We start from the raw sequence: 71,519 nt of genomic DNA, 5'->3' as shown, positions 1-71,519 counted from the left end.
CCATTTTTCAGAAATAGCGCATTTCTTTCTAACAGTTTTTTCCTAGCATGTTTTTTCCTTTTTTTTTACTGATGACGAAAATCATATTTTTCTCCCCTTTTTTGTTTTTCTTTTCTCGCGTGTTTTTTGCCTATTTTTTCTGACAATTACGTTCTCATGTGGTTTTTTTTGCCTGTTTTTTCTGAATGTTATTTTTTGCTTTTTTCCAATACATGAGAATATACGGCAAAATAAAAGCCGTGTAGTAGATGGTAAAAAATCGATGGATCCTATCCGACTTAAGCGTCCATCAATTTAGCTTTTTTCTGACAGTTTTTTCAGAGCGATTTTTTTTATATAGATAGTGTTTTTTTCTTGCGTGGTTTTTTCGAACCATTTTTTTTAGAAATGGCGCATTTTTTCTGATAGTCTTTTCCTCGCATTTTTTTTAAAAAAAATTTTGCCGACAATGGAAATAATTTTTCTCACGCGTTTTTTATTTTTTTAAGAAGATGGAAAAACCTTTTCAGCGTGTTTTTTGCGCTTTTTTCTGATTTTTTCCTCACACGTTTTCTTTTACCATTTTTATTTTCTCGTGCATTTTTTATTTTTAAATAGTTATATTAGATTAGAGATAGAGAAGAGATTTACTGATTAGAAATTGGACTTTGTTTCGCCCTTTCCAATTTTTTTTCTCACGTGCATTTTTTATTTTATACGAACCATTTTTTTGCCACTTTCTTAAAGAATCGGATGAACTTTTTTAGATGTTTTTTCGGATTTTTTTTTGCCTTTACAGGAATCAGACTTTTTTCCCGTTTTTAAAGGAATTGGATCTAGCGTTTTTTTTTCACCACTTTTTTTTTTTTTTGCCTTTTATAGGAATTGGATTTTTTTCGTTTGCATCTACAGTTTTTTTTGGGCTACTTAGGGGAAATAGATTTTTGTTGTTGTTGTTTTTTATTTATTTTCTTTTTTGTGTGGCTTTTCTTTTTCTTTTCATGCACCTTTCTGCATTTGTTCTATCCCTTTTATTTATTGTTTTTTTTAAAAAAAAGACCAAAAGCACCTTATTGCAAGATTATAGGGACTCAAATGTAAATATAAAAATTACAGGGACTCAAATGCAAATGTACAAACCCAAAATTTAAAATCATATAAAAATGGAATGCTCTCGACATGTAGGTTCCGTTTTTGCAAACAGATCTTTAATATGGCACATCAATTTTTTTTTCACCAAGATGTATGGAATATCACGGTATAGATTGAAACCGAGAGAAGTGATGCCTAGTATGTCGGACTCAAACCGAGATGAGTGGGACTCGGATCTAGAGTCAGACTTTTTTTTTCTAAGAGGGAATCGCAATAAGGAGTCGGACATTTTTTTTAATTTTTATCTCTATTTTTTAGGGGACCGAGTCGGACTTTTTTTTATCGCTATTTTGTTTTTTATTTTCTTTTTTTCACACGTTTTTTTTCGCCCGGTTTTTTTTGTATCGGACAATTTTGGTTTTTTTCCGCCCGGTTTTTTCCCCTTTTTTCTAGATCAGACATATTTGGTTTTTCTTTTTTTTTCGCACTTTTTTCGCCCGGTTTTTTTATCGGACAAACTTGGTTTTTTTCGTCCGGTTTTTTTGACGGATGATGGAAGCACCTCTTATTTTTTAAGTATTAGAGATAAGTACTATTACACTGATAATCCAAAAGTTAAGTTAAAAACGTTTTTTTCCTCATATATGAGGTAGAGGTATAATTCCATCATTAAACTTGAGACTATAAATTCATCGAATTATAAATCATACAGGCAAAAAAAAAAAAACAACTTAAAAGTCTAAGTCTAAACAAAAGAGACCCTACATGTTACCAACTTTTACAATCTAGTTTTCTATGCACATTTTTCTCAAACTGCTAAATATTGTATTTTTAAAAAAAAATCTAAGATAATAAGTTGCTTTTAAAAATGACATTAATTCACATGCTTCTCAAACTGCTAAATATTGTATTTTTTTAAAAAAAAATTCTATGATAATAAGTTGCTTTTAAAAATGACATTAATTCATTTAAGGCTTCTACAGCTAAGACTTAATTAATCGTGTGCTAATGAGACACCCTGTTTTACTTGCACAGAAGAGTAGTTGTCAACCTTCTCTCCCGAACACATCCTAAATCTGCCCCATGTCCCAAGTCTCAATTGTATCTGAACAACGAAGTAAACTGATACTTATATGTTTCTAATCCTACTCCGACATGCTAGTTTTTTTTTTCCATTATAGCACGCAAGTGTGTAACACATGCTAAAGAGACATAGATCAGTAATAAATTTATTAGTCTTTTTTCTCGATTAACGCACAAACTTAGCTACTTGTCTAACAGACGGTTAAAGAGACGAATGACAAATCCCTAGTTTAAAAGACAGAGTTCGGCAAAACCTGGTTTTACTATATTCATGTTATTTTTTCCCCGGATACATGCAAGTGCGTCTAACTCACAGTCAAAGAGAGAAGTGGCAAATCTCTATTAAAATACACATATATGTGTGTAATATTTGTGAGCACTCGGATTTACACTAAAGTTTCTAAACTAGTCCTTTCTTGAATTTTTATTACTTCGTATATATCGTCCACATAGATTTATATGTGCTTGGTTAATTTGTTTGTTTGTGGATCTTGATTTTTCATGAATTTTACATGCTGTTGTTCGCATGTTTCTGAGAACATCGATCTTCATTTGAGGTGTTTATTTAGTTTTAGAGTTTTGTTTTGTAATGTTCAAATATCATTTTTGAGATTTTGCTTGTGTACTTTAACTTTTGCTATTGCATATGTTCACCTTTTCCATTAATATACATCCTTGAAAATCCTGGATTCACCATCACACCACAAAAATGTAAGGCCAAAAACAATCTACAAATGGAGGGAATAAAACAACAAATTCCTCAATTTTCTACATGTAAATATCAATAGATTTGCTTCAAGATCCCCAAACTTTTCCTCGGAATAAAGAGTTCTACTCCGACCATTTTCAAATTGTTGTCATTCTGATTTTATTCTAAGTCAAATATTTCTACCTTTGACCAGCAATCCATAAAAAAAAAATATAGTTGAACAACATCCGAATTATATATCATGAAAGTAATTCTCACGGTGAATTTAGAAAAATAAATCTTATGACCGTTAAACTATATGATTTTCTATAAACTGATGGCCAAATATATATTTGACATATGACAAAACTAGAACGACAAGTAACTTAAAATTGAGGGAGTAAAAGCGAGGCATTTTCTGATATAGTTTTCTTCTTCCAAGAAAATAGATATATAGTTTTTTTTTCCTTCCAAGAAAATAGATTTAGTCCTGGCAATTAACACGCACCACTCCTAGCTGTTGTTGCTTTCGATTCCAAAAGTCTCCACAGCAAGTAGTGGTGGTGTGAGTTGTGACGAGATAAGAGAAGTAACCTAAGCTCTCTTTACATCTACCGATGTTTTACATCTACCGATGTTTTTTAGGTGTCACATCGGATGTTTGACTGGATGTCGAAAGGGGTTTTCAGACACGAATGAAAAAACTAATTTCATAACTTGCCTGGAAACCGCGAGACGAATCCTTTGAGCCTAATTAATCCGTTATTAGCACATATGGGTTACTGTAGCACTTATGGCTAATCATGGACTAATTAGGCTCAAAAGATTCGTCTCGCGATTTCCCCCTAACTGTGCAGGTAGTTTTTCTTTTAATCTATATTTCATGCTATATGTATGTGTCTAAAGATTCGATACGATGTTTTTGGAAAAAAAACTCTTTAAACTCTTTTGGGGAACTAAACCAGGCCTGAATATATTGGTCTTGTGGTCCTGTGTTCTAGTGTGTGTGGCTCCCCAGCACAAGCCTTGGATCCTACTCTTCTCGACCTCAGTGTCAGGTCTCATTCATTTGTGATGAAACACCATCCCTTCTGGACTCTACTGTCAGTGCCGCCGTCCTTCCATCTATTCTGATTCGATGGCCGTGGATAAGCTTGATTTCTCTGTCCTTTTTTTTCCTTGTTTATTTATCTATCTGTCAACTCTCATCCCCCTTTCGGAAAGATGATTTTCACATGAACACGAGTTTGTGTGTTCAACGCTATAGATGGATAATATATATACCATTGTGGTTTTATTCGTGGTCGTGTGTGTTTTATCGTGTACTGATCGAAGCACGGTAATATAGCGTACGTGTAAAGTGTAATGTAAAGTGTAATGTGTGTGTTAGCTTTCGCTTTACTGTATGAAGAAGTATTCTATGCCATTGATGTTTTTTTCACACGCAGAAATATTTTCTTCCAAGTGGAGGGGTTCTTTCAGTTTTTATTATTTATTTTTGTGAATGAAAATTTTGACTCCAACAAAATCCTTTTATTTATATAAATCTGGGGCGAAGTTGACTCCTGTTTATTCAGAGAGAGAGATAGAACGGATCAAAAGGTTAGTCTGGAATCATGTTTCTGTCATTACTAATTCTTAATTCCTCATTAATTCCTAGAAGGACACATTTGCAACATCATACTACTTAATTCAGTTTTATGCATTCCTAGAAACTTCTTTACCATCTATATTACACCCTTTGTCCCAAATTATAATGCTTATATTTTTTTCACAGTCTTCAGTGATATATTTTGACTATTATTTTATTTTATGTTACGTTCCCAATGAGTATGAAATTAGCATCATATGAAAATAATTTGAAATGAATATAAAACTAATGATATAACATGTATAATACTTAACATATATATAGTTAGTATGGTTATTAGTTAAAAGTTATCAAATTAGATTTTTCAGAAGATCACGCCCTGTAATTTAGAACGGAGGGAGTAATAGTCGAAAATGCGCATCAACAACTTATATGATTGGTGTGAGTCCAAAAGTAGGCCAAGACATATTGGGGTATTTTTACCATTGCCTTTCTGTTATTTCTGTTAGGTTAGCATGTCCATGATGCAATCCATGGGATTGGCATTGCTTGCAAGTTAACTAGGAACCCATAATTTGTTCACAAAGTTGGGGATGAATCGGTGGCACCGAACCATCACCAATGCCTACAACGAATTTCCCGGTAAATCCTAGCTAGCTAGATAGGAACAGAGTGATTACTAGAGTAGACTGTCAACCTCTCTAGTCTCTACCAAATAATAAAGAAAAAAAAATGAGGAGATAGTGATGGTGTAGTGGGTATATAATTCGACTCACCAAGTTTCAATTCCCGATGTTGTGTGCAAATAGAGGTGGGAAGGTAATACTTCCGTTATATAAAAGTAATAAGGCATGGTCATTAAAAGAACATAATAACACTACACTGGACAAGGTCACCTGTGACGGGCCCAAACCCTCACCTTTGACGGCTTTGAGCTTGGTCAGTGATCAGTGGTCACTGGTGAGTCCAATCACCTTTGACGGGTGAAGGACCGTGACTGATGACAGTCACCTCTGACGGGCTAGAACTCTTCCGCCCGTCAGAGGTAAGTGTCTGCGCTAACCCATGCCATTTTGTAACCCGTCACTGGTATGGTTACCTGTGACGGCTTTTTCAATATGAACCGTCAGTGATGAGGTACATCCAGACAAAAAAAATTTCTAAATATTGGCTAGCAAATCGCTAGCCAATATTTAGAAATTATATTTCAGCAGCAGTAAACAGAAGCATCACAAAATATATCCATCACAAATTAGCCAAAATATAACCTAAATTTCTCATCAACAATATATCCATCACCCATAACAGTAAGGGACAAATCCATCACACACATGCACAAATCCATCACACACATTCACAAATCCATCACACATTCACAAAATCCGTGCCACTGCCGCTCCAAGAATCACCGAATCTAGAAATTAGAGAAGGGGGAGGAGGATGGGGATGGATGCGGCGCCGCTGCCACTCACCTCCTCCTCGCCACCGCACGTCGTCGAGCCCTCCTCACCGCTGCGTCGAGCCGCTGCACCGCCGCGCGCCGTTGAGCCCTCCTCGCCGCTGCCGCTGCAAGAACAACCGGCGGCGGCGGGCGGGCGGATTCGTGTCCCCCAACCTCGTGGAGGCTAGATCCGACACCCAGCAGTCGGGGGACGGCGGCCGTGGCGCCCGGCGGTCGGGGAGGGGGGCGAAGGAGGCGGCGACCTGGATCTGGCGTGGTGGAGGCAGGAAGGAGGAGGCTACCCGGATCTGGCGTGGTGCAGGCGGGAAGGAGGCGGCGACCCGGAGGCGGTGGGCGAAGGAGCTGACGACGGGGCGGCGGAGAGACGGCGGCGGCGACCATGAGGCTGAGGGCGAAGGAGGCGGCGACCTTCGGAGGTGGGCGAAGGAGGCCGCCGCCTCCGCCTCTGGTCCCCGCCGATGGACGATGGACGGCGCCGCGCCGCTGCTCCCCGAGACAAGCCCCAAGAGCCGGAGAGGGCGAAGAGGCGGACGTCGGTCACCACGACGCGGCCCCCGCACCCGCCGGCGCCGGTGCCGTCTCCGCCTCCGACACAGGTCGATGAAGAGAGAAAGGGTTGAGAGGGAGAGAGAGATGGGGGGAGTGGTTGAGATGGATAAGGATGAGCCGGTAGTAGAGGATAAGGATGAGCCGGGATGAGAGGGGAGGGTTATGAGAAAGATTTTTTTTTATCATCTTTGACGGGCACATAAAATTTGACCCGTCACAGGTGACTTTATCTCACCTTTGACGAGTTTTGTTTTTGGACCGTCACAGGTGACTAGTTACCTGTGACGGGCTAAATATTTTTGGCCCGTCACATGTAATTTTACCTCACCTTTGACGGGTTTCATTTTTGAACCGTCACCTCCTGATGGCTCACCGATGACGGCATCCTGTAGGACCCGTCAAAGGTGACCCTCATCACTGACCAGCACTTATGCCCGTCACAGATATGCCGTCACAGGTGCAAGGATCTGGCGTAGTGTAAGAAAATAAACCTCGTTGATAACTTCATTTGGGTGGACCGGGTCAATATCTCAAATTGAAAATATGCAAAAATTCAGCAGCGCCATATCGTCACTAGTCTTGAGCCCGTACATCTGCGTTGAAACTGAACTATTTCACGTGGAATTTTCTGCTTTGTAAATTAAGAATGGGTCTCAATTTTTGAACTTCTTATGTCAGGATTATGACTATCTTTATAAAGAAAACCAAGAGCCGTGAATTGCAGCACAACCAAATCATTGCAAAGCATGCGCTATTTCTAGCATCAGGGCTGCTATCTAGTCAACAAGCCAGCCAATTAACCTGTAGAATATCCAACCAAAGATAGGCGCCTACCATTTCTTGCGAAGTTCAGAAGATACTTCATAAAGTATATTACAACACCGACTTTCCAATATGAAAATAAACACAATTATCCTCGTACATTCAGGCGTCTACTCAGCGCTATCAGCTTTTGACGTGAGCCTACCAATGCAGTCATGTCTCCTTGTGCTGCCTTTTTCAATTCAACGTGGCCTAATTTTATGGGCCTACAAGCTCACAAGCAACGTTCCTTTGTATGAAGTATGCATCATTGATCATTGGAAAGGGAGAAAATTTGTTTTATATTATCTATCTTATTATTCATTTTCTTTATTTTCTTTTTACATGGAATGCGTGCACTGTTGGAAATTTGGTCATAATTCGGCATATTTTAATCCAAAATAACAAGATAATAAACATGATATTTACAATAGGATTTGATCCAGTGATAGTGGTGAATGTAATCAACATGAGCATGCTTAACGTTGAATAAGAATCAACAATCACATAATGACACAATGTTGACATTGCGATTAACATTAACAGTAAAACTTCTAATTGAAATAATGTAATAAGGTTATACCCCAAGAATGGTCCTCCGCTGGAGTTTGAGGCAGTATTGCCTCCGTTGGTGTTGACGGGAGTCTCCTTCTCCTTGTCTCCAGTGTTCGACATGTTGGTGAAGATGAAGTAGATGTTGACGAACAGTGAGTAGTCGCGCCTTGCGCTCCCCAAAAACCTGATCGCCCGCCCGTCTGTGCAAACGTCGCAGCAACGCGTGGTTTCGGAGGCCTACTCTCCCAACGCGTGTGCACACACTCGTCGGGATGGGATTACCGTAGCAACAACAGCTTTGGAAAATGGATGAAAGTGTGTCTTCTTCTTCTCGCGGGAGATCAAATCCATTCTCATTTTATAAGAGGAATGGAAGATGAAGAGTAAGAGTCATGAAATAGGAAGAGGAATGGAGCAACTAATTGTCATCAACTAGCCATGAACCATCCTCCACTACACAACCATCAACCAACAATCAATTAAGAGTAATTGATGTAAGTTACCAATGGAATAGGAAGAGGAATAGAGCAACTAATTGTCATCAACTAGCCATGAACCATCCTCCACTACACAACCATCAACCATCCATCAATTAGGACTAATTGATATAAGTTACCAATTCCTTAATCAAATGGATTAATTCTCAAAACTCTTCATCCCATTGATATCCCATAGAAGAATGAATTCACATGAATTCCTAGCATAATGAGCCTTGGAATTTATTTGATTTAATTGATTTAAATGGATTAATTACCCAATTAAATCTAACAATCCCCACCAAATTTCAAGGCTCATGAGAATGCTCTCTATTCCATAGCAGCTTTTATATACCAGTGTTTCGGTGAAGACTGTTAAGTTGAACTTTCACCTAGAAAAGGAGCTACACCTGACCACAACTGAACAATGTACTATGCCTTGAATTGTCAGTCTTGTGCAGTTAGGTTTCACTCAATTCCATAACTGATACTAGGCAACCATTAGTATTCCCTCGGGTTGGAGCTTATAAGTCATACTCCAGGCCTTTCATGAGTATCTAGAGATCACCCAAATCTCATAGACTGTGACTAGCAGTCGAACTCATATAGGTTTGTTCCTTCTAAGATGTTCTGCAGGTCAACATCTCTGCTTGGAAAAGCCACTCGGATCACATTAAGACATAAGCCATCCTACCATGCAGGAAAGAAGAGAAGCACATCATGAAAATGAGCCCTTTTCAAGGGTCTCTTCTCTCAGTCACACAATAGTTTGTTTCACCATCCAAATTCACGGGATCTCCGATCATAATGGACAGGTTTCCACTATTATGCAACCTTAGGTGGGTATCAAGCCCATTTCCCTCGATGCACTGTCTATCACATTACGTGGTAGCCCCTTGGTAAACTGATCTGCCAGATTTCTAGCCGTTTGGACATAGTCCAATGCTATCACTCCGGAGTTTTTCTGCTTTCTGACAGATTTCAGTCTTCTCTTGATGTGTCTAGATGACTTCATGTTGTCCTTTGAACTGTTCACTTTAATAATCACTGTTTGATTATCGCAGTTCATTAGGATAGCTGGCACTGGTTTTTCAACCACCGGCAAATCCATCAGGAGTTCACGAAGCCACTCGGCCTCAACTGTCGCAGTATCTAGTGCTGTAAGTTCTGCTTCCATTGTTGACCTCGTTAAGATGGTCTGCTTGCAAGACTTCCAGGAAACAGTGCCACCTCCAAGTGTGAACACATATCCACTTGTGGCTTTTATCTCATCAGCATCAGATATCCAGTTTGAGTCACTATACCCTTCTTGTACTTTTGGATACCCGGTATAGTGAATTCCATAGCTCATAGTACCCTTTAGATAGCGCATTACTCTTTCCAGAGCCTGCCAATGATCATCTCCCGGATTTGAGACAAACCGGCTCAGCTTGCTTACAGCAAATGAGATGTCAGGCCTCGTTGCGCTAGCCAAGTACATCAATGAACCAATGATTTGAGAGTATCTCAGCTGATCCCTTGCTATTCTTCGGTTTTTCCTTAATAGCACGCTGGGATCATAAGGAGTAGGAGCTGGCTTGCAGTCACTATATCCAAAGCGACTCAAAACCTTGTCCACATAGTGGGATTGCACAAGTGTAATCCCACCCTCATCTCCTCTTTGTAGTTTGATGTTAAGAATAACATCAGCCTCTCCCAAATCTTTCATTTCAAAACTCTTGGACAGATAGTCTTTGACCTCCTCAATCACATTAAGGCTGGTCCCAAAGATCAGTATGTCATCGACATATAAGCACAAGATCACCCCTTCTCCCCCACCATAGCGATAGTATACACATTTGTCAGCTTCGTTCACAACAAAGCCTGCAGATGTAAGCGTGGTGTCAAACTTCTCATGCCATTGCTTAGGTGCTTGCTTGAGGCCATACAAGGATTTCAATAGTTTACACACCATTCCCTCCTGACCTTCTAGTACATACCCGTCTGGTTGATCCATATAGATCTCCTCCTCCAGCTCTCCGTTCAGGAAAGCTGTCTTAACGTCCATCTGATGGACGAGAAGACCATGAGAGGCTGCCAGAGCAAGTAGTACTCGAATCGTAGTCAAGCAAGCAACTGGTGAGTATGTGTCGAAGAAGTCCTCGCCTTCCTTTCGGGTATAACCCTTGGCCACAAGCCTTGCCTTGTACTTTTCGATTGTACCATCAAGCCTAAGCTTTTTCTTGAAAACCCATTTGCATCCTACGGGCTTGCACCCATATGGACGCTCAACGACTTCCCAAGTACCATTAGACATAATCGAGTCCATTTCACTGCGTACTGCTTCCTTCCAGTAGTCAGCGTCAGGAGATGAATATGCCTCTTCTATGGTTCTTGGGGTGTCATCCACGAGGTATACAATGTAGTCATCTCCAAAGGATTTTGCAACCCTTTGTCTCTTACTCTTGCGAGTATCTACAATGTTGTCCTCCTCAGGATTTTCCTCAGGCGTTTGATCATTGTGTTCTATCGGTGCAAAGTGCTCATGGGGCATGACAGTTTCTTTACTAGAAGTGCTAGGTGTATATTTCATAGGAAATTCATTCTCAAAGAATGTAGCATCTCTGGACTCAAGAATTGTACCAACATGCATGTCGGGTACTCCAGAGTTTACTATTAAGAATCTATAACCCACACTGTGGATAGCATAACCAAGAAACACACAATCAACAGTTTTTGGTCCAAGTTTCCGCTTTTTGGCTATAGGTACATTTACCTTGGCCAAACAGCCCCATGTTCGTAGGTATGAGAGATTTAATTTCTTCCTTTCCCATTCCTCGAATGGTGTTATTTCCTTATGCTTCATTGGAATTTTATTCAGGACATGACACGCAGTCAAAACTGCCTCACCCCACCATTCCTTGGAAAGCCCCGCAGTGTCTAACATGGCATTCACCATCTCAGTTAGAGTACGGTTCTTTCTTTCGGCCACCCCATTTGATTGGGGTGAATAGGGAGGCGTCATCTCATGAATAATTCCAAACTCTTCGCAAAAGGATGCAAACTCATTGGAAAAATACTCCCCACCTCTATCAGACCTCAACCGTTTGATTTTCCTTTCAAGTTGGTTTTCTACCTCAGCTTTATAGATTTTAAAGAAATGCAATGCCTCATCCTTTGTTTTCAATAAATACACATAGCAAAATCTAGTGCAATCATCTATCAGTGTCATGAAATATTTCTTTCCCCCTTTAGTCAACACGCCGTTCATTTCACACAAATCGGAATGAACAAGTTCTAGAGGTGCCAAATTCCTCGCCTCAGATGCCTTGTGAGGCTTGCGAGGTTGTTTCGATTGAACACAAGTATGGCACTTGGAACCTTTTACCAAAGTGAATTTTAGAATTAAACTCATGTTAGCTAAGCGCGTCATACAACTGAAATTCACATGACAGAGTCGCGAATGCCACACATTAGACTCATCATTCTCGCTAATATGGTTCACAGCATTATGATTATTACACATGTCATTCAAAGAAAAGCGGAACAAGCCTCCGCTGTCATAACCTTTTCCAACAAAAGTCCCATATTTAGATACGACACATTTATTGGACTCAAACACAAGTCTAAAACCTTCTCTACACAATAGAGAGCCGCTAACTAGATTCTTCTTTATTGAAGGGACATGCTGCACGTTCTTCAGCTGCACGGTCTTTCCCGAAGTAAACTTCAGATCGACCGTACCAACACCATGAACAGCCGCAAGCGACCCGTTTCCCATCAACAAGGAGGAACCTCTCCCGACCTGATAAGAAGAAAATAGAGAAATGTCAGCACATACATGAATATTAGCACCAGTGTCCACCCACCAATCAGGTGAATGAAAAACAGAGAGAACTGTAGGTAATATTTTACTGTACCCCGATGTTCCTCCGCCCTCGCTAATGATCATGTTGGCAGACTTCCTGTCTTTGCGCTCAGGACAGTCCTTGGCCCAATGCCCAGACTTGCCACACACAAAGCAGTCTCCCTTTGCCTTTCCCTTGCTTTTCTTCTTAAAATTGGTTGCAGCCTTGGGTTTGACATCAGGCTTGACTTTCTTGTAGTTGTGGGATGCATGAGGGTTCTTCTTCTGTACCATATTGGCACTAGAACCTCCCTCAACCTTTTTGCCCCGGACGTCCTTTGCCCTCGCCTTCTCCTCAACACCCAAAGAGCCAATGAGATCAGGAACACTGAACTCTTGTCTCTTGTGCTTTAGAGAAGTGGCAAAGTCCGACCAAGAAGGCGGTAGTTTGGCAATAATGCCACCTGCCACAAACTTGTCCGGCAACTCACAGTTGTTGTTCTCAAGTTCCTTAGCCGGCATCTGAATCTCATGAGCTTGTTCAACTACAGAACGGTCATCGACCATCTTGTAGTCATAGAACTGCTCCATAACATACAGCTCACTGCCGGCGTCAGAAACTCCGAACTTGGCCTCAAGTGCATCCCACATTTCCTTCCCAGAAGGCATGTGCATGTACACGTCCACTATGTTGTCAGCGAGTACACTGATCAATGCTCCACGGAACAGGCAATCCGAAGCCTCGAACTTAGCCTCTTCCTCAGGAGAAAGAGGTGGTTCACTTCGTTTGCCCCGTGAAACATAGAAGCACTGCATCGCTGTCAACCACAATAGTGCACGTGCTTTCCATCTCTTATAGTTTGAACCATCAAAGGCATGTGGTTTCAGTGTAGCAGCAAAGCCAACTACCGAAAATGACCTATCAGGTTTTTGGATTGTTGGAAATTTGGTCATAATTCGGCATATTTTAATCCAAAATAACAAGATAATAAACATGATATTTACAATAGGATTTGATCCAGTGATAGTGGTGAATGTAATCAACATGAGCATGCTTAACGTTGAATAAGCATCAACAATCACATAATGACACAATGTTGACATTGCGATGAACATTAACAGTAAAACTTCTAATTGAAATAATGTAATAAGGTTATACCCCAAGAATGGTCCTCCGCTGGAGTTTGAGGCAGTATTGCCTCCGTTGGTGTTGACGGGAGTCTCCTTCTCCTTGTCTCCAGTGTTCGACATGTTGGTGAAGATGAAGTAGATGTTGACGAACAGTGAGTAGTCACGCCTTGCGCTCCCCAAAAACCTGATCGCCCGCCCGTCTGTGCAAACGTCGCAGCAACGCGTGGTTTCGGAGGCCTACTCTCCCAACGCGTGTGCACACACTCGTCGGGATGGGATTACCGTAGCAACAACAGCTTTGGAAAATGGATGAAAGTGTGTCTTCTTCTTCTCGCGGGAGATCAAATCCATTCTCATTTTATAAGAGGAATGGAAGATGAAGAGTAAGAGTCATGGAATAGGAAGAGGAATGGAGCAACTAATTGTCATCAACTAGCCATGAACCATCCTCCACTACACAACCATCAACCAACAATCAATTAAGAGTAATTGATGTAAGTTACCAATGGAATAGGAAGAGGAATAGAGCAACTAATTGTCATCAACTAGCCATGAACCATCCTCCACTACACAACCATCAACCATCCATCAATTAGGACTAATTGATATAAGTTACCAATTCCTTAATCAAATGGATTAATTCTCAAAACTCTTCATCCCATTGATATCCCATAGAAGAATGAATTCACATGAATTCCTAGCATAATGAGCCTTAGAATTTATTTGATTTAATTGATTTAAATGGATTAATTACCCAATTAAATCTAACATGCACAACCACCGTATTGCAATTTTTTATGTTTATCTTTTTTTTTTATATCGGTTACATACAAAACAAACCTTGTTTTTCTTTTTTTTTCCCGATTGCGTGGAAAACAAAAAAGCAAACACACTACACGTCTGCACATACCAGTGAGTGGCTTTTTTTTAACACCATAATAGCTAAAGGTGTGGATTAGTCGGCCTAGGTTCGAGCTTTATCACTCTCTTAATAAATTTCGATACTTTCCTATCATTCATATCTGGCATTATTTTAACAATAGGCATTTTGTTTGTTCTTTTGCTCGTACAAATGCAGGTGACGTGCATTTGCTACTATAGTTATGAGATGATTATATTTTGATAATGACTACAATTTTAAGAGAAGACCTGCATGTATAAAAAGATGTAAACAAAACTTATTTGCAGTCTATCATTAAGAGGATAATGGGCTAAGAGTATTCATTTTTGCAAGTACGCAGACACACAGTGCAAGTATAGTTGAGATGCTGTGACATGAATACACTGTTTTCACTGTTTGATTTCTTGATAATAATACTGACAGTATCACTAAAATTATCTTTAATCTAATCCATAAAGTTCGCTTGCTCCCATGGCATTTTTCCACTGATCAAATCCTAATCGGAACAAAAAAAAATTCCTCAATAAACCAAGCCAAAATATTGCAAACTTTAGTACTACCCAACACCTATTCAGATTGGGTGACATAGGGTAGACATGTCACAAGGTGACATAGCGTAGATCTCAGACCTCCAAAACAAATCTAACGGCTGAGATTCGTCCACGTCATCACGATTTAAAATTTAACTCTAGTAAAATTTTAACTCCTGAAATTTTACTCCCAGTAAATTTTTTACTCCTACGAGTTAAATTTTAACTCGTGATGACGTGAACGAATCTCAACCGTTGGATTTATTTTGGAGGGTTGAGATCTATGCTATGTCACCTCGTGACATGTCTACCCTATATCACCCAATCTGAATCCCAATTTGACTAGGGTATAGACAGACAGATATCCTCTCCACTCCCTGCAAGCGGGGCCCATGGTCAGACGACTGGTACTGTGAAGTGGGCCCCACGACCCCAGCTTGGTGCGGGCCACCGTCCACCGTCCATCTTTCCTGGCCCGGCTACCATCCAAGCGTTTGCAGTGGATTCTTCCCCTGCTTACCTTTTTCTCATCCTTCCAAAATTCCATGGGATCCACCTTGGGAATCCAAGGCCATAAAAGGCCACATGACCAACCACACACAGCTAAATTCTACTCTCATTTTTTTTCCTGGAGTTTGTAGGCACAACAAATTAAGATTTTATGCCAAGAGAATATTTTTGATAAAAATACTAATAAAACAAGGCTGCATATATGTGTTTTTTTACTACTACTAGATTTTTTTGTGCTTGAAAAAGGTGAGGAAATGTTGCCAAGGTCATTGCCTTATCTTCCAGGGGAATAGCTTAAAACCGTGTGAACGCCTATATCTTTATGGTTGAGAAGTTCTCAAAGAATCTGCCCGCGTATATAGAAATAAAAGTACAAGACTCGTCATTTTCACGCTATTTTGTTCCAAATCTATTTGATGTTGAACCACTCCTTGGGTTCTATATCTTGTGAGCTAGCGATGGATACTTTTTCTTCATTTCCTTTTTATAAAATTGTATTCATTATCTAGTACTATAAGATATATGTATCTTTTAAGTAAGTACACATTTGCATGCATTTATTAATTTGAACTACTTCTATTTTTAAAGATAAATCCAAGTCTAAAACAATTAAAATATGATGGAATATTACCTACATCCCTAAAGACTCTTCCTTTTCCCTTTAATATGAGATGTTAATAGCTAGATGAGACTTAAGTCATATTCCTCTAAACCTGCCTACCGAATCTTGATATTGTAGAGTAGGGCAGCCAGGAATATATGGCAACTATCCACAATAGTGTTGCTGATGGTGATGGAGATTGTAAAATCTTACCTTACCTACAGAGATCATGATTTTTTTAGACTTGGAAAGAAGAAGAGAAAAAGTTAATGGTGTATAAAAACAAGCTATACAAATTGAAAGAAAAAAGTGCATATATCTATATCTAACTGGTCTAATTTACTCGAGAAAGATGTGAGGATTCGAATGAACATCTTTACAAAGAGAATGCTCCAATTGTGATCACATCAAATGCAATGTGAAATAACTTTAGTTTCGGCATAAATGAGAAAAGGGGTTCGATAACGAAGAATGATATATGTATTCAGAGCGCATTTACACTCTCATGGAAACACCAATGTGGCAACCTATGATGAATATTATAATCATGTGAATAAGCTTAACATAGTTTTAAAAAATTAAATTATAAGAGAAAAAAATGCCACATTGGTGTTTACTGTTACTATTGTTACCATGGATCCACCACCATAGGATGCGTGGGCTCGTCAGTGGATCATCAAAATGAGACCCTCACTTTACATTTTTTTTCTCTTATAATTTATTTTTTTCAAACTATGTTAAGCTTATTTACATAATTATTCTAATGAATTATACACATTTTTTTTTCATATTTTGGAAAATACATATTTCTAAAAAATATATTACTAGAGCAACTTGTTTTAAGATAGTACTCCAAGTTGTTAAGCTTATTCCAAAACCATGTAAATAATCCGCGACAATAATAATCCGTTTGGCAATCTAAATCAAACGGCGCATATAGGGGTTGTTTGGTTGATGGCTAAGTTTACTATACCTCACTTTGCCACAAGTGTGTTATGCCACACAAAGTGAGGCTAGCAATTTGTTAGCCACAAGTGTGGCTAAGTTTGGTAAGAATTTGAGTCTATAACGCATAGGCCCAATGACTAGTAAAGTGAGGCATGACACAAGTGTGACAACCAACCAAACAATATACTAACAAATTGTGACATGTCTAAGGTTTGGCATGGCAACCTTTGAGAGCCAACCAAACAGCCCCATAATACATCGCAGCAAATCAAATGAAAATACAACTCACTTTTTGCAGCAAACCCCCTCACGATCACCTAAATTTCGAAAAGATCCTCAAAGCCCCAACCCTTCTTCTCCATCGCGTCGCCTATAAATACCCCCCTCGCCTTCCTCTCACTTCTTCCGCCATTCCCCTCTCCTCCTCTTCTTCTTCTCCACCGAATAAACCCCCGCAAAAAGGTGGTGAGTTCGAGAGAGAGAGAGAGAGAGAGTGGAAGGCTAGGGTTAGGGTTAGGGTTTCCTCCTCGCCGCCGTCGCGTGGCGCGATGGCCGCCCCGCCGCCTTCCTCCCCGTCGCCGCCGCCGGCGGCGGCGGCTGCGGCGACGCAGCAGACGCAGCCGCACCCGCAGACGCCGTTCTACGAGCTCGTCAAGGGAAACTCCGGCATCGAGAAGGTCCTTCTCCGCGGCACGCGCGGCTTCTCCGCTGAGGTATCCGATCCGTTCTCCCCCGCCAATCCCAACCCAACCCTCGCCTCTGTGCCTCTGTCTCTCCTTCCGTTTGTGGTGTGTGTGTGTGTGGGGGGGGGGGCGATTCGTGCGGATTCGGGCGCCATTACCGCAGATCCGGCGGGAATTCGGCTGATCCGCGTCCGGGGGCTTGGGGCGAATTCGTAAGAGGGCTCGTAGTTTTCCGGCGCGCGATTTCGTCTCGGTGGGGATGGTTTGGTGGCGCATTTGCACGATCCGCCGCTCGCGGACTTGTAATCTAGCTGGTTGAGATGTTAACTGCTTAGTTTTGCGTAATCTCAATGGGATGATGGCGCGATGTGCGATCGCAGTAGGGACGGCCTTCATGATGTGTCCGGTCGCCATTGATGTTTCTTGGAAATTCGTTAGGCGTGCGTTTGCAATGTGTGAAATGCTGCAATCTTATTCTGAAGATTGTATGAAGGTGGTATTGTGGGGATTGTTAAGCGACGGATGCCCTGTTTACAAACCTGCGTGCCGAAATAGGAATTTGCTTATCATCGATATAATTTGACAAGGACAAGGGATTCTTGTGTTACCCTGTTCTTTTTCTAGGTCACCTTGTACAGGGATCGGATTTGTGGTCCATGTATGTTTTTTAGCCCTTGTATGTAGAAATCATATTCTAGATGGAAGACATTCTTTCTGACAAATTTGGATGTATCCTCTGTTTTGGTACTGTTTTGTACATTATTGCTTATGTTTCTTATGGTTGTCATTTCGATGTAGCTATTTTTTAGTAGAAGCTAATGCCAAATAGTTCATCAAATTGTATAATGCTCAGTAGAGGAGCCTCTTGTGCTGTTCAGCCATTTAAGCTTTTGGTTTAGGTTTTTGGTACAAGGAGTGGATGGAATTGTTAATCTCCCTTTTATATGTCATAGTGTCATACAGAGTCTAGTCCATCATTTCAATATATTCAGATAATTTTCATCTTCTGAACCCTGTAAAATCATCATTATGTACCAGTTTTGTATCTCTCTTTTTACATATGTAACTCTGCAGTTGTGTTGATCTCCGAATTGCTGTAGTAGTGCCTCATCTCTGTGTACACAAGCGAAGTGAAACACATGTTGAAATTTTTGTCTTTGCTGTCATGCTCCCCTGGATGGGTCCACATTGCCCATATCAAAGTGAACTTCATTCTGTGATTTTTCTTATCTTATTTGTTCTTACCTGTTCCACTATTTTCAAAACAGAAAATTTATGCCCTGTTTATGCCCTGAATTTACATGAGAATATACTATAATAGCCAAAAATAAAATATTTTGCCATGATGAGTAATGACTAGTTCTCCATTTTCTCAGGTCTATCTTTATGGAGCTCAAGTAACCTCATGGAAGAATGACCATGCGGAGGAGTTGCTTTTTGTCAGCAGTAAGGTGCACAGTCATTTTCTAAAGGATCTTATCGCCAACAGTTGTATGACCAAATTATGTCAATGAATGATCTCTGTATTTCATAGCTCACCCTTGTTTTGCCTCTCCCCTGTAAGGCTGAAATGTCTGCATTATTTTTTTTAGCAAAATATTTTTACCTCATTGCTGCACGCCATTAGTTTTTTTCTTCTGTTGTCACCTCTTATGGACTATTGGAAGATTAATTAAACAAATCGATCCCTTTTTTTCCTGAAATATTACTAGTTGCCTGTTTCTAGTTCTCTGATGTTGCTTTGCTGGCCATATGTTCGAATCATCATATCTTTTGAAAGTAATATATTCTTTTGTAGGCTATTTTCAAACCTCCAAAAGCCATTCGTGGTGGGATACCCATTTGCTTCCCCCAAGTAAGGCAACCTTTACCTATAATGACTTCATGATAAAATTTTGTCTGCTCAAATCACCAAAACACAACTTACAAATGCAGTTTGGAACACATGGAAATCTTGAACAACATGGATTTGCAAGGAACCGATTATGGACTATTGATGATAATCCACCACCTTTACCAGTAAACCCTGCTATTAAATCTTTTGTTGATCTGATTCTGAGGCCTTCTGACGAGGATTTAAAGATCTGGCCTCACAGGTTTGTGTTATAATATTTAAATTGACAATTGATTGTTTATTTTATTCCGTTTAGTCATGCAATGTGTTGAAGGTACCTGATTCTGTTCTTGGCCTATTCATTGTTTACAGTTTTGAGTTCCGCTTGAGAGTTGCTCTTGGTCCTAATGGGGATTTGAGTCTCACTTCTCGAATTAGGAATACCAACACTGATGGAAGATCTTTCTCTTACACATTTGCATATCACACATACTTCTCTGTCTCTGACATCAGGTATGTGTTTCATGATGTTTTATCTTCTCCACTTTATTTTTGTAGTGTTTTGACCTCTGTAATGATCTGTTCCAATTGTTGATATAGTACTTGATGTGCTGGAAACCTAAATACTTTTGTACCATGGATGGGTTTTACTGTGTTATGTATGTCAGTCAAACAGTGATCTCATTGTGGATTTTTTTCATCTGTATTTGGTATCCTTTTTGTGAGAAGCATAGAAAAAAAATCTTAGTTCCTTGTTGATATCACACATTGGAAATGCCACACATGGAACATTATAGTAGAAAGTAATCATTGTGGTATTGTGTTATACTGTCATGTTGTTGCATTACTCCCTGTATATGATTAATTCATGCCCAGATATCATTCAGTTCAAGAATTTGTTTGAACTAACTATCGGGTTGCAAAGAACTTCATACTATTGATAACAGGGTAGATTGCTGATTTGGGTCTATCCAATGGCTCCAAGTGCATGATTGTTTTTCCTTTTCTTTTGGGTTAGAAACATTTGCATGCAAGTATTCGCTATCATGTTCCTTACTTGACTTGGCCTTTTTATCAGTGAAGTGCGTGTTGAAGGGCTGGAAACAATGGACTACCTTGACAATTTGAAGGGAAAGGAGCGTTTTACAGAGCAAGGGGATGCTATTGTATTTGAATCAGAGGTAAGTCTATTACTGTTAAATGTCCACATTTCGTGTTAAATAACTAATATTTCAAGCTTCTTACCTATAATTTTCTATGTTAAGATTGATAAGGTATACCTTGCTGCACCTTCAAAAATTGCAATTATTGATCATGAAAAGAAAAGGACATTTGTCTTGACAAAAGAAGGACTTCCAGATGCTGGTAAGCTTGATCTGATGGCAAATCTTTTATGTTGACCTAGCTATTTTTCGCTATTTGTGTTATTTCATCTAGTTATTGCTGCTGTTTCTGCTGTAGTTGTTTGGAACCCTTGGGACAAGAAGGCAAAAGCTATGCAAGATTTTGGAGATGGAGAATACAAACACATGCTTTGTGTGGAGCCTGCAGCTGTTGAGAAGCCTATTACTCTGAAGCCAGGTGAAGAGTGGAAAGGAAGACTTGCACTCTCAGCTGTTCCTTCCAGTTACTGTAGTGGGCAGTTAGATCCATTGAAGGTCCTTCAAGGTTGAGAATTCTCATTTCTGCGTCTTGTACAGGTGATGTTTTGCTCTAGTTTGCAACGTTACCTGGATGAGTCCTAAGGCTAATTTTGCTCTTGTGGATCCATTGCATTACTTGTGAAATTTTGTTGTTGGTTAGATGCTATATACCTTGGTTGAGTTCCCGTAAAAGAATTAGTGGCTGATGAAAAAGTTGAACTTTCCGGTACTACTATTTGAGATGCCTATGATAGGTGCTCGCTCCGGTACTTTCTAATGGGTGTTTGAAAATTCTGATAGGAAAGGTTTGGTTGTTAATGCCGAAAGTGTGTTTGGTTAGGAGCAATTGGTTGAGTTGACTGCTTCCTGAAAGCTTTGTTTAGATGAAGGGGACAGCTCCTTTTGTGATTGTGGATTTGTGGTGGTTCTTGTTTGCCTACTCAATGGATAAATAATGTTTTCTTGTGTTTGGCTGCTTTGGCATTAGCATAATAGAGATTGAACTAAGTATAAAAAAATCTACGCTTCTAAATTGTAAGCTTTACTAAATATGGTATGCAATTAAAACGTACACTCTTCGTTTTTTGTCTAATAACCACCTAGCTCCACTCGTACCGTCACCGTTACTGCTACATGTTGTGTTTGGAAAATTTTATCTGTATGAGGTGGCAATGCTTTTAATGTTTGGTTGCTTTGGCATTAGCATGAAAGGGATTGAACTAAATGTAAAAAAAAAAATCTACGCTTCTAAATTGTAAGCATTACTAAATATGGTATGCAATTAAAACGTACGTTGCTTGTCTAATAACTGCCTACTCGGCCGTCACCATCTGCTATGGCTGTTGTGATTGGCAAATTTTATCTGTATGAGGTGGCAATGCTTTTAATTTGCTTAGTTTTTTTGAGTGCTCCCCCTTATGGTCAACACTTAACACATGCCCATTAATACGATGTTTTGAACCGATTTCTCTTCATTACTAATAATTAATATGATGTTTTGAACCGATTTCTCTTCATTACTAATAAATGAATGGTTTGGTTTTCTGCAGGAGCACCTCATTGCCCTTAATATTTGATGCTGGGCTGGCGCGCGACCTTTTCTTTCTTTGCCATTTTAAATCCCCCGTGCTTCGTTCTTTTTTTGTACCTAGAAGTGAGTAGTAGGGTACCTCCGAAATAACAGACTGTGCCACCTGCTTCGACCCTAGAGCGGATCATCTCCTTGGTGAATGAATTCGACCAGTGGACACAAGCCATTCGTGCCCTGGTGATATGATTCATCGTCCATATTCCAGGAAATATTCGCCATGCTGCATAAGGTCCGTAGCATTCTCAGTTAATCTGTAGTTATGATCATTGGGAGCATTTGAGTTACACTGGCTTGCTACTGTGCTTCAAAGCCTAGTTCTTTGCCTCCTTGTGCAAACGCCTCTAAAGAATGATGTCAGGTGCAGCTAGTAGTAATATGTTGTCAATACATGAGAATTGAGTATCGACTGTTTTGAGTCGCCTTGGGTAAGGCCCAGTTTGGATCAAAGCATATTTTGCATGAGTTCATGAGATTGTTGCGTTCCAAACGGGTTCGTCCAACTGGCTGGAGGAGGAAGCATGTGCCATCTGTCATTTGAAAGTTATTCTCAATGGAACCAAGGTTTTTTTAGTGGAAAAAATGAATTCATACGCTTCTGTTGAGTGGGTAATTAATTAGCCTATGAAATTTCAACCCATTCGTCAACTCCAAGCTTCTTGGGTTGACATCTCAGTTCGTCCAGTGAAAAGAGGCGTCAGTGGATGTCACGGAGAAAGAGAGCTTCAGGCCAGCTGGCACGTTCATATGCTGCCCAGGAAAGAGCAAAACCGTGAAAGCTGAAGATCATCACATAAATCTTCTAAGCACTTCACATGAAAGGAAAAATTGATAAAAGATGTTATGGTGCCAAACTTCTGTGGAAGTCAAATTCAACCCTTAACTTCAGAAATATAAAATATTGATTCTAGCCTTTCGAAATACAGAACATCATGTTATCGCCAATTTAAAAATTGAATTAGATCTATAATTTCAACAATAAAATGACTCCAATTGGGGAACATTACATCATAAAATAATTACTTGCTATATGCTACTCCCTTCGTACTTGTAAAGTAAGTTGTTTAGGACAATGTTTGAGTCAAACCTTGGGAATATAAATCATAAATAACTCTTAAGTTGTTGAGTTTGAAAATATAAAAATTATATGAATAGATTTGTCTTGAAAAATATTTTCATAAAAGTATACATATATCACTTTTCAATAAATATTTTTATAGAAACAAGAAGTCAAAGTTGTGTTTTGGAGACCGTGTCGCTTTCCTAAACGACTTCCTTTATGAGTACGGATGGAGTATATTTTAAAATAGTGACATGTTGGGGAAGCGCGTGGTAGTAGAGTTATGGTTATATGACTTCACTCATAAGAGAGTTTAAATTCTGGTGCTTATGAATATAAATTATGTACACACAAATGGGATTTTAGTGCAGTCAAATAGGATTTTAATGCAAATTCAGTGATCATGGATGTAATGATGGTTGCAAAATAGAAATTTAGTGAGATTAGGGTTGTACTACTCTTTTTCCATCTCTTTGAGCGTACATGCACTCCATCCTACTCTGCCCATACGAGGAAAACCTCTTGTGTGAATTCTATGTTACACTCATTCCTATGTATTAGTTGATACCTACGGTTTGCTGCAGGATATATATGTTTAAATAATGCAAAAATAATATAGAGATAATGATTTAACATTGCTTGCATATTGAGTTCTAAAAATGCAATAAAATTGTAAATGATATGTCATATTTGTATGATATTTAAAATATTCTAGATAATAATTGCTAGTGTGTGATGACGTGACACACTTGCATGTGATTTAAGATACAACCAGTTGCTTCATCCTCCTTCCTTCACCAACTTTACACCAGTCAGCACATCTTCCTCCCTCTCCTCAACTCCTCGACTATCATCCCTAACACCGACGATATCCACTATCCTCTTTTCGCACTTCATACACCGGATCTAAAGCATATCCTCATCCTCCCTCCCTTCATACACCGGATCTAAAGCATATCCTCCTCCCTCCCTCTCTTCAACTCCTTGACCATCATCCCTAACACCGACGACATCCCCTATCCTCTTTTCTCACTTCACACACTAAATCTAAAGCATGAGAGAGTCCTCTTTTCTCACTTCATACACTGGATCTAAAGCATGAGAGATTCGCTGGAGAGGGCATGTATGTTGTGATGTGTGAGGAGAAGGAAAGGGAGGCGTCAAGGCTGAAGGGGACTTGGAAGAGTGTGCCCCTCATCGCCTGGCTGACTGGCAAGCCACCTATCGTTGCCTTATCTCTTCTCCCTTACTCTCCTCAATGCCTCCATACTCCTATTATTGCTATGATCGGTGGGGGCAACGAGCTGAGGGTTGCCGCTGCTTCGTTCCCTTGCAGCGTGGGAGATCAAACATGGGGGAGGCAGGAAGTGGGGATCGGATTCATGAAGTATCCATCGGAACAGAATTCCGTGCTCTCGCAATCCTTATATTTTTAGCCATTAGTTTTTGGGAAAAGTCCATTTTACACCCTCGAACTCTTATACTTGTCTAAAATACACCCCCGAACTACAAAACCGGGTATAATACACCCTCGAATTGTCAATACCGGACACTTAACCCCCCGGGCTGTTTTTATCGTGGTTTTTGCCACGTCAGCACACAAAGTAATATGGGCCAAGCCGCCTAGCCCATACTATGTTCGTTCTTCTCTCCCTCCCCTGTTCGTTCTTCTCTTCCTCACGACTGTTGGCGGCGGCAGCGACAGCGACGGCTGCGGTGGCGGCGCGGAGCTGCGAGGGCGGTGACTGCTGCGAGGGCAGAGCTACGGCGGCGGCTCCCCGTTCCGCACTTGGCCGCCACCAGCTCGCGACCGGCTGAGGCGTTGAGTCTCCTCCGTGCGAGGGGCCTGTGCGGCTCCCTCCTCCACCCGCGCCGCCTCTGCTCCTCTGTTGCGCCGGTAGCAGCCGCAAAGCCCGGGGCCGCCGGTAAGCCTCCAGGCCCCGCTCCTCCTTCCCCTCGCATGCATGGTGCTGAACCGCTGATATGTGCGATGATATTTGCAGGGACGACCGGGGAGGCCGGAGGCAGCTGCGGCGCCGGTGGAAGAGCTAGCGAAATCTCTGCAGGGGGTGGAGGTGTTCGATCTGAGAGGAAAGGCGGTTCCCGTTGTTGATCTGTGGAAGGACATGAATTTTTTGTCGTGCTTTGGAAGATTGATTGTGTATGAGACAATTGATGCTGGTTGTTTGCAGGTGTGTGATGTGCCGTAAGAGGGCCGATCTTCTTGTGGCTAAGAAGGTTAGTTTACTGCTAAGCAGGTTAGTTTAGTGGCCGATTCCTCTATGCGAATTTCGAGGAACAAAGGAAATACATCAAATGCTCAAAGTGATGCATTCTTCTACTCTCTTTTTTTCAATCTACCAGGTTCCATTTACAAAAACATAAAATGTTTTCATTTTCAAACTTCGCAGCTCCGCTCCGCCGCCGCCAACGGTTGTGAGGAAGAGAAGAACGAACAGGGTGTTGGTATTTCTTAATGATATTACTAGAAATATAATTCCCAGCAATGGCGCAGAAATACTCATGGTATATTATGGTTACAGAGTTCATCCGCAAGCGCACGGATATACCATTGTAGCATTTCACCCGAGAGTATTCCAAGGGTATCGTATTTATTTTATCCCGTGGGAAGATCATGTAGAGAGAACTCAACTAATAATTTATATATTACTTGTGATAATCATATTCTAAGCAGGGGTTAAGATAATCCAAAGGTAGAGTGACACACAAGCATTACTACTCATTCTCATAATATATTATCTGAGCTAAGTGGAAAGAAAAGAGAAAGAAAATCTATTCATATACTTCTAATATACATAGTATACATATTCTCATAATATATTATCTGAGCTAAGTGGAAAGAAAAGAGAAAGAAAATCTATTCCTATACTTCTAATATACATAGTATACATATACATTCTAGTTAACTGATATACTAGCTAATACCCTCTATCTGATGCCCTCCTGGTACTTCGAGAAGCCACCCCTAACTGCCGAGTTCCTTACGACATCCCGTCATGACCATACAACTGGGGCTAAATACGGAGGAATACCCTCCCCAGGGAATTAACTTAGGATTATATACCGGCGCAGAGGAATACTCGTACTGAGCTGTCACCATCAGCGGCCCACCTCTCATCCGCAATATATAACCCCAAATAATGATATCCCGTAATCTAGACACAACGTCTAAACTACCAGATACTACTCTAATATCATCGTCATGACATAGAGTAATTGCATAAGCAAACATTATACCCGCACCAAAGCATCTCCCAGATAAGCTAGCCGTATATTCAGTATAACATGAACATAATGTAAAGTAGGTATTCATATACTTGGAAAGTATTTCAATACCATAAATATATTTAGAAGAGTATTCTAATAAAAGTACAAAACTTACAAAAGAGAAGAGAAAAGCTACTAGAGCCATACCTGAACTCTTCCGAAGGCTTCCGGACTCCTGATTTCTACTCTATTCCTATTCCACCAGCTAGATATTGCTAGACTAAACTTGAGAGAAATGAGAGAGCTATTGCTTGAGGTGTGTGAGTGAAGTGAGGATGAGAGCTCCTTTATAGCCTCCCAATGACGGTTGTGACGGTTGGAATGGTCGGTAATACCCTCCAACCGTCATTGGGGAGCAATCTCAGCCGTCCAGGGGAACCCTGGATCAAACGGAGCTGCTGGGGGTTCGGCCGAACCTGGGGCCGGCCCAATCCTGCCCAATTTCGGCTAGCGGCCTCCTCTGTTGCTTCTCTTCGCAGACTTGTGAATTTTGGCCCGATTCGTTGTGTCAATTCTGAGTTCTTGGCCCATTCATACATAAGTCTGGTTCTCGACATCGTCCGATTGATTTATCGTCTAAGTTGATGTCGATTCTCCTCCACTTTATTGTCATTCTCTGCAAAAGGTTAGTATACCTAATACTAGTGGAATATTATTATTCTAACAGATATATGCATTGCAAGCATCACTAGTTCTCCTCTATTTTGGTAATATTGACGGTCGAAACTGATCGATAACGACCGTCAACACAGGGAAGGGAGAGAAGAACGAACAGAGTATGGGCTTGGCCCATATTACTTTGTGTGCTGACGTGGCGAGGGCTGACGTGGCGTCCGACGTGGCAAAAACCACGGTAAAACACAGTCCGAGGGGGTTAAGTGTTCGGTATTGACAGTTTGAGGGTGTATTATACCCGGTTTTTGTAGTTCGGGGGTGTATTTTAGAGAAGCATAAGAGTTCAAGGGTGTAAAATGAACTTTTCCCTTAGTTTTTTCCCCATGCACATCTGTTCTAGACTTAAAATTTTGTTAGATGGTGGCTGCTTATCACAACATTGTTGTATTTTTCTTTTCAGAGATTGTATATTAATTTTACTGGTATTTGAGGATTGAGAAGCAAGGGATGCGTACATACACTTGAATTTGAACTCTGACTCAATAGAGATCGCCATATCAATAACGAATAATGTGGACTTCAAATTGCTGTATAGAATGGGTTGTCTGTTCAATAACAAAAAATTTTTCTACCTTGATTTATTTCCTGCTACTTTTCTTTGCCCACGCTGCATTGTGTGGAGTGAGAGCAAGAACAGTTCTGGACATTTGAGCAACAAGTTGAATCTAAACAAAGAATATAATGAAAATCTATGTAAACAAAATGAATCTGCATCTTGTTCAATTCTCTCAAGTACACTAATGTTTCGTAGCAGAACCGACGGATTTGCAGATGGGGCACCAATTCTTTTGCCGAAGCCATTGTTGGATGCAAGCAAGATGATAGTAATGCTTGCACGCCATCTCGGCCACCTCCTCGGCAGGTAAATATTCCTCCTGAAAAGATAAGCAGGAGAAGGAACATGTCCACATGTCATCACCAGATTATCTTTTCAAGTACTAAGAAGTTTCTTCAGCAAATCCAGTGCCTGAATTTATGTTTGATTGATTGGTACATCATATTTTTCAGTACAGTATATTAGTCATTCATCTCGAAATTAAATAACAGAAATGTTCTTGGCCCAAATTTTCATGATATTTTAGACTAGTTTACTATATAGTAGTATTATATCATCTGATTGACTTATAATGGTTTGTATGTTAAAATATATTTAGCATCGACAGTAAGGATATAAAACTCATTATTCCTTTTCTTTTGCTGCATGTCTTGGAAGAAGTGTTGACAGTAAGGAATTAAGGATATCATAAATAACCAGAGCAACTCACATATCATCAAACTATAGATCATTCTAATGATGCAATGCTAGTAAATGAACATACCTGGCATATTATGCATTTGATATCACCATCTTCATGACTTGTTGAAGCTGAGGGCACATAGTGGATTCTCTTCAGACAATTTGACAGTTCATCCTCTGGAAGGCCAGTGCTCACGGTACCAATTGTTTCCCCTAGAGCAAGCAATTCCTAGAATGCCACACAACCAACATCAAACAAACGGAAAGGAATAAATTCCAAACAAAAGGTTCTTGGGGCTAAAATGTTTACATGAATAAATATGGACTTTAGTACCAGCTCTCTTAGAACTGAATAATAGATATACCTCATAAGACATGTCGTCGATGTCCATTCTCATTCCTCTATGCCTATCACTGGAAGCATCCTGCAAGACAATAAAGAATTAAACTCTATGTTTCAAAGTGGTCAGCAACAAAATGCAAGAGGATTGCATTTCCTCTGCATCGGTACATTCTTTTCTTGACATAATAATCAATACATTCTCAGAACATCTACAGGGTGGATACTGCAAATCCATTATGGAAGTAACAATGGAAAGGCGTACCTCATCACTTTCATCCACACCGAAGCGCCAGTATTCAGTGGAGTCATTCAAACTGTTTTCCAAATGAGATACTGGTTCTTCTTGATTTCTGCTTCTATGTCTCAACAAGCTTTGAGAAACAAACCTACCGGTAGGTCCTTGCAAATCAGCTCTCCTATGCACATTTGCTCCAGAATTTCCACCACTATCACTACGCATTCTGGCATTGCTTCCATTTGTGCCTCCATCCTTCCTTGTCTTTGGAACTGATCGATGCAATTGTCTTGAAATTGATCTACTACTACTACTCAAGGAACCTGCACTAGATGTGTTTGATGATGATGGGCTACTCCCTCCACTCAATGAGCGCTTCCTCGACGAATTTACTCTTTCTTTCAAATGGTCCAGAAGATCCTGTCCAGCAGTTTCTCTTCTAGGTCTGTTGCCGGTTTCGCTACAGGTGCCGGCTGCATTCCTCCTGCTGCCATAAGCCATTCTTCCTTGAGGTAACAGCCTGTTGGATCCACTGACAAGTAGTGATCTCTGAGGAATCACTGCTTCTTTGGTTGGCCTGCGCATTTTCTTCTCTTTGTCACGGAAAAGCTTACTGCTACAGCCAGTGCGCGTACAGCAAGCGGTCGCTTTGTGGCGCGGGCTATCTTCCCTATATACAAGGATTGAGCCCCCTTTGGTCAATAGAAGGCCACCAACTGTTCTCCTCCCCATGGTTTCGTCCATATTCAACTGAAAAAAAAAGGGAGCAAGCTCAAGTTTGAGAGATGAATAAGTCATCATCAACTAGGTCAACAGAATATCACAATTGGACCGAGGGCATAATTAACATGTTAAAATCAAACAAAGCTTTAGGTGATACAAAACAATGAAGTGCTCCCTTATAATTCGCAAACAACTAAAGTGGGAAGAGATCTCCGCAAATAATTTGCAGAATAAGTATTTTTCTACTGTCCAAAACTTTGCAGCATCAGCAGGTCAGAACAAGATAATGGATGAAACCAAGAATTTGCCACCAATCAAAATCAAGTATAATGCAGACCACATATGGTGACAATCATGAAAACAACGGTTCTTGAAATTAAGAATCAACAAAAAAAACACACACATATAAACCGATAAAACCAGACCTGCTCATCATGAAAGCACAACCAAAGACGACATCGACATCTGTGCAGATACAGTTATGGGCAATGTGACCAAAACAAACAGCATTGTCAGAAGACAACTTCAGTTAGGTGATCCTACATACTTACAAATTAACTCTACATATAGATTAGGTCTTGAGGTGCTTCTTACAACCATAAGGCTTATGCAAGGATGAAAAGCCTTTTATCATTCTACCGGACAAAAAAAAATAAAAAGAAAGGAAAAGTTACTGGTAGTCTAGTACTGCCCCCTTTCTAGCTGAGATCATTGCCTTTTGCTGAAAGGTGAATCCACTCATACCCACACTACCACGCCAAGCCACCATTGAATCAAGACATGAAACATGATCCTTAAAAGTATACGCCACTATTAGCCTAGAATCAAATGGCATTCATCATCTTGCAATTGCAAATGAAAAAAACGTGACAGACAGTACTACTTGGAGTAATTACTGAATATCGAAGATTTAAAGACAGTATTAATTAATCGAGGAAAACTAAAATGATGGTCAAACAGAGTAGTAAGTGATGCTCGCAGTAACAGAAGATAAAAACTAATCAAGCCAAAAAAAAAAAAAGCGGGGGAAAAAAGCAGAAGTGCCAAGATGGTAAAGTATTCTAGGATACGAACCAAAACAGATTAAACGGTTTTCCCTTAACTCCTACGATTTGCAGAAGCCAAGAACAATCAAAGATTTGGTAGGCAAGCAATTTCATAATTGTGCATCGCGATCGTACGGTCGTAGTACTGCGTGGTGGATGAACAAATACGCAAGAAACGAAGAGAGAGAGAGGAATCAATTGATTGATCGATCGATCGAAACGCCCGCCCTAATCGGGCATCTTTTCTCACGCCCCAAGAATCGCCCGCACGATACCAACAAACCTCAAAAGAGGCAGAGCCAAAAACAATGTTTCTTGTCGTTTAACTCCCTAAACCATTATCCAAGATACAAACAAAAAGAAATCGTTCGTACGTACGTATAATCTGACTTGTTCTCGCAAGAAAATTACAATTAAATTGGTTCCGCAATCTCGTCCTCCGATGAACAAGAACAACCTATCTATCTATCTATATCTGCCTGATCAATCACCTCCGTATCGAAACAAACACGGACAGGGATTAATTGATTCGGAAAGGCAGTCACAGCCAGGAGGAGAACCAAATCAAAATCAATCAATCAAACCCACCAAGAAACCACAAGAACCATCAAAACGGCAGACAAAGATTCATTCAAACAAGGAGATAGAGCAGAAATCGGAGAGATAATCTGAGAGAAAAATACCCTCCCAATCTTCTTCTTCCTCTTCCTCTGCTGCGTGCTCCAGCTAGAAGGGTAGAGAGAGAGAGAGAGAGAGCCGAACAACTCAACTCGATGAGAGAGGAGGTCTCAAACCCTCAACAATGTCTCGTGCGCTTGGCTTCCTCGTCTCCTCCTCCTCCCTCCGCCATGGCCAAGAAGAAGAAATAAAAGAAGAGATCGAGAGAGAGAGAGAGAGAGAGAGAGAGAGAGAGAGAGAGAGAGAAAACAAACGCAGTCGGAGACGATGATGAGGTGGCGGTGGGCCCGACGTGGCATATCATCCTGGCCGTCCGATGGGCCGCGGCGGATGGGATCCGACGGCCCGGGACGAGGTCCGGCACGTGGGCCCGGTCCACGTAGGCGGTCGAGTCGGACGCGCGTGGCGCTGAGCTCGTATCGGGATACCTGAGACGGGGCTAGCGGGAGAGGCTGACGGGTGGGCCCCATAGGTTGGGCCCCCACCCTCCGGGCCCACTTCCGATGTGGATACCGTAAGCGGGGCTAGCGGGAGAGGCTGACGTGTGGGCCCGAATGGTGGGCCTCCCGCCCTCCGGCCCCACTTTCTGGTTTGCATGGTGGGGTAGTTGGAAGGTGCACGCGGCGCGGCCGCCACGTCCTCGCGTGGAAAATTCGTTCGCCAAATTCTTTGCGAATTATTTTTCTCCTCCCGTGAATTTTTTGCGAAAAATCATTCCGCAAAAAATTTGACGACTCCTATAATCAAATTTCATGTTAGTATATACTGCATATAGATGCTATTTTCGATCATTTAAAAGAAAACACGACGATAGTTTTCTTTTTCCCCTTCAATAATTATAGTGCATTAGTGTGCCACATGACTGTTAATTTCTTTGATATTCCCTATGAGATAAAGATATAGCTTTTAATATCGAATGGAGAAAATATATTCTATACCACTGAATTTGTTTGAGTTCAACAATTTGCTATCGACATTGTAATATACCGACAACTTTATCAATTGTTTTACAATACACCATTGGATCACCATTGGATTGGTCCTTCATTTTAAAAATGCCTAAACTACTCTTAGAAACATACTCCATCCGTTTCAAAATATTTGACACCGTTGACTTTTTAGTACATATTTGACCGTTCGTCTTATTAAAAAAAAATTTGTGAAATATGTAAAACTATATGTGTACATGAAAATATATTTAACAATGAATCAAAAGATATGAAAAAAATAAATAATTACTTAAATTTTTTGAATAAGACGAATGGTCAAATACGTACTAAAAAGTCAACGGTGTCAAACATTTTGAAACGGAGGGAGTACAAGATTAACAATTGATTTATCTCATTAGAAGTTTCAAAATAGTATGAAAACTTTTATGTGGCCTGGCCTTCTTATACAACATGGAAATTTGTATAGAAGTTTCAAGATTTTTACATTTCTATTTTTTGTAAAAAAAAATATAACTTATCTGTATTACGCTACATAAGATATTTTTGTGCTATGATATCTTGTATAAGCAAATTCTCTCTCATATAACACATAAAAATATATTTTTTTTCTAAAAACTAAACATACCAAAAAAAACTTAAAAATTGTATAAAAACTTCCATGTTGTGTAAGGAGGCCACGTAAAAAATTTCATATTTTTTTGAAACTTCTAATGAGATAAATCAATTGTTAATCTTGTATGCCTATAAGGATATTTTGGGTATTTTTGAAAAGAAGACCCAACCCAGTGGGATATTGTGAAACAATTGATAAAGTCGCCGGTATATTATATAAAGAGACAATGTCGATGGCAAATCGTTGAACTCAAATAAACTTATTGGTATGGAATAGATTCTCTCCGAATAGATACTAACCAACCGTGCTTTTCTTATAGTTGTGAACGAATGTACTAGTACATTATCAAGGGTTTTTTTTAGACAAATGAACTCATTGTTTTTTGACAGGTTGTATAAATTCATTTGTGGAAAAAAAAGAGAGCTGGTTTTACACATCTTAGGGCCACTTATTTTATTCCCACAATACCTGTGTGAACTGGGCTACATGCCGGTCATGTCTCGTGTTTTTTTCTTGACATGCAGGACATTTTTTTTCATCCTGAAGACGACTGCATAGCACGGTAGTTTTGTTCTTTATATCGTTAATGCAAAAAATATATATACAGTTAATATTGGTAAAGGCCCAAACAATTAGCTTCTCTTTTCTCTACAGATCATTACCGCTTTGTGGTTGAGTCAAAACATACATACATATAGTAGATAACACTTTCTATCGGGTTAATCACATTCACATCATTACTGGTGTTAGCAAAAACTATTGTATTTAAATATATAACACGGTTGATTTTAATTTTTTAAAACTTTGACAAATAATAAACTATCAAATATTTGGTCCGAAAACATAAAAAATATATTGGCATCTTTTTCTTTATAAGTACTTTTATAATATAATATTTCTGTTAGATATTAAAAGAGTATGTTATAATATGTTTTAGAGTAAAGTGTACGGACGGTCCTTAAATTTGTAGGGGTGCGTCATTTAGGTCCCTAAACTCTCAAAATGCATATCCAATGCATATCCAAGTCTCAGAACTTGTCATATTGTGTTATCTAGGTCCCAAATCGCCACAGCCCCTTCAGAATCCTATGTGGCGTTGATGTGGCATGCCACACGGACATGACGTGGCATTATTTTGGCTGACAAATGGTACCCATTTAATTTTTTTCCTTTTCTTTTCTTTTCTCCTCTTTCTTCTCCTTTCTCTATGACCCGTGCAGAAGAAAGGAAAAAAACAGAATAAGAAAAATAAGAATGAGAAGAAAACGAAAAAGAAAAAGAAAAGAAGAAGAAAAAAAAAGAAAAGGACATGTCACGTGCATGTGGCATTGCCACATCAGTGCCACGTAGGATCTTAAAGGGGATGTGTCAATTTGGGACCTAGATGATACACTTTGACAAGTTCTAGGATCTGGATATGCATTTTAAGAGTTTAGGAACCTATATGACACAACCCTACAAGTTTAAGGACCGCCAATGCTTACTCTATGTTTTACTTAACGCCGAATTAATTCCGTTATGAAATCTGAGTAAAGCCCTGTGAAAAAATGAGCCGAATCATTTGTACTTTGTAAGGTTTCTTGTTGTATTCTGCTGTCAAGCGAAACTTATTTTGGTATGTCATGATACAAAAGTGAAAGTACGCGTTGATCTTACTGTGAAGGGAATCAAAGACCATTTTACTTGATGGAGAAAATAATTTACTTATAATACATTATGTGAATTGTGATGGATGGCACAAAACAAAAGTGTTGATAGGTTGCTGCTTTTCAATCAGAACATAATCCTTAGGAGATAAGAGGACCAAGTAGAAGAATCAAGAACCAACTTTTCCTTGACCATAGACCTAATTGGACCTCTCAAATTTCTCATCACCTTTTCTTTGACCGCTCAATTCCCATTTCAACAATTAATCAACAAGCTAGGTGATATCATGTGATGTTGAGTGCCTTGTCAACTGCAACTACTACTGGAGTTGGGTATGAATCCACACAAGCCAAGAAGCTGATCTCAAATCAATGCCACTTGTGATGCACGAGGAATGCTTTTGTTTTCCTCCCTTCTTTATTTTTTCTTTTGGTCAATGAGTCAGTTATGGCCGTTTGTGAAACTTTCCATTGGCTCCATTTGGGCCTCCTGCAAATTTCCATGCTCTGAAACTAATTAATAATTGCTTTTGTAAGACTAAACATAATTAATTAACATAGATGAGGGTCATACCGTAGTACTGATGGTGATTTGGGAGTAGACCAGATAGCAAAGATGAACATGGCTACAAGCACCCGTAGTTTCTGACCTGAACTTTGAAATTCAGTTGGATTAGTTAATACAGTATTTGGGTAGGTTTCTTTCTCTTGTATATCTCTATTCTATTGGAGTATATATGAGTGATATTTCTCTGTTTTCTCTTTCTTCCTTTTCCATTTTAATTTATTTGTGTTCTGTTCTTTTCCTTTGGTGGCACTACTAATTAATAAAGACAAAGGTACTTTGAAAAGATACGGAGTGTATATTTTTTTTTCAAGGAGTGGTTATAGGTTATTTTATTTTATTACAATTAAAAGTGTCACGCCAGTAAAATTGGAACAATTTTGAAACATGAAGTGTATCTATTTTTTAAAGGAGTTCTTATTGGTCCATTTATTTTATTACAATTGAAAATGCCATGTCTGCAAAGTTGGAACAAATTTGAGCATCTTGCATGGTTACACACACAGGACACATATGTATAACCAAAGAAGAATAGTACTAGATTGACTACATGTCTAAGAATATGTCAATCTCACATGGGATGTTTTCATGGTGCTTGCTGCTTGGTGAAGGCAATAGTGGTACCTTCACTTTAAAGAAATTGTGGCCGTAATTAGCTGCACAGTAACTATCACTTGCCTTAGCAACAGTTTGGTCAGGACACAAATGATGGCAAAAACTGCAGCAGAATCAATTAAACTACAGCATGACAAGTGGAGCTTCTACTATGTATGTCATGAAAAAGACAAGGGAAAGTTTCTGCTGCTATGATCATCTTCAAATGCCCTGCTCTGAGAAGGGACAAGCACAGAAGGGACTTACATAGAGTTTTTAACCCTTCTTCAGAGCTGTCATGGAAGATTTTGCATTTTGAGAAGATAAAAGAAATCCCTCTTGAAATTTAAAACACTGCTAAACTGTTTATTTTGAATGAAAAACTCTGTTAAACTTTGTTCTGGGATATCCTTATGAGGATGAAATTACAAAACAATTTTTTTATCTGGGCCCAACTAGGAGTATTATGGGCCTGTAAATACTAGACAAAGTTTTCGGAATGCATATAGTACTTACTTTTCGGAATGCTAAAATTAAGTTCAAGCACAAAACCCTCTCAAGAAGAAATTAACAATGTACAAATGCATTTTTAGATTAATCCATGTAGCTGACAAAATATCTAACTTGATTTTTTTTCTATGCCTTTTTCTTCTAATGTTTTGTAAGAAAAATTGTCAGGAAAGATGTTTGTAGGAAACACTAATGTCCAATTAAACAAACAAGTAATTAAGCCCCTGTTGCTCAAATATGGATATGATTATTCTCTTGAAACAGAAGCTGATTTCATCCACTGTGTCATGAGGAAACTGAAGATCACTGCCTCCTCAAGAACACATGCAGAAACAGACAGGCAGACATAAAAGAAATGTACACCCTGAGGCATAAATTTTGCCAAACAGATAACAGGAGATGAACCCCTCTTGCTCCCTCTTCACTCCCAACATGCGAGAAAAAAAAAATCAGCAGCAGCTGTATTTACACACACACACGCAAAAGAGGCTCATATGGCACCACAAAATCTGATGCTCTCCTGAGCCTATCTCCTTCTCCATCTTCTTCTTCTTCTTATTGCTGCATTTTTTTTCTCTCTCGCTCTTTTGCCGGAGTAAACTGACAGAAGGGCAGGGGGACGGATTCATTGGCTGCTGATTGCAGATGCATCAGGCAAAACCAGGACTAAAGCTGTTGTAGTACTAAAAACTGGGAGAAAGAAAACAAAACAAAGAAAGTTCAGTAACAAATGTTGTTGTTCTTCTTCTTCTTTCGAGTGCCGTGCATTGCAAGCGCACGGTCTCCTCATCATCTTCTTGCTGTTCTTGTTGTCTCTACTGCTTCGCCGGGGCCGGCGACGGCGAGCTGCCGGGCCACGCCGGCTTGCGCGGCGACGGCGGCAGCAGCTGCTGCTGCTGCTTCTGGGCCTCCAGCTCCGACGTCAGCATCTCGAACATGACCTGCACATCCTTGTAGTCGCAGGTCTGCACGTCCTCATGTAGCTTCAGGAGGCCACGGCTGCCTGCACACCATATATTGCAGTTTGTGATTAGTTTTTCAGATGTAATGGTAGTTCTTGCCAGTTCCAGGATGTATAGAGTCATGCTTAGAAAATGATCAGAAATAAATGAGCAGCAATCATGTTTCAGAATGTATAGATGTATATTGGATTAGATGATTTTTCGATAGATGGACACTTGTTCATTTTCCAATGATGGTGAAAATGCATCAGAAGGTATATGCATTTGCTACTGATTTATGCAAGGATGGTGAGATGAATAACATGATGTATATATAGAATCATGCTTAGAAAATGATCATAAATAAATGAACAGTAATCATGTTTCATAATGTATAGATTTATATTGGATTAGATGATATTTCTATGGATGGACATTTGTTGATTTTCCAATGATGGTGAAAATGCATCAGAAGGTATATGCATTTGCTACTGATTTATGCAAGGATGGTGAGATGAACAACAGAAGGTAAAGAAAAATTCATTTGCTACTAATCAACACCCTTTCTTCTTCTTCTCCTTTTTATTTTGAGAGAGCAACTCTTTTTATACTTTTTGAGAGGACTAATCAATGCATTCGGTAGCTTTCCAACCCAGTATATGGTGGTTTACTGTATGAGAGCCAAACCTTCAATGCTAAAGGCTAAAGGCAATGAGGCCCATATACTACAGGTAGATAGTACTGAGCCTTTTTCTGATGCTTTGGGCCTTGGGCTCCACACTCAACAGGCTGTTGGCCCTTAAATGGTCATCCAGTAGTACATAACTCTAACGACTTAATTGCTAATTTCTAAAACATACTAATTTGCTAATTCTATGAAAATCAAAAACTGTTTGCAATTATTTGGTGAAAACAAAAAATGTTTGTTTAGAAATGTAAACTGAACAAAAAAAAAGGTTAAAAGAGCATGTCAATGAAACAAATAAGGCAATACGGAAAATAATTTTTTTACATGACGCCAAGAAATATGGGTAATACATTTTACAAGCCAAGGATATATACTGCAAATGCAAACACTTAGTTTTAAACAAAACACTCAATTCAAGACAGGAGAAGAGAAAGGAAGCTAAGATAGGTATGAAAAGGGAGAAGGGATGCAAGTCAGTGAAAAATATCCAACTATTATCTGCTGTGTAATTAATGGAATTTCCTTCATCTTTCCCAGGATAAACATCCATTTTCTCGTGGCCTGACATCACGGAAACTTTACACCATTCCAGATACTACAACAAATGGCAGTATGGCACCACAGATTGCCACAGCAATACGGCCAGGGAGCAAATAAAAAAAAGAAGAAGAAAGAAAGATGCAAAAGTCATTGGTCCAATAACAAATTGGTGCAAGTCAGTCATAAAAGTTCGGCCTAGTGATCCCTTGCCCTCTGCAACTTTCTGCCAAAGAAATGGCCAATGGTCTCCATTACTTTCTAATTTATAGCAAGGGCTTCAGAAGCAGCAAAATCTATGAGAAGTTTCCTATTCCCTACTAACTACAAAAACTGTAAAATTTCCGCGAAATTCCTATACTCCATCGGAGTGTCTCGGTAGGCCAAGATTATTATTGATTTGGATGGTATATAGATTTGAACCACAATCCCAACAAAACTCTAATCAGCTATAATCTACATCTATCCATTGGCCGTGTACAACCCTGTTGGATGTAGAGGACGGGTTCCGATCTATCATCTAAGAAAATATTCTACTACATCTGTCCAGATAATTTGATCCAGAAAATACAAAGTACAGAGGTACACACGGTGAAGTATCCTCCTGTGTACCTAAGATTGTTGAGTAAAGAGAGGTCGACATTAGCATGATGCTAGTAAAGGATAGGAGCACGTTGACATGGGATCCTCTGGACCAGGTCCCTGCACTGCACTGCACTGCAGCACCAAGGACGATCTGGACAACGCTGTGCCGACTGCCCCCAGTAGTGTAGGACTACCATCACCAGGATGGACCGGGGAGGCCCCACCTGTAAGTGTCAGTGGCAGTGCCTCACCTACTGCATTCGCATCAATGGCAGGCAGGCAAGCAAGGCAAAACGTTCTTCAGTGCACACACACACACACGGCCTGTACGCCTCGTGACGCCACGCAAATCCCCAAATCACAAATGCAGAACATGCAAAATGCTATTGCTAAATGCTAGTATTAAGATCGAAATCGAGTCGAAATCGAATCGAGATCGTGTGTGGTGGGGAGCAAGACAGAATCAACAGTACAGAGTACTAGAGAGACGCTACGCAACAAGATCTGGAAGAACTCTCTCTCTCTCTCTCTCTCTCTGTCCTTAATTCCACTCACTCATCATCACGTAATTCATCCATGCTGGTTGGTTACTGAATCTGTTATTCTCTTGTTCTGCATTTTTTTTTCTGCTTCTTTTCTTGCTCTATCTGCAGTGAGCCTGCAGTAACTAACTAACTAACCAACTAAACTAACTGTGAGCATTTTTTCCAAATTGTTTTTTTAGTTTTGTTGTTGGCGCCGCCTCTATAGGTACAGTAGTACATGGTACTCTCTAAATAAAAAAAATATATGAAAATTTATTCAACACCTTATCTCTTTGCTAAGTTTGATTATCTTAATTGTATTAACTATGTTGGTTTCTTCTCTAATTAAAATAAAAAAATGTTGATTTCTTCTCTAATTAAAATAAAAAAAATGTGCAGTTCCAAACAGAAAAAAAAAGAGCAAGAAGAGGAGACATGTAATGTAACCAACCACATGAGCAAGTTTCAGAGTTTCAGCAAAAGGAGGTGAGAAAGAAAAAAAGGACTAGTGGAGTAACCGTATTTATCATTTCTTTATTTTTGTTCCTTTTTAAGGTCGCATTAATTAGCATCATGGTTATATCCTTATCATTTTAAAGATCAATTTGCATAGTCAAAGATGGATACTCTTAATTAATCGAATCGCAGATACATCTAAATTAAAAAAAAGCGAAAAAAAATGAACTCTTAATTACGGATATTGCACATGGAGATAGAGAAAAAAATGGAACGAAAAGAAAAAAAGCAAAGAAATCATGATCAAAGAAACCCCTCTTTTTCTTGATGAACAACCACCACCACCACCACCACCAACTCGCATGGCGTCAATCGAACAAAACCGCGCATACGCATAAAAGATTGAAGAGAAGAGACAAAAAAGAAAAGAAAAATCCTAGGAAAAAATGGCACTTCGCTTCCTCCATGGAAGCGAGGAGAGGACGAACTCCGATTCTCCAACCCCAAAAGAAGAAGAAAAAAACAGAGAGAGAACACCCGAAATGAGACGAGATTAACTAACATCACAAGAGACCGGAGATATGCGACAGCGACAATCCATCATCAACCAAGCAAACGAACGAATCAACCAATCGATTCTAAGATTATCTACGTGGGATACACCGATCATGGAGGAGGAGGAGGAGGAAGAAGGGGAGAGAGAGAGGAAACCGCAGCAACAGCAGCAACAAACAGTATACACACACCTTGCTTCCTCGCGCGGAGGCGGCCGGAGACGAGCGCCGCCCACGCGCGGCGCGCCCGGAACGCGACCTTCTTCCTCCACCCCTCCATCGATCCTCGCCGCCGCCGCCGCCGGTTCGCCGTCAGAAGCGCGTGGCCGCCTTCGTCTCCGCTGCTGTGCTGGGAGCCGCGCGCGTGTCCCCGATCCCACGGGGTTTTTATCCCCTGGGGTTTGGGCCGTGTGGGTGTGGGTTGGGGTTGGGTTGGACCGCCCGGGTTTTAGGGTTCATGTTAATGTCATTGCGGTGGATGGATGGATGGAGACGCGGTGTGGCTGCAAGGGCTTTTGGTTGGGTGCACGCACGTAACAAGGATGATGATTTTAGTTTGGGTTATGAATTTAGTTTGTTTGTTTAGTTAAAGAGAAAAAAAAACTAATACGCTATACGAGATAGTATAGTGCGTGTTATTAAAATACCATCTTACGGAGAAGGATGTTCACGCTTGTATTAATAGTGAAGAGGATTTTAGTCTGGGTCGTTAGTTTAATTTGTTTACGTAAAGGAAAAAAAAATACTAATACGCTATACGAGATAGCATAGACAGTATTATTAAAATACCATCTGACGGAGAAGGATGTTCACACTTGCATTAATAGTGAGGAGGGATGTAATACGTCTAGAGGCCGGCAGGAGACGTGGTGTGGCTGCAAGGGCTGGTCCGATGCATGCACGTAACAAGGATGATGTTATTTTTTTTAAAAAATAAAAGATAAGGTCAAGGATGAGGATTTAATTTGCTTCGTAAAAAGAAATGTATAATACGCGACTTGAGATAGCAGGTCCTAAAAATACCATCTTTAAGAAGGGTGTGCATGTTTACATTAAATGTGAAGAGTATTACAATATATCAGCTTAGCTGAATTTGGACTTATCGTGTCACTTATACGTCATGTGGATGACAGATAGCTATATCTCTTTGTTGTAGAAACCATTTACACTCTCCCGCTGTGGAGCTCACCATGCAATGAATTTTAGATTTTTGAAAGACTCAATAAACTCCAATCTAGAAACGTAATTCCTTGCTCACCACGTTTCTTTCTCATCCGCCCTAACCACCTCTATTTCAACTTAGAAATGTTACCATGTTTTCTTTCTCCTATTCTTTTGGCAAATTATCCTGATCTCTTCATTCCGTGCTACCAACTTCATTGGTTCACTACTGATTAGTACATCTCCGTCGTGAGAAAATATAGGAGAGGCTGACAACCCCCTAAATTCCTCTATCATCCATCGTTAGACTCTGATGATTAACTTTCTTAGCACCAAAATGTTAGAGCATTGGTAGTAGGCACAACCAATTCCTAATTGGTGTGGGAAGGATGACACTACATTGCCTTGATTGTTAGTTCAGAATCCTATCATAGTGGCATATTACACTATATGATTGGAACTAAATACAACACCATATCATTTTTTTGAAGAAGGCTATACCATGAGTCTTAAGGAGCGGGATGTGCACGCTTGTATTAATAGTGAAGAAGGCTAGAATATGTCTGGGGTAGTCAAATTTGAACTATTCATTTCACTTATACGTCATGTAGATGATAGATAGCTATATCCCTCTTGATGTAGAAACTATTTACTCTCTAGTTGTGGGGATCACTCAAAATAAATTATGACTTTTTATAGGCTCAATAAACTCAAATTTAGAACCTTTCTTTCTTACTCGCCACGTTTCTTCCCATCCTGTCCTAACCACCTCTGTTACAAGTCTATTCCAACTTACAAATGTTACCATGTTTCTCTTTGCTTATTCTTTCGGCAAACTATCTCGATCGCTCCTCTACCTTATTTCGTGCTACCAACTCCATTGGTTCACTACTGATTAGTAAATCTCCTTAGTTAAAAAAACATATGAGATGCTAGTGGCTCCTTTACGACAAACGATGTTGCTAACGTTCTCTATCATCCATCTTTTGTGATGATATAATGTTAGACTATTGGTAGATAGGCACAAGCATGGTATGGTTGCAAGAGTTTGGTCTGGTGCACACACACATGCAACAAGGATTTTAGGATTTAGTTTAGGTCATAAATTTAATTTGTTTTGGAAAAGGAAAAATGTAATGTGTGACTCAAGATAGAGAGCTTTAAAATATTGTCTTAAGGAGCAAGATGCACACGCTTCTATTAATCGTGAAGAAGGCTAGAATATGTTTGGGGTATCTGTATTTGAACTGGTCGTGTCACTTCTCCGACATGTGGATGATAGATAGCTTCATAGCTATATCTCTCTTGACTTGGAAACCATTTCCTCTCTCTCATTGTGGGGCTCACCAGGCAATAAATTGTAACTTTCTATGAAGGCTAAATAAACTCCATTTAGAAACTTCCTTTTCTTGCTTTTCCACATTTCTTCCCACCCTGTGCAAACCACTTGTACTACAATTCTATTTCAACTTAGAAATGTTACCATGTTTCCCTTTGCCTATTCTTTCGATAAACTATCTCGATTGGGCCTCTACCTGATTTCGTGCTACGAACTCCATTAGTCTACGCCATGAATTTAATTTGTTTAGGTAAAGAAAAAGAAAAATACTGATATGCTATACGAGATAGCATAGAGAGTATTATTAAAATGCCATCTGACGGAGAAGGATGTTCATGCTCGCATTAATAGTGAGGAGGGATGGAATACGTCTAGATGCCGGCAGGAGACGTGGTGTGGCTGCAAGGGCTGATCCGGTACATGCACGTAACAAGGATATTGTTTTTTTAAAAAAAATAAAATATAAGGTCGAGGATGAGGATTTAATTTGTTTCGTAAAAGGAAATGTATAATACGCGACTCGAGATAGCAAGTACTAGAATACCATCTTAAAGAAGAAGGCTCTGCAAACTTACATTAATTGTCAAGAGTATTACAATATATCGGCGTAGCTAAATTTGGACTTCTCATGTCAGTTATACGTCATGTGGATGACAGATAGCTATATCTCTTGTTGTAGAAACAATTTACTCTCTCTCTCTCTCTCTCTCTCTCGTTGTGGAGCTCACCAAGCAATGAGTTGTAGATTTTTGAAAGGCTCAATAAACTTCAATCTAGAAACTTACTTCCTTGCTCGCCATATTTCTTTCTCACACCACCCTAACCGATTCTATTCCAACTTAGAAATGTTACCATGTGTTTTTACCTATTCTTGCAACAAATTATCCTCATCTCTCCTCTACCTGATTTTGTGCTATCAACTTCATTGGTTCACTACTAATTAGTATATCTTTGTAGTGAGAAAATATAGGAGAGGCTGACAACCCCCTAAACTCCTCTATCATCCATCATGATTAACTTCCTTAGCACCATAATGTTAGAGCATTGATAATAGGCACAACCAATTCTTAATTGGTGTGGAAAGGATGAAACTACATTGCCTTGATTGTTCGTTCAAAATCCTTTTCGTAGTGGCATGTTACACTATATGATTGGAACTAAATTCAACACCATATCATTCCTTTGAAGAAGGCTATACCATAATGTCTTAAGGAGCAAGATGTGCACACCTGTATCAATGGTGAAGAAGGCTAGAATATGTCTAGGGTAGCCAAATTTGAACTACTCATGTCACTTATACATCATGTGGATGATAGATAGCTACTATATCCCTATTGATGTAGAAATTATTTACTCTCTCGTTGTGGGGATCACTCAACAATAAATTGTGACTTTTTATAGGTTCAATGAACTCAAATTTACAACCTTTCTTTCTTACTCGCCACGTTTCTGTCACGCCCAGAAATTCCTGAATAGAATTCCAAGTAGAATGTGCATTAAAATCCCTGTCTAGGACCGGCCGGGGTACACAAACGATAAAGTTGACATACAGATCCACGTCTTACAAACATCATAAAAGTCTTACATAAATGCTGGAAAATTAAAAGATAAATGGAGCTAAGCCTTGACTTGGACTGCAGTGGGAACACCACTCCACAGGCATCCTCGACGGCACGGACGAAGCCTACTCCTCGGAGAAGCCACCATCTGACACGTACTCAAAACTCTGGGGTTTCGGGGAAAGTAGGGCAAGACTGAGTACAACCACCGTACTCAGCAAGTCATACCGGAATAGGGGTATGATGCAGGATATAACCAAAGGATAGCTACAGCGGTTCATTTGCATAAAGCGAGCATTTAAAGGCAGCAGTTGAAAGCAGTAAAACAGTTGTAATAATTCATCAATCTTAACCATCCACTGTTCAACGCTACCCCACGTTGCAATAGGCCTAACCATCCGCCTGAACTAATCAATTCCATTAGACTAAGCTAGGGTGAGACTAATCACGGTGAATCTGGTTGACCGCCCGTAACCGCGGGCACGGGTATTCGAATAGTTTTACTCTGATCAGAGGTGTACAACTGTACCCACAAGACACAGCCCTGCGACACGTTACCGTGCTCCGATATGCCACCACGACATACCGGAAAGGGACCATGACAGGACCCTTCGCATAACCCCCTCTAGCCAAGCACACCACACCTCAGGTTTCACCCCCGTCCCCAGCGGGCAACGGGCGGTCCCCTCTCGTGCCTAGGTGAATCCGGAAGCGACAGAGGCCATCGCAGGGCCCGCCCCACTCCATCACGCCCACCATTGCCTAGATGCGTCAACGAGAGGGAAGCTACACTATAAGCCCAGCCGTTGCCTACGCTGGCTTGTGGTAAGTACGATAAGTTCTTCCAGGGCATCCCGCGAACCGGTCCTTAAGTGCCATGGGCGCGACCATCGAAACCATGCACCCACAGCCCACCATTTAATATATTTTAATTAACCAACACCGGAGCGGTGTCATTAACCAACATCATTACTAGAATCTGATATCTATGCATTAATGTAACTCCCCCATTGTGTGCTAGTTGAACTAAGCATGGCTAAGCAATCCCTAGTCCAATATCTAGTCATGTTATATCCCAAGCTAACAAAGGAGCATGGTACAAAAATAGCATGGCTATAACAGTAGGTAAACATCCCATAGTAACATTATAAAACAATGCAGTATTTAAGGGAAAACGATAGAGCATTTGCAATATAGGATCAACATGTTCAAGTGATAAGCATGACTTGCCTTGCTCCGCTGCTGGAGGAACCTCGGCGACTATTTCAAAGTACACCGGAGCGTCGGGAGAGCCGAAATCTAAGCGACATACAAAGCAAACAATACAAACAGGCCATAAGACTACTGAAACAGAGAAAAAAAAACCATTTTTAATGGATTCTATGCATTTTTCTTGATTTACCGAGACTTGAATGGGCTTAAACGGAGCTCGGATGAATTAGATATGAATTTTAGAAGATTCACTGTGTTTTTACTATAAATAGAAAAATCCTTAATTGATTTATTGCGCAATAATTAAAATCGCGGGGAGAGAGAGGGGGCGGCGCCGACATGCAGGCCCCATATGGCAGTGACTCGGGTGGCGGTCTGCGGTGGACCGGGTCCACGGACCGGGGAAGGAGCGGCGCACCACGTGGCGCTGACGTGGCGCCGACGTGGCGCACACGTGGCGGCCACGTGGCAGCCACGCGAGCGGCCGAACCGACGGCCCCGATCTACCCTCAGCGGCGGGTGCGCGCGGCCGGCGCGTACGGGCGGCTCAAGCCGGCCCGGCGGCCATGGCGCACGGCGGCGCTACCGCGGGGCGACGACGGCAAACGGCGGTGACCGACGGCGAGCGACGGCGGTGTGACCCCGAGCAGCAAGGGGCAGCGGCGCTAGGAGGAGAGGGGAAGGACGACGGGGTTCTTACCGAGGATTCGGCCGGCATGGAGGGGCAACGGCGAACGGCGGCGAGGAATGACCAGGAGGCGACGACGAACGGCGGACGGTCTCCGGAACCACCTAGCGGGCATGATAGAGAGAGAGAGGAGGATGGAAGAGGGCAAGGACGCCGGCCGAAGGCGGCGGCCATGGCGGTGCTCACCGGCACATGATGCGGAGTGGGTTCCGGCGGCGGTTTCCGACGGAGGAGAGGTGGACGGGACGGCCTGCACGACGGCGAACGCAATGGCATCGGCGGCGGTTGCGGGATGCGGCGGCGCCGGCTGGAGGTAGGAGACGGGCCCGACAGGTGGGCCCCACCTGTCGGCGACCTGAAGGGAGGAGGGAGGAGGCGGCCGGCTGCTGGAACTTGGCCTTCGGCCGGCCCAGCGGGGAAGGGGAGGGGAAGAGAATGGGTCGACGACCCATTCAAAAAGGAAAAGGAGGGAAAAGAAAAAGAAAAAGAAGGAAATGAATTTCCAGGGATTAAATATTGCTTGTGCTCATTTTTAAATGATTAAAATTATTTCTAGAGCTCTAAAAATTCCACTAAAAATCTTGTTAGCACATTTCGGCATGTAGAACTCAAGAAAAATTCCACATGCCAATTCCAATTATTATTTGCATTAATTTATTAGGGTTTCGCTATTGCTTTTACACCGGTATTTTCTTGAGGCCATTTATAAATTCAATTTAGGCTTGGGAAAAGAACTTCAGGGTATGACAAACCTACCCCCTTAAACGGAATCTTGACCCCGAGATTCGGAAGAGCTGGTGAAGAGGTGCGGATGGGCGGCCTTCAACTCATCTTCCCTTTCCCAGGTTGCTTCTTCCTCTGAGTGGTGGCTCCACTGAACCCTACAGAACCTGGTGACCTTGTTTCTAGTCCTCCTTTCACTGGTATCAAGGATGCGAACTGGCTTCTCCACATAAGTCAGATCTTCTTGGATGTCAATGTGCTCCGAATTGGCTTGTTCTTCGGGTAAACTCAAACACTTCTTTAACTGGGACACATGGAACACGTCATGGATACCGATCATGTTGGATGGAAGTTCTAGCTGATAGGCAACTTCTCCTCTTCGTTCCAAGATTTTGTATGGTCCCACGAAGCGTGGTGCCAACTTGCCTTTCGTCTGGAAACGGTGTACTCCCCGGAGCGGAGTGACACGGAGGTACATATAATCTCCTGCTTCAAAAGTGAGCTCTCTTCGGCGGTTGTCTGCGTAGCTTTTCTGTCGAGACTGTGCAATTCTCAGCCTCTCTCTGACGGTTCTGACTTTCTCCTCTGCTTCCGTTAGCACTTCTGTTCCGAACAGTTGACGTTCGCCTATTTGATCCCAGAAGAGAGGTATGCGGCACTTCCGGCCATACAGCGCTTCGAACGGTGCCATTTGTAGACTGGCCTGATAGCTGTTGTTGTAAGAGAATTCAGCATAAGGCAGACTTTTATCCCAAGCTCCGCCAAAATCGAGCGCACAGGCTCGCAACTTATCCTCCAAGATCTGATTGACCCTCTCGGTTTGGCCATCTGTCTGCGGATGGTAAGCTGTGCTGAAATTCGAACGGGTACCCAATTCCTCTTGCAACTTCTGCCAAAATTTTGAGGTGAATTGACTCCCTCGATCAGATACTATCTTTTTGGGTACTCCATGCAAACACATGATTCTTGAGAGATAGAGCTCTGCCAACCTTTTGCCTGTATAAGTAGTATGCACTGGAATGAAATGAGCAACTTTGGTAAGTCGATCCACGACTACCCAGATTGAATCGTGGCCTGATGATGTCGTGGGCAGGCCTGTTATGAAATCCATTCCAATCTCTTCCCATTTCCATTCTGGGATTTGAAGAGGTTGTAACAATCCTATGGGCCTCTGGTGTTCTGCCTTGACCCGCTGACAAACATCGCAGAGTGCGACGAATTCAGCTATTTCCCTTCTCATGCTGGCCTACCAAAATTTTTCTTTAAGATCTTGGTACATCTTGGTACTGCCTGGATGAATGGAGTACTGAGTCTGATGAGCCTTGGTGAGTATCAGATCTTTCAGCTCTTTGTCATCAGGTATGCACAATCTTTCTCCCAGCCAGATTGTGCCATGTTCATCTTCAAGTAAATCCCGGGCTTTTCCGACCCTCATATTCTTTTTCAGTTCAGCTATCTCAGGATCATTTACTTGAGCTGCTCTTACTTGATCCACGAGCGTAGGCCGTGCCTTTAGAGCAGCCACAAACCCGTGTTCTACGATTCCCAAGTTGAGATGTTCAAGCTCCTGCTGCAATTCCTTACACATGCCTTCGGTGCACAAAGCATTGCAGTAGCTCTTCCTGCTTAATGCATTTGCCACCACATTGGCTTTGCCTGGATGGTAGTGAATGCTCATGTCATAATCTTTGATTAACTCCAACCATCTTCGCTGTCGGAGATTCAGATCAGGTTGGGTGAAGATATATTTCAAACTCTTGTGATCCGTATATACTTCACAGCGGTTGCCAATCAGATAGTGCCTCCAGATTTTCAAAGCATGAACCACCGCTGCCATGTGTTGGATAGTTTCCTTCATGCGGACGCAACTGCCGCGAGGCATAAGCGACCACTCTGCTCTCTTGCTTTAGAACGCATCCAAGCCCGTGACGGGACGTGTCGCAATAGACTTGGAAGTCTTTCGTCTGATCGGGCAGAATCAGAACTGGAGCAGGTACTAATTTCTTCTTGAGCTCCTCAAAACTCTTGTCACACTCGGCTGTCCACCTGAATTTCTCGTCTTTCTTAAGCAACTGAGTCATAGGTCTGGCAATTCTGGAGAAATTTTCAATGAACCGACGGTAATAACCCGCAAGTCCAAGAAAACTCCGAATCTGTGACACGGTCTTAGGTGGGGTCCACTTGGTAACTGACTCCACATTCGATGGATAGACTGCCACGCCCTGAGCTGTAATGACGTGACCCAAGAATTTGACCTCTGATAACCAAAAGTCGCATTTGCTGAACTTGGCATAAAGCTGGTGCTCCTGCAACTTCTCGAGTACCAGACGAAGATGTTGCTCATGCTCTTCTTCCGACTTGGAATAGATTAGAATGTCATCAATGAATACCACAACAAACTTATCCAGAAATTCCATGAACACTTTGTTCATCAGGTTCATGAAGAAGGCCGGTGCATTCGTAAGTCCAAAATACATAACCGTGCACTCATACAACCCATACCGAGTGGTGAAGGCCATCTTGGGAATATCCTCTTCCTGAATTCTCAATTGGTGATAGCCTGATCGCAGGTCTGTTTTAGAAAACACCTTGGCTCCTTTCAGCTGATCAAACAGATCATCAATCCGCGGCAAAGGATATTTGTTCTTGATGGTGACCTCATTGAGTGTGCGATAATCGACGCACATTCTCTTCGTCTTGTCCTTCTTCTCCACAAAAATGACCGGAGCACCCCAAGGTGAAGTACTTGGTCGAATGTACCCTTTCTGCAACTGCTCATCAACCTGCTTCTTGACCTCTGCTAGCTCGTTGGCTGCCATTCTGTACGGCCTCTTGTAAATTGGGGCAGTCCCCGGTGCCAAATCAATCTGGAATTCGATCTCCCTCTTGGGTGGCATGGTAGTGAGGTCCTCAGGGAACACCTCTGGATACTCGCCGACTATAGGGATATCTTCCAATTTCCTCGAACTCTTCTCCTCGGTGACCATCGGATTTTCCACCTCAATCTGATTTAAGGAGATTCCCTGCTTCAGTACGACTGGTGACTTGTACACCACTGTTTCCCCTTTCTCATTGGTCAAGGTGACCGTGCGATTCACACAATCAATGACACCCTTGAACTTGGTCAGCCAATCCATCCCAAGAATGACATCTAGGTCTTTGGATTCGAGAAGGATGAGGTTGGCTAGAAATGGTGATCTTTGGATTTCTATTGTTACACAAGGGCTGAATTGAATCGAGGTGGAGCTATTCCCGGGGGTCTGAACCCGCATTGGTGTACTAAGTTCTTCTCTTATTAACCCATGTACCCCAACAAACTTCTTTGAAATGAATGAATGCGTTGCACCAGAATCGAAAAGTACTGTTGCAGGGATTGAGGCTGCATTCGTTTGGGTGATGGGGAGTGAGAATGCACATCGTTTTCCGCGCGCACACTTCCCAAACTACTAAACGGTGTGTTTTTTGCAAAAATTTTCTATATGAAAGTTGTTTTAAAAGATCATATTAATCCATTTTTGAAATTTAAAATAGTTAATACTCAATTAATCATGAGTTAATGGCTCACCTCGTTTTACGTATCTTCCCAATCTCCTCAATCCCTTTCTCCTCAAACACACCCTGAGTTAACAGGAAACGTACCCAGTACGACCTCTGGTGCTACTTGCGCCTCTTCTGCGGACGCGTGGTTAACCCGAGCCTGGACAAACTTGGGTCCAGCACGCCTGGGCTTCGGGCACTTGTCGGCGAAGTGACCGGACTCACCACAGTTGAAGCAGGCTCCTGGCTTGCCTCCGGTGTCCTTCTTTGGGGGAACGGGTGCAGTTTGCTGAACTGGCGCCATTGGCGGGCGTGGGGCTGCGCTGCGGTTGTGCTGACCTTGGCCATGATGGCTGCCACTGCTGCCGGGGTGGAAGTTGCTTGGGTTGTAAGGGCGATGCTGTCGAACAATCATGGTGGTAGGCCCACCCTGCTGTCCAGGAGTGAAGCGCGGTCGCTGGTGACTTCCTTGGTTGGACCGGAACTGTCGAAACCTGAATTCGGCAATAATAAAAGGGGGTAGCGCACGAGACCTAAAAGTGGATGGATGCGGAGACAAAGGATTTAGACAGGTTCAGGCCCTCTCAATGAGAGGTAATACCCTACTCCTGTTTGGGGATTTGAATCCGCCGGGTGTGTATTGATCTGATGATCAGGTTGTGTCATGCCCCCTAGAGGGCCTCCTGCCCACCTTATATAGGGTGGGGGGCAGGATTACAAGATAGAAACCTTAACCAATACGGTATCGGTTTCCTAAATCTACTTTACAATATTATCAAACCAGGACTTTAGGCTGTTCCGTAATATATAAGGAAACGTAATACCCGAGTCATGATCTATTACATATTCCATAGATATAAGTTATCCCCTATGACTAGTCGGATAACCATGCCGTGTGGGTATGGGGTACCCATAATCTCCACAGTAGCCCCTGAGACCTTCACAGTCGGAAAGATAATCTTCTCTCGAACCAGATTACTCCAAAGCCGAGTGCTTCAATCATCTTTGTCATGGTCTCCCGAGTACTTTTACCAAATCTGAAGACTGTGGAGGGCTGGAAAATAAAGTCAGGTGCACCGACTAGATGCACCTAATAGGTGTAGCCCCCGACAATGTGGTTAATTGAACAAACCAAGCATATAGTCAAGGAATAAATAATCCAACCAACCGAGTGGTTTTGATAATCGTAATCAACCAAGTGACTTGATATCAATATATAGCATATGCGGTGTGAATCCTCCAAATAACATGATCCGAGTGATATACCAACTGCTTTGTAAAATATGATGAGTGATATAGCAAAATAGCTATAAAGAAGCTTGTATATTGTGAATAAAGAAATTTCCAAAGTATTGGGCATACGCCATGCGCACACTGCTTTAACAGATGTGCTTAAGTCCCTAGAAGACACATGGTTTCACCACACCTGGAAATATATGGCATATGTGGTGTAAAATCCGAGTAAATAAACTCATAAAGGATTTACCAACCGCCTAGAAAATGACCACAATATATAATCAGCCTAAGCCATAATATTGGTCAATAAAAATGCACACTTACGTGGCAAAAAGCAACGATATTGTATCCAATCAATTGCTTTAAAACCCAAACAGCACCATGACTATATTAAAAAGTCAGCGGGGCAGCTATATAAAGCTTTACTGTTTGACACCTTTTAAGATGCATTGTACCAACTCCTAAAAAGTTGAGTAACTGCGGTATAAAAGGATTTTAAGGTATTGGGCACTTGATCACGCGCACTTTGGCCTAAGCAAAAAGTGCCTAAGTCCCTAAAAGAACGTGACAGGCCACACCTGAAAATATGGGCTGCAGACATATTAAGTCTAGGCCAAAAAATATGCCTTCGACACCCTTTAAAGGATGACGCATGTAACATGCTCCCGAGTAATAAATCTTCCGGGTAATATAGACCAAGTGTAGCTCATATGAATAGCTTCTGATCTGAATGATTATCCCTTATGGGATACTCCAAAATAAATATAATAATTGAATCCCGACTGGCGCAAGTATTCGGTTGATAGCCCTTACGGGGAATAATAATTGGTCCAGTCTTTGAGCATAGAAAATAGACTCATGACTATGAATCCATGTGGAATGTATCCGGAACAAGTCCAAATTGGAGATATAATCCTCACGCTTGAGTTGATGAGCCCCTGAGCATATAGCTTGCCCTTCTGTCATAGTCAAAATTGTCTATTGGCAATAGCTGACGCAGTCGGCATGGAGATGAAATGACCAACATGAAGACGAAATTGCTCATCAGAAGTAACGGAAGATGTCAGTGGTAGTAAAGATGACACCAATCAAATGTAATGAAGTTGCATAACCATGGAGGCGAAGAAACCAGTCGGCAACAGTCAGGTCAGCTAGCAGTGAAGATGTAGGCGCCCAACAACAACGAAAGAACAGTTGGTGGTGACAAAAGCAAACCGACGATGAAGATGTAGACGCGCATCAACGGTGATGGCGAAATCCACCAATCATGAAGATGAAGAAAATAATCGGCGGCGACAAACGCATCCGACGGTAATGATGATTAGTGGCAACAGAGATAGCCGACTATGATGACGAAGTTTCCCATCAACGGCAGCAGAGTAGGCTATGTTGATGAGGCTTGACAAGATGTTGATGAAGATGACGATGTCGGTGATCCAGTCAATAGCGATGTAGCAGCCATGGAAGTGAAGAAACCAGTCGGCAGCCATGGCAAACGTAGGCAGCTTGTGTTGAAGATACTGATGCCTATTAGTAGTGACAGCGATGTAGCCAGCCGTGAAGAAGATAGCATCAGTTGGCGTTATAACAGGCCAGCCGTGCAGGCGGTGACACCAGTCAGCGGCGGATGCGGTGGCCGGTCGGTGAAGACGTAGACGCCCAACAACGGCAGCATAATAGGCCAGCCGTGCAGGCGGAAACACCAGTCGGCGGCGGTCGAAGCGGCCGGTCGGTGAAGACGTAGACGCCCAACAACGGCGGCATAATAGGCCAGCCGTGCAGGCGGAAACACCAGTCGGCGGCGGCGAAGGCAAGCCGGTCGGTGAAGACGTAGACGCCCAACAACGGCGGCATAATAGGCCAGCCGTGCAGGCGGAAACACCAGTCGGCGGCGGCGAAGGCAAGCCGGTCGGTGAAGACGTAGGTGCCCAACAACGGCGGCATAATAGGCCAGCCGTGCAGGCGAGGACACCAGTCGGCGGCGGCGAAGGCAAGCCGGTCGGTGAAGACGTAGGCGCCCAACAACGGCGGCATAATAGGCCAGCCGTGCAGGCGAGGACACCAGTCGGCGGCGACGAAGGCGAGCCGGTCGGTGAAGACGTAGGCGCCCAACAACGGCGGCATAATAGGCCAGCCGTGCAGGCGTGGACACCAGTCGGCGGCGGCGAAGGCGAGCCGGTCGGTGAAGACGTAGACGCCCAACAACGGCGGCATAAAGGCCAGCCGTGCAGGCGGAAACACCAGTCGGCGGCGGCAAAGGCGAGCCGGTCGGTGAAGACGTAGGCGCCCAACAGCGGCGGCATAATAAGCCAGCCGTGCAGGCGAGGACACCAGTCGGCGGCAGCGAAGGCAAGCCGGTCGGTGAAGACGTAGGCGCCCAACAACGGCGGCATAATAGGCCAGCCGTGCAGGCGAGGACACCAGTCGGCGGCGGCGAAGGCAAGCCGGTCGGTGAAGACGTAGGCGCCCAACAACGGCGGCATAATAGGCCAGCCGTGCAGGCGAGGACACCAGTCGGCGGCGACGAAGGCGAGCCGGTTGGTGAAGACGTAGGCGCCCAACAACGGCGGCATAATAGGCCAGCCGTGCAGGCAAGGACACCAGCCGGCGGCGACGAAGGCAAGCCGGTCGGTGAAGACGTAGGCGCCCAACAACGGCGGCATAATAGGCCAGCTGTGCAGGCGGAAGCACCAATCGGCAGCGGCGAAGGCAAGCCGGTCGGTGAAGACGTAGACGCCCAACAACGGCGGCATAAAGGCCAGCCGTGCAGGCAGAAACACCAGTCGGCGGCGGCAAAGGCGAGCCGGTCGGTGAAGACGTAGGCGCCCAACAGCGGCGGCATAATAAGCCAGCCGTGCAGGCGAGGACACCAGTCGGCGGCGACGAAGGCAAGCCGGTCGGTGAAGACGTAGGCGCCCAACAACGGCGGCATAATAGGCCAGCCGTGCAGGCGGAAACACCAGTCGGCGGCGGCCGAGGCGAGCCGGTGGTGATGTTCTGACTGATCCATTCCTGGAGCGTAAGAGATAAGCTTAAAGCCATGAATCCCTTTTATGCATATCTGGATCTGGATCCTGCAGAACAAACATATATGATGAGTAGTATCTGATATAAATATAATACTCGAGAAAAAATCAAGTATTTTAAAATATTTATAAATATGTATTTCTCCTCTTGTCAATTTTGATTTCCCCGAGCAGATGATTCATTACGTTTAAACGCTCTGTCCGACTAGTCATAGCCCCCAAGCATCGGGAGTCGGCCTAGGCACTTCCCAGACATGCATATGAGTGACATGAGTTCGCCATTAATAGAACAAAGTTTCACGAATCAGAATTTACTACTCGGGTACTTTTGCAATTATTAAGAGCAGAAAATAAATTTATCTCATCTCTATGCTTTTGATTTATTCCGAATAATACTTAGCACCTTGCGTTACTCGGTCCATCCAACGGGCCCCCGGGTGCTAGGAATCGGCCCAAAGGCAACCATCCATTGGCAAACCAAACGGAAAGCATAGGAAGATAGAACTCCATAACTCGATAGGTACTTTTGTACTCAGATTATGTCGCAAGCAATCAAGATAAATATTATAAAAAATATGATATAACATCTGTAGCCCCCGACTCACTACTCAATGGAAGACCAATTGGTGTAGTGAGGCAGAGGAAAAGGAAAAATATCATATAAAGAATAAAATAAATGATGACTTAGCTTTGTAATATTCCCCTTGGTGATGGCAGAAGTGGCCAATGTGGGAACAAAGTCGTCCATCAATGGTGACAAAAAACACCAGTCGGCGCCAGTGAAACCAAGCCAGTGGTGTAGATGATGAAGCCCATTAACAGCGGCGGAGTCCGCCAACCGTATAGGCGAAAACACCAGTCAGTGGCGGCAGAGGCAGGCCAGCGGTGAAGTCGTAGACACCCAACAGCGGCGGCATAATAGGCCAGCCGTGTAGGCGGAGGCACCAGTCGGCGGCGACGGAGGCAGGCCGGCGGTGAAGTCGTAGACGCCCAACAGCGGCGGCATAATAGGCCAGCCGTGTAGGCGGAGGCACCAGTCGGTGGCGACGGAGGCAGGCCGGCGGTGAAGTCGTAGACGCCCAACAGCGGCGGCATAATAGGCCAGCCGTGTAGGCGGAGGCACCAATCGGCGGCGACGGAGGCAGGCCGGCGGTGAAGTCGTAGACGCCAAACAGCGGCGGCATAATAGGCCAGCCTTGTAGGCGGAGGCACCAATCGGCGGCGACGGAGGCAAGCCGGCGGTGAAGTCATAGACGCCCAACAGCGGCGGCATATTAGGCCAGCCGTGTAGGCGGAAGCACCAATCGGCGGCGACGGAGGCAGGCCGGCGGTGAAGTCGTAGACGCCCAACAGCGGCGGCATAATAGGCCAGCCGTGTAGGCGGAAACACCAGTCGGCGGCGGCGAAGGCAAGCCGGTCGGTGAAGACGTAGACGCCCAACAACGGCGGCATAAAGGCCAGCCGTGTAGGCGGAGGCACCAATCGGCGGCGACGGAGGCAGGCCGGCGGTGAAGTCGTAGACGCCCAACAGCGGCGGCATAATAGGCCAGCCGTGTAGGCGGAGGCACCAATCGGCGGCGACGGAGGCAAGCTGGCGGTGAAGTCATAGACGCCCAACAGCGGCGGCATATTAGGCCAGCCGTGTAGGCGGAAGCACCAATCGGCGGCGACGGAGGCAGGCCGGCGGTGAAGTCGTAGACGCCCAACAGCGGCGGCATAATAGGCCAGCCATGTAGGCGGAAACACCAGTCGGCGGCGGCGAAGGCAAGCCGGTCGGTGAAGACGTAGACGCCCAACAACGGCGGCATAAAGGCCAGCCGTGCAGGCGGAAACACCAGTCGGCGGCGGCGAAGGACGGCCGGTCGGTGAAGACGTAGACGCCCAACAACGGCGGCATAAAGGCCAGCCGTGCAGGCGGAAACACCAGTCGGCGGCGGCGAAGGCAAGCCGGTCGGTGAAGACGTAGACGCCCAACAACGGCGGCATAAAGGCCAGCCGTGCAGGCGGAGGCACCAATCGGCGGCGACAGAGGCAGGCCGGTGGTGAAGACGTGGACGCCCATGAACGGTGGTGTGACCAACCAACCGTATAGGCAAGGACACCAGTCGGCGGCGACAGAGGCAGGCCGGCGGTGAAGTCATAGACGCCCAACAGCGGCGGCATAATAGACCAGCCGTGTAGGCGGAGGCACCAATCGGCGGCGACGGAGGCAGGCCGGTGGTGAAGACGTAGACGCCCAACAACGGTGGCATAATAGGCCAGCCGTGTAGGCGGAGGCACCAATCGGCGGCGACGGAGGCAGGCCGGCGGTGAAGTCGTAGACGCCCAACAGCGGCGGCATAATAGGCCAGCCGTGTAGGCGGAGGCACCAATCGGCGACGACGGAGGCAGGCCGGTGGTGAAGACGTAGACGCCCAACAACGGTGGCATAATAGGCCAGCCGTGTAGGCGGAGGCACCAGTCGGCGGCGACGGAGGCAGGCCGGCGGTGAAGTCGTAGACGCCCAACAACGGTGGCATAATAGGCCAGCCGTGTAGGCGGAGGCACCAATCGGTGGCGACGGAGGCAGGCCGGCGGTGAAGTCGTAGACGCCCAACAACGGTGGTGTGACCAACCAACCGTATAGGCGAAGACACCAGTCGGCGGCGACGGAGGCAGGCCGGCGGTGAAGTCGTAGACGCCCAACAGCGGCGGCATAATAGGCCAGCCGTGTAGGCGGAGGCACCAATCGGCGGCGACGGAGGCAGGCCGGCGGTGAAGTCGTTGTTGTTATCAGCAATGGCGGTGGCGAAGACAAGCCGGCAGAGTGGACTCGCGGCCGATCGACCGGAAAGCTGAGACGCCTCGAGTCCATGACCAGCATCAATCGCCTCAATAGTGCCGCGTAATTATATGCGAACAACAACAAAAAATAGCAAGAGATTAATCTGAGATTAAAAATCAATATGATAAATAATGATAAAAATCAGATTGAGTTTCCCCCTGACTGATTTGGATCAAGTCGGAGCTTGAAGAAGTGGTCGACGGAAAGGAAGTGAAAACTCCCGAAGCGAAAACGAAGTCGGCGACTCATGAAGTTAATTCCATCGCGCTCGTTGATAGGAAACTCGACGCAGCCCCTACCTGGCGCGCCAACTGTCGAAACCTGAATTCGGCAATAATAAAAGGGGGTAGCGCACGAGACCTAAAAGTGGATGGATGCGGAGACAAAGGATTTAGACAGGTTCAGGCCCTCTCAATGAGAGGTAATACCCTACTCCTGTTTGGGGATTTGAATCCGCCGGGTGTGTATTGATCTGACGATCAGGTTGTGTCATGCCCCCTAGAGGGCCTCCTGCCCACCTTATATAGGGTGGGGGGCAGGATTACAAGATAGAAACCTTAACCAATATGGTATCGGTTTCCTAAATCTACTTTACAATATTATCAAACCAGGACTTTAGGCTGTTCCGTAATATATAAGGAAACGTAATACCCGAGTCATGATCTATTACATATTCCATAGATATAAGTTATCCCCTATGACTAGTCGGATAACCATGCCGTGTGGGTATGGGGTACCCATAATCTCCACAGGAACTGAGCTGCCTCCTCTTCCTGTCCATTTTGTTGCGCTGATCCTCCTGGCGGATTGCCTTGTCTACCAGCTTCTCGAAGTCAGTGTAATCCCCGGAGATCAACTGGTTGGTCAGCTCGTCATCCAGACCTGCTAGGAACTTCTCCTGTTTCAATGTGTCAATGTGGACATCCTCCGGTGCATATCGCGCTAGGCAATTGAACTCATGGAGGTACTCAGTCACTATCCTGTTGCCCTGGTGGAGTGCCTGGAATTCTCTCTTCTTTTGTGCCACGACCCCGTCTAGTACTTGCGCCTTCTGGAAGCTGCGACAGAACTCTGCACAAGTAACTTCTGTGCCTGGCGGGCGGGTAGCCATGTGGTTATCCCACCAAGCTGACGTGGGACCCTGGAGCTGGTGTGTGGCGAAGGCGACCTTCTCCTGATCGTTGCACTGCAGAAGATTGAGCTTCTTCTCTATGGCATGGAACCAGTCATTTGCCTCCATGGGGTTGGTGGTGCTAGAGAAGGTGGGTGGCCTGACGCGTAGAAATTCCGGCAGCTTGGACTGAGGGGGAGGGGGACCAAACTGCTGCTGCTGCTGCTCGGCTTGCTGCTGCATCCTCTGGTGCATCTGCTAGGGCTGGTGCTGCATCAGCTGCATCATGGCCGCCATCATCTAAGTCTGATGGGCCATCACTTGTGCAAGAGTCGGGTTCTTGGGGAGCGGTGGTGGACTGTTGCCAGAGGCGCTGTTGGGATATCCACCGTCGGTGCGTTCTTCGCCGTTGCTGCCTTCACCTGCTGCATGGCTGCCATTCCTGGTGTTGACCATCTGAAGGAAGAGCAGACGGAGGGGGTGGAAAAGAAGAAAAACAGATGCTCAGGAACTAAGCTATATTATATAGGAATTTAAATTGCAATTGTTCTGATCTGAATTAAAACATTTAAAACAGCAAACAAATCCTTATTAAGACAGCCACATCATAGGCACATGATGTCGACCGTCGACTGACCCACAAGCGAACAAACCTAAACACACAAACTAACAAACAAATACTAAGCAGTCGATAAACTAAGTGAAAACAAGCCTAATGCTCGGAACGGCTCCTGCGGTCGGTGGAGTCGAAGGCGTCCTCCTGCTCGTCGCCAGGTCCCTCTGAGCGGCTCCTGGAGTCTGGCAGATACGTCTCGCCGTTGCCCGGCTCTGAGCCACTGGAACTGCTGCTGCTGTGGTCGTGGCTGCCACTGTGAGTAGCAGGCAACCAACCTCCGTTGCCAATGGCTGGACCCCTGGCGGCTGACGCTAGAGCGAAGGAGAGAGCGGACGCGGGAGCTGACACTGGAACGGAAGCTGGGACTGGAGCTGGAACTGCGGGCGCTGCGGGAACTGTGGGAGGTGCTGGAGGAGCTGCGGGAGGAGGTGGGTTCCTGGGCGCAAGCTGAATGCGCACGGGTGCAGTCGTTGACTTGCGAGGCGTGGTGCGGATCCGGACTCCTCCGGGAGCGGGGAGACCCTTCAGCTGAGCGTTCTCCTTCTTCTGGCGTGCTATCTCATCCTTCAGAGCTATGATCCTCACAAGCTTCCCATCATTCGAGGCCTTGGATGCCTTGTGCAGGTCAGAGTGCATCGTGTCCATTCCCCTCATCACGGCACACATGTGGCTGAAGGTGGTGTCATTCTCACTGGCCGTCGGGCGGAAGGTGCTGACGTCGTCGCCACTTGCTCGGCGAGGGTGGAAGCGGTACGCCGTGTTGCAGAAGATTTAGCTGTGGCGATCACGAAGCCTGGCCATCATCAGGTATGCTGCCTCCTGACAAGTGTGATCTACTGTGCCTCCAGAGGCCTCAACCACCATGTTAGCGAGGCAGGTGCCCACAAAGCCATGAACCTCCAGACGAACACGGTGGGGAAGCTCGCCACTGAGCGGCGGAACGGTCGAGTACTCCGGCGCGTTGGGGTAGCCCACCACCAGGGTCATGCGAGCCAACTCTGCCACAAAATCATCCATGCCTTCTCCACGGTGGTTGGGTGGGTGGTCGGCCATCTAGAGAAGACAAAGAAGTAGGATCAATGCATGTTCAAATCCAATTTAAATAAAGCAGTAAAGGACTCAAATAAAATGAACGAATGAGAGCGGAATTTTGTGCATAGATCATTTTTGCATGAGAGCGAATAAATAAGACGGACTTACATAGCGATAAAATAATGAGAAATTAGATACATACTAATAATAACAATAAGAGCATAAATAACTTGCAACACATATTCCTGAGTTAGGACCCAATGCATTCCTCCTATCAAATCCCGACTAACTGTCAAATAAACCTCAAATAATTTTACTAAAACCCTAGACTGACCTGATTTGATAAATCTTACTTAAACGAGCGACCAAGATTTTTCCCTTGAACTACAGAAACAAATCCCAATTTTCCCAGAACAAATCCAATTGCAAAGAACATATGCAATGAAAAGGATTCAGAGGGCTCTTAGGTTTTCCATTTGGCTTGTCCTACAGTCAAGGTCGGCTCTGATACCAACTTATCACGCCCAGAAATTCCCGAATAGAATTCCAAGTAGAATGTGCATTAAAATCCCCGTCCAGGACCGGCCGGGGTACACAAATAACAAAGTTGACATACAGATCCACGTCTTACAAACATCATAAAAGTCTTACATAAATGCAGCGGAAAATTAAAAGATAAATAGAGCTAAGCCTTGACTTGGACTGCAGCGGGAACACCACTCCACAGGCAACCTCGATGGCACGGACGAAGCCTACTCCTCGGAGAAGCCACCATCTAACATGTACTCAAACTCTGGGGTTTGGGGGGAAATAGGGCATGACTGAGTACAACCACCGTACTCAGCAAGTCATACCGGAATAAGGGTATGATGCAGGATATAACCAAAGGATAGCTAGAGCGGTTCATTTGCATAAAGCGAGCATTTAAAGGCAGTAGTTGAAAGCAGTAAAATAGTTGTAATAATTCATCAATCTTAACCATCCACTGTTCAAAGCTACCCCACGTTGTAACAGGCCCAACCATTCGCCTGAACTAATCAATTCCATTAGACTAAGCTAGGGTGAGACTAATCACGGTGAATCTGGTTGACCGCCCGTAACCGCGGGCACAGCTATTCGAATAGTTTTACTCTGATCAGAGGTATACAACTGTACCCACAAGACACAGCCCTGCGACACGTTACCGTGCGCCGACATGCCACCACGACATACTGGAAAGGGACCGTGACAGGACCCTTTGCATAACCCCCTCTAGCCAAGCACACCACACCTCAGGTTTCACCCCTGTCCCTAGCGGGCAACGGGCGGTCCCCTCTCGTGCCTAGGTGAATCCGGAAGCGACAGAGGCCGTCGCAGGGCCCGCCCCGCTCTATCACGCCCACCCTTGCCTGGATGCGTCAACTAGAGGGAAGCTACACTACAAGCCCAGCCGTTGCCCACGCTGGCTTGTGGTAAGTACGATAAGTTCTTCCAGGGCATCCCGCGAACCGGTCCTTAATTGCCATGGGCGCGACCATCGAAACCATGCACCCACAGCGCACTATTTAATATATTTTAATTAACCAACACCGGAGCGGTGGCATTAACCAACATCATTACTAGAATCTGATATCTATGCATTAATGTAATTCCCCCATTGTGTGCTAGTTGAACTAAGCATGGCTAAGCAATCCCTAGTCCAATATCTAGTCATGTTATATCCCAAGCTAACAAAGGAGCATGGTACAAAAATAGCATGGCTGTAACAGTAGGTAAACATCCCATAGGAACATTATAAAACAATGCAGTATTTAAGGGAAAACGATAGAGTATTTGCAATATAAGATCAACATGTTCAAGTGACAAGCATGACTTGCCTTGCTCAGCTGCTGGAGGAACCTCGGCGACTATTTCAAAGTACACCGGAGCGTCGGGAGAGCCGGAATCTAAGCGATATACAAAGCAAACAATACAAACAGGCCATAAGACTACTGAAACAGAGAACAAAACCATTTTGAATGGATTCTATGCATTTTTCTTGATTTACTGATACTTGAATGTACTTAAACGGAACTCGGATGAATTAGATATGAATTTTAGAAGATTCACTGCGTTTTTACTATAAACAGAAAAATCCTTAATTGATTTATTGCGCAATAATTAAAATCCCGGGGAGAGAGGGGACGGCGCCGACAAGCGGGCCCCATATGGCAGTGACTCGGGTGGCGGTCTGCGGTGGACCGGGTCCACGGACCGGGGAAGGAGCGGCGCACCACGTGGCACTGATGTGGCGTCGACGTGGCGCACACGTGGCGGCCACGTGGCAGCCACGCGGGCGGCCGAACCGACGGCCCCGATCTACCCGAGGGTATATCAGACGGCGGCGGGAGCGCGCGGCTGGCGCGCACGGGCGGCTCAAGCCGGCACGGTGGCCATGCCGCACGGCGGCGCTACCGCGGGGCGGCGGCAGCAAACGGCGGTGACCGACGGCGAGCGGCGGCGGCGCGACCCCGAGCGGCGAGGGGCGGCAGCGCTAGGAGGGGAGGGGAAGGACGACGGGGTTCTCACCGAGGATTCGGCCGGCACGGAGGGGCGACGGCGAACGGCGGCGAGGAATGAGTGGGAGGCGACGACGAACGGTGGACGGTCTCCGGAACCACCTAGCGGACATGATAAAAGGGGTTAGAGAGAGAGAGGAGGATGGAAGAGGGCTAGGACGCCGGCCGAAGGCGGCGGCCATGGCGGTGCTCACCGGTGCACGATGCGGAGTGGGTGTCACGCCCGGAATTTCTATCCAAAATTCCAAACGCTTACATGTGTGTGAACCCTCGTCCAGGAATCAGCCGAGGCACACAATAACAAATTGATAATAGAGTACAAATATTACTCTAATTAATAAGCGAATAAAATGTCATTACAGAGGTAGATAGTTCCTCTCAATCAATAAAGATCTAAGCAGCGGAAAATAAATAAACGGCGCAGACGGCTCCACTCCACAGGCAGCTTGACCAAGGCTACACCTAATCCTCCACACCATCAGCCTCATTGTAGAACTCTTCCTCTGATGAATGATTGCAAGGTGAGTATATGACATACTCAGCAAGCCACGCAGCAAATATGCAAGTGCACAGGATAACAAAGGATGGCATAATAGGGTTCCATTTGCAAAAGCAGCATTTAGCAAACATTTGAGAATTTTAACAAAACAGTTAAGTAATTAAACAATATTAAGCCAACGCTATACAACATACCCTGTTGTATAGGCCCAACCATTCTGAACAACCACCCCGGCTGCACAGTTCTATCTCCAAACCAGGAATATACCATTCCAAACCAGGAGCTAATCAGATTATTACCAGTTTAAGCATCTTTTTCAATGATGAGAGGTGTGAGACTAATCACGAAAGACATTGTTAGACCCGCCCATAACCGCGGGCACGGCTATTCGAATAGTTTTACTCTGATCAGAGGTGTACCACTGTACCCACAAGACACAACCCCACATCATGTCACCATGTGCCTCAATACCACCACGGTATCTCGGAAAGGAGTTGTGACAATACCCCTCGCATAACACAATCCACTGCAGCGCACCTTCCTGGATCATAATCACCCCCTTATAAACAAGGCATGGACTCCCCAGCGACCCCCGTGGGCTTATCTCCGCCACTTCTCAGTCTGGTGCCCCGCAATGAACCATGCTATACAAAAGATAAAGCCGTTGCCCATGCTGGCTTGTGGTTGGCACGATAAATGTTTCACAACCGAAACTCGTGAACCGGTCCTTAATTGCCATGAGCACGACCATCAAAACCATGTGCTCACAACCCACCATTACCAGGTTTTAGTTGGCACATTAATTAATTAACTAATCACGATTGACCATCGTGAACTATCAATAATCCATCATGAAATAATAGTGAATCATTAGTTATCCCATAAGTGTACTAATGTTTCTAAGCAGGGCTAAGCAATTATATCTAATATCTAGTTGAACCAATATAAATAAAGCTCAACTAGTCAAATTAATATAACCCAAGGTATCAAGGAATAAGGTAATCAAGTACGAAAGGGCCATAACAAAGAATAGGTCAATTCCACCCAATGACATTCGAAAATAGATGCAATAGTTGAATAGAAACAATAGCTTTAAATAGGATCAACATGCTCAAAGGGTTGTTTGGGATCTATGTGACTTGCCTTGCTGGCCTTGGAACTCTTCAAACTCTTCTTCTGCGAAAACGGACTCTCCGGAAACGACGGAATCTAAGCAGAAAAGAGCAAAATCACCAAAACAGCACATAAACAAGCATGAACAGTACATGTGGATATTTTTAATGTGTAGATCTCAATTTTAGAAAAATTTAGAGACTTGAACCAACTAAATCGGAGCTAAGATGAATTAGTTATGAATTTTTAAAGATTAAATCGGATTAAAACACTTAAATCGGTTTAAATTGAATTATGACGCAATAATGAATTATTTTTGAAAAGGAAAAGAAGGATTATTGCGTCAGCGGGCTAGGGTTTGGGTGGACCGGCACATGGGCGGCGGTTCACACGAACGGACGGCCGAGATCTAACCGATCCAAGATGGACGGCCGAGATCGATCGGGTCCACGGCGGTTCACGGCGGACGGCCTTGATGACGCCAGCAATGACGTCACCGACGGCGGCGGCGGCTCGGCGGAGCGGACGGCTCGGGCGGCGCACGCTCACCGGCGAACGGCGGCGCTACGGCACGAACGGAGGACACCAACGGGAAGCGGACGGCACGGCGAACACACCGACGACCAAAACGACAGCGGAGAAGCAACGGACGGCGACGGCGACGAGAAGGAAGCGGCGGCTACCTTCGGGTTGTCGACGGCGACGAAGCTCCGGCGGGTTCCGACGGCTGCGAAGGGGCGGACGAGGACGGCGGCGACTTGGCGATGACGACGGCGGTCTTCCCGAGCGGCGGCGACAGCTGGAGCGACGGCGGAGCACGGCTGAAGCGGCGGCGGCGACGGCGAAGCTAGGGCACACGGCGCTAGAGCTCTTCCGACGACGAGAGGCGAAGGCGAGGGCTGCGACGGGTAGAGGAGACACCGGGGATCCTTTTAAAGGGGCTCGGAGGCGACGGCGGAGGCCCACGGCGACGGCAACGGCGAAGGAAACCTTCGGCTTGGAGAGAGGGAAAACCGATCCGAATCGAACTCGTCTCCGACGCTTTCCAAAGCGATTTAACCAAAGATTCCAAAGGAGAAAAGGTAGAGGAGATCCCGGAGATCATTTCCCCTCTATTGATTCGGCCGGAGAAGGAAAGGAACGGCCGGATTGGAAAGGAAACGGCGGCGGCGGCTCGGCGGCGCGAAACTAGGGTTTCGGCCCGAGGAGGACGACGACTCCGATAGGCGGGACCCACCTGTCAGCGACAGCGAGGGCGCGCGCGCGCGGCTGACTGGGCCGGCTGGGCCGAGGAGAGAGAAGAGAGGTTTTGGGCCGACTTTCGGACCAAAGCCAAAAGAAGACTTTTTAAAACCTTTTCAATTTAAATTATTTCTTAAATGCAATTCCATTTATTACAAATACTTTCTTAGCTCAAATAAATCCCAGAAAAATCTAGGAATTATAGAATTAAGCAAAGTATTTAATGAAATTTTATCTGGCCCAATTTTATATTGGAATTTATTAATTAAACTTAGATTTTCTTTTCAAGACTTTTAAAATTATTTCTAAAAATTCCATTTAAACAACAATTTATATATTTTGAATTTTCAGGGTGTGACAAACCTACCCCCTTTAAACAGAATCTCGTCCTCGAGATTCGGAAGAACTGGCAAACAGGTGCGGATGAGCTGACTTCAATTCATCTTCTCGTTCCCAAGTTGATTCTTCTTCCGAGTGATTACTCCACTGAACTTTGCAGAAACGGATAACTCGATTCCTGGTTCTTCTCTCATTTGTTTCCAGTATACGGATTGGTTTCTCAACATAAGTCAAATCCTCTTGGACTTCTATCTGCTCAATATTAGCTTCTTCGGTAGGTACCCTTAAACATTTTTTCAATTGTGACACATGGAACACATTATGGACTCCTGCCAAAGATTGAGGTAATTCTAACTGATAAGCAACCTCTCCTCTTCTACTGACAATCTTATAAGGTCCCACAAAACGCGGTGCCAATTTTCCCTTGGTATGAAAACGATGAACTCCTCGTAGAGGCGTGACACGAAGATACACATAATCTCCCTCTTCAAAACTCAAATCTCTGCGGCGATTGTCGGCATAACTCTTATGACGAGACTGAGCCACACGCAATCTTTCTTGAATGATCTTTACCTTTTCTTCTGCTTCCCTTAGGATATCCGTTCCGAAAACCTGACGTTCTCCCGTTTGATCCCACAAAAGCGGAGTGCGGCACTTCCGACCATACAGTGCTTCGTACGGAGCCATCTGTAGACTAGCTTGATAACTGTTGTTGTACGAAAATTCTGCATAGGGTAGATTCTTATCCCAACTTCCACCGAAATCTAGAGCACAAGCTCTCAACATGTCTTCCAAAATTTGATTCACCCTTTCGGTTTGTCCGTCTGTCTGCGGATGATAAGCAGTACTAAAGTTCAGCTTAGAACCCATCTCTTCCTGAAGTTTCTTCCAAAAATTTGAAGTAAACTGACTGCCTCGATCAGACACTATCTTCTTAGGGACGCCATGCAAACACACAATCCTTGCCATATACAATTCCGCCAAGCGACTTCCGGAATAGGTTGTTTTTACCGGAATAAAATGAGCCACTTTGGTAAGTCTGTCGACTATTACCCAAATAGAGTCATGTCCTGATGACGTTCTGGGTAAACCAGTAATAAAATCCATACCTATTTCTTCCCATTTCCATTCAGGAATCTTCAAAGGCTGCAGCAAACCGGCGGGTTTCTGATGTTCTGCCTTGACTCGCTGACAAACATCACATACTGCTACGTATTCTGTGATTTCACGCTTCATACTTGCCCACCAAAATCTTTCCTTAAGATCCTGGTACATCTTAGTACTACCAGGGTGAATGGAGTATAAAGTATCATGAGCTTCTTTCAGAATTGCATCCTTTAAATCTTTGTTGTCGGGGACACAGATTCTCTCACCCAACCATACAGTTCCGTGCTCATCCTCCAAGAAACCAATAGCTTTTCCTCTTCTCATATTCTTCTTGATCTCTTGAATATCAGGATCATTAATTTGGGCTTCTCTAACTTGATCAATTAGAGTGGGCTTCGCTTCTAAGGCTGCAACGAAACCTCTATCGACAATTCCCAAATTTAATCTTTCAAATTCCTTGCATAATTCCAATGGCAACTGTCGTCCTTCTGTAGCATTGCAATAGCCTTTTCTGCTAAGAGCGTCTGCTACAACATTAGCCTTTCCCGGATGATAATAAATTCCCATGTCATAATCCTTAATTAATTCCAACCATCTCCGTTGTCTCATGTTCAGATCCGGCTGAGTAAAGATATACTTTAAACTCTTGTGATCGGTGTACACTTCTGTACGAGTACCGAAAAGATAATGACGCCAAATCTTCAATGCATGAACGACTGCAGCTAACTCAATATCATGAGTAGGGTAGTTCTTCTCATGCGGACGTAACTGTCGAGAGGCATAGGCAACCACCTTCCCATCTTGCATCAGAACACAACCTAACCCAAGTTTGGATGCATCACAATACACTTGAAAACCCTTCTTTGGATCAGGCAAAATCAAAATAGGAGCTGATATTAAGCGACTTTTCAACTCTTGAAAACTCCGCTCACATTCTTCCGACCACTTGTACTTCACATCTTTCTGAAGCAGTCGTGTCATGGGCTTAGCAATCTTGGAAAAATTCTCTATAAACCTCCGATAATATCCTGCAAGGCCTAGGAAACTGCGAATCTCTGAAACTGTCTTTGGTTGCTTCCAATTGGTTACGGATTCCACGTTACTAGGATCGACGGCAACTCCTCCGGCTGAGATGACGTGACCAAGGAATTTCACTTCGGACAACCAAAATTCACACTTGCTAAACTTAGCATACAGTTGATGTTCTCGTAGCTTCTCCAATGCAAGGCGAAGATGTTCTTCATGCTCTTCTTTGGTTCGAGAGTAGATAAGAATATCATCAATAAAGACCACCACGAACTTGTCTAAGTATTCCATAAACACCTTATTCATCAAGTTCATGAAGAAAGTAGGGGCATTGGTAAGTCCAAAAGACATAACAGTACATTCGAACAACCCATACCTAGTGGTAAAAGCTGTCTTAGGTATATCTTCCTCTTTGATTCTCAACTGATGATACCCTGATCGAAGATCTATCTTGGAGAAAACAGTGGCACCTTTAAGTTGATCAAACAAATCATCAATCCTGGGTAGTGGATACTTATTCTTAATAGTCACATCGTTTAGTGCACGATAGTCCACACACATTCTCTGAGTATGGTCTTTCTTTTCCACAAAAATAACCGGAGCTCCCCATGGTGATGAACTCGGTCTGATGTATCCTTTCTGTAGCAAATCATCTACTTGCCTCTTAACTTCTGCCAACTCATTGGCTGCCATTCGATAAGGTCTCTTATGGATCGGAGTTGTTCCAGGTACCAAATCTATTCTGAACTCTATATCCCTTTTAGGCGGCATACCAGGTAAATCATCTGGGAACACATCAGGATACTCCCGGACTATAGGAATCTCTTCCAAAGTTATCTGGTTCAGTCTTGACCTTAAAGACTCAGATGACAATGCATGAACAGTTACAACTCGACCATCATAGCTGTTGAGAGTTACTTTTCTGTTGGCACAGTCTATCACACCTTTATGTCTGGCTAACCAGTCCATCCCTAGGATGACATCAAGGTCTTTGGATTTTAACAAGATAAGATTGGCCAGAAATGGTACTCCTTGAATTTCTATTCTGACAGAGGGGCTACGTTGCAAAGAGAGTGCTTGATTACTTGGGGTACTAACCATCAAAGGACGTCTAAGATATTCTACTTCCATCCCATGATTTCCCGCAAAACTCATAGATAAGAATGAATGTGTAGCACCAGAATCGAAAAGTACTGTTGCAGGAACTGAGTTAACAAGGAACGTACCCAAAATCACATCTGGAGCATCTTGAGCTTCTGCAGCAGCGACATGATTTACACGAGCCTTGGATGCTGGTACAGCAGAGTTATTCTGGGCAGGGACAACCTTCACGCGTCGGGGCTTCGGACACTTGTCAGCATAATGTCCTGGATCTCCACAGTTGAAACACACCACGGGCTTGTTGCCTTGCTCCCTCTTGGCAGGTTGTTGCTGTGCTGGAGCTGCAACAGGACGTGGAGCTTGATTACGGATGTTGTTGCCAGCATTGTTGTTGAAGAACTGACGTTGCGGACGAACAACAGACGAAGAACCTCCCTGTGGCATGGGCTGGGGTCCTAAAGTAAGACGCGGCTTCTGATTATTTCCCTGTTGTGTCTTGAATTGAGCAATCCGACGTTTCTTCTGCTCCATGCGATTGTACTTGTCCTCCTGACGAATAGCCTTATCCACTAATTTCTGGAAATCAGGATAATCTCCAACCATGAGTGGGTAAGAAAGCTCATCATTAAGTCCTCCCAAAAACTTCTCCTGGCGCTCTTCATCATTGCGCACATCTTCCGGAGCATAACGAGCAAGACGATTGAACTCGTGCAGATACTCCGTAACAGAGCGAGATCCCTGGGAAAGCGACCTGAACTCCTTCTTCTTGAGAGACACTACTCCCGATGGTATATGCGTCTTCCGGAAAGCAGCGGTGAATTCAAGCCAAGTGATAGGTTCAGCAGTAGTCCTGTTAAGGCGGAAGTGATCCCACCATTCAGAGGCAGGGCCATGCAACTGATGTGATGCAAATGAGACCTTCTCCTGATCAGTACACTGAAGTAAATCCAACTTCTTCTCTATGGCATGCAGCCAATCACTAGCTTCAACAGGATTAGTGGTACTAGAGAAAACAGGCGGCCTCACCCGAAGAAATTCTGCTAACTTGTTCTGTGGAGGTGCATGATTATTTCCTTGGTTTTGCTGATTCTGAAATTGCTGCATCATCATGTTCATAAGCTGTGTCTGTTGAGCAAGAACTTGAGCAAGAGTGGGATTCTCTCCATTGTTGTTGTTATTGGGGTTGTTGGGACCATTCCCATTGCTACGAGTGTTCACCATCTGGCATGGACAGGGCACAAGAAGAGAAACCGGGGAAACTACTTAGGACAGAGAATTACTTTAACTTTTATTGATCTTAACTGAGTTTCATTATTACAAACTGAAGACTCTCACACCACTAAACTCACCAACTTCCTAACACTCAAAAGCAAACAAACGCATGCACTTACATCCCACCACTGATGTAAATCACATGCGAGCCACACACAAGCAAACTTAAAGCAAACCAACTAACACAACGATCTAAGACAACGACTTAACAAGTCACTCTAGTTCTTCCAAGCATCGGAGGTCGATTGAAGGCTCGTCTTCATCATCTTGAGTTGCTACCCACTCAATCTTGGAATTGTTGCGCTTAGATTCTTCTTCTTCATCACTACTTATGATGATGACCGGAGGATCCGCTTGAGCTGGAGCAACTTCTTTCTCCACCACACGAACCTTTGGCGCCAGTTGATAGCGAGGGACAAATAGAGCTCTCTTCCTTGCGGTAAGACGAATCCTGGCCTTCTGCGGCGGTGCTTCTCCCTTCAATGCGGCTAATTCCTTCTCCAAACGATCCACCTTGTCTTCTAACTTGCAAATCTTACCACGATTCCGATCTTCACGATCTTGAGCTGCTAACACAGTCTCCGCACGACTTTCATCCATAGCCCACAACATCTCAACCAAATGTTTCGTGGTAGCATCATTCTCAATTCCTTCAGTCTCAAGATAACTGCCACGGTCACTTCCCTGAGGTTGGCGAGGATGGTAGCGATACTCAGTGTCGGCGGCGGCGCGACCCCGAGCGGCGAGGGGCGGCAGCGCTAGGAGGGGAGGGGAAGGACGACGGGGTTCTCACCGAGGATT

The 71,519-nt window shown here is 43.6% G+C and overlaps 5 protein-coding genes across 5 annotated transcripts; 2 read left to right on the top strand and 3 right to left on the bottom strand.

Annotated features, from left to right (window-relative positions):
* The first annotated feature begins 5,883 nt into the window (after positions 1 to 5,883).
* Positions 5,884 to 6,594, top strand: LOC136351523 (uncharacterized). The gene has a single exon (XM_066303704.1). The coding sequence runs from the start codon at positions 5,884 to 5,886 to the stop codon at positions 6,592 to 6,594; it is 711 nt and encodes a 236-aa protein (XP_066159801.1).
* Positions 6,595 to 11,719: 5,125 nt separating this feature from the next.
* Positions 11,720 to 13,394, bottom strand: LOC136351334 (uncharacterized). Its single transcript, XM_066303329.1, has 2 exons — positions 12,176 to 13,394; positions 11,720 to 12,060 (listed from the first exon to the last, which is right to left on the bottom strand). The coding sequence occupies exons 1-2, from the start codon at positions 13,351 to 13,353 to the stop codon at positions 12,036 to 12,038; spliced, it is 1,203 nt and encodes a 400-aa protein (XP_066159426.1). The 5' UTR covers positions 13,354 to 13,394; the 3' UTR covers positions 11,720 to 12,035.
* A 3,731-nt stretch (positions 13,395 to 17,125) lies between these two features.
* On the top strand, positions 17,126 to 22,377 carry LOC9269126 (putative glucose-6-phosphate 1-epimerase). The gene is made up of 9 exons (XM_015792660.3): positions 17,126 to 17,436; positions 18,783 to 18,857; positions 19,205 to 19,261; positions 19,342 to 19,502; positions 19,613 to 19,753; positions 20,319 to 20,421; positions 20,506 to 20,605; positions 20,702 to 20,940; positions 21,933 to 22,377. Exons 1-8 carry the CDS (start codon positions 17,272 to 17,274, stop codon positions 20,911 to 20,913), a joined length of 1,014 nt encoding a protein of 337 aa, XP_015648146.1. The 5' UTR covers positions 17,126 to 17,271; the 3' UTR covers positions 20,914 to 20,940; positions 21,933 to 22,377.
* A 5,117-nt stretch (positions 22,378 to 27,494) lies between these two features.
* On the bottom strand, positions 27,495 to 31,471 carry LOC9266655 (probable E3 ubiquitin-protein ligase HIP1). Its single transcript, XM_015793347.3, has 5 exons — positions 31,261 to 31,471; positions 28,836 to 29,558; positions 28,596 to 28,655; positions 28,313 to 28,459; positions 27,495 to 27,868 (listed from the first exon to the last, which is right to left on the bottom strand). The coding sequence occupies exons 2-5, from the start codon at positions 29,550 to 29,552 to the stop codon at positions 27,731 to 27,733; spliced, it is 1,062 nt and encodes a 353-aa protein (XP_015648833.1). The 5' UTR covers positions 29,553 to 29,558; positions 31,261 to 31,471; the 3' UTR covers positions 27,495 to 27,730.
* A 4,889-nt stretch (positions 31,472 to 36,360) lies between these two features.
* LOC4345037 (uncharacterized) lies at positions 36,361 to 40,778 on the bottom strand. The gene is made up of 2 exons (XM_015793371.3): positions 40,611 to 40,778; positions 36,361 to 37,136 (listed from the first exon to the last, which is right to left on the bottom strand). Exons 1-2 carry the CDS (start codon positions 40,696 to 40,698, stop codon positions 36,949 to 36,951), a joined length of 276 nt encoding a protein of 91 aa, XP_015648857.1. The 5' UTR covers positions 40,699 to 40,778; the 3' UTR covers positions 36,361 to 36,948.
* Positions 40,779 to 71,519: the final 30,741 nt, after the last annotated feature.

The sequence above is a fragment of the Oryza sativa genome, chromosome 8, assembly GCF_034140825.1.
Source record: "Oryza sativa Japonica Group chromosome 8, ASM3414082v1".
Classification (NCBI taxonomy): Eukaryota; Viridiplantae; Streptophyta; class Magnoliopsida; order Poales; family Poaceae; genus Oryza; species Oryza sativa.
Note: the sequence above shows the minus strand (reverse complement) of the source record. Positions and strands in the feature narration are given on the sequence as shown.

What these genes read in the sequence shown, in the direction of transcription:
- LOC136351523 (XM_066303704.1), top strand. Translation starts at nt 5,884, where the DNA reads ATGCGGCGCCGCTGCCACTCACCTCCTCCTCGCCACCGCACGTCGTCG.
- LOC136351334 (XM_066303329.1), bottom strand. Translation starts at nt 13,353, where the DNA reads ATGTCGAACACTGGAGACAAGGAGAAGGAGACTCCCGTCAACACCAAC. An exon ending in GAGGGCGGAGGAACATCGGG is followed by an intron (nt 12,061 to 12,175) that starts GTACAGTAAAAT and finishes TCTTCTTATCAG; the next exon opens with GTCGGGAGAGGTTCCTCCTT.
- LOC9269126 (XM_015792660.3), top strand. Translation starts at nt 17,272, where the DNA reads ATGGCCGCCCCGCCGCCTTCCTCCCCGTCGCCGCCGCCGGCGGCGGCG. An exon ending in CGCGCGGCTTCTCCGCTGAG is followed by an intron (nt 17,437 to 18,782) that starts GTATCCGATCCG and finishes CCATTTTCTCAG; the next exon opens with GTCTATCTTTATGGAGCTCA. An exon ending in TTCTCTGTCTCTGACATCAG is followed by an intron (nt 19,754 to 20,318) that starts GTATGTGTTTCA and finishes CCTTTTTATCAG; the next exon opens with TGAAGTGCGTGTTGAAGGGC.
- LOC9266655 (XM_015793347.3), bottom strand. Translation starts at nt 29,552, where the DNA reads ATGGACGAAACCATGGGGAGGAGAACAGTTGGTGGCCTTCTATTGACC. An exon ending in GTGTGGATGAAAGTGATGAG is followed by an intron (nt 28,656 to 28,835) that starts GTACGCCTTTCC and finishes ATTGTCTTGCAG; the next exon opens with GATGCTTCCAGTGATAGGCA. An exon ending in TCGACGACATGTCTTATGAG is followed by an intron (nt 28,460 to 28,595) that starts GTATATCTATTA and finishes GTGGCATTCTAG; the next exon opens with GAATTGCTTGCTCTAGGGGA.
- LOC4345037 (XM_015793371.3), bottom strand. Translation starts at nt 40,698, where the DNA reads ATGGAGGGGTGGAGGAAGAAGGTCGCGTTCCGGGCGCGCCGCGCGTGG. An exon ending in CCTCCGCGCGAGGAAGCAAG is followed by an intron (nt 37,137 to 40,610) that starts GTGTGTGTATAC and finishes TATGGTGTGCAG; the next exon opens with GCAGCCGTGGCCTCCTGAAG.